Source organism: Calliphora vicina, chromosome 3, assembly GCF_958450345.1.
Source record: "Calliphora vicina chromosome 3, idCalVici1.1, whole genome shotgun sequence".
Lineage (NCBI taxonomy): Eukaryota > Metazoa > Arthropoda > Insecta > Diptera > Calliphoridae > Calliphora > Calliphora vicina.
In genome coordinates, this window is record NC_088782.1 from 76,619,171 (window position 1) to 76,691,259 (window position 72,089).

The 72,089-nt window shown below is 31.3% G+C and overlaps 3 protein-coding genes across 3 annotated transcripts; 1 reads left to right on the plus strand and 2 right to left on the minus strand.

Annotated features, from left to right (window-relative positions):
• Positions 1 to 5,021: 5,021 nt before the first annotated feature.
• LOC135955547 (uncharacterized) lies at positions 5,022 to 16,617 on the minus strand. The gene is made up of 3 exons (XM_065505895.1): positions 11,966 to 16,617; positions 11,155 to 11,845; positions 5,022 to 5,495 (listed from the first exon to the last, which is right to left on the minus strand). The coding sequence occupies exons 1-3, from the start codon at positions 16,615 to 16,617 to the stop codon at positions 5,022 to 5,024; spliced, it is 5,817 nt and encodes a 1,938-aa protein (XP_065361967.1).
• A 17,064-nt stretch (positions 16,618 to 33,681) lies between these two features.
• Positions 33,682 to 37,165, plus strand: Gr63a (Gustatory receptor 63a). The gene is made up of 7 exons (XM_065504098.1): positions 33,682 to 33,784; positions 33,885 to 34,034; positions 34,331 to 34,513; positions 34,578 to 34,721; positions 34,787 to 34,900; positions 34,990 to 35,430; positions 36,823 to 37,165. The coding sequence occupies exons 2-7, from the start codon at positions 33,930 to 33,932 to the stop codon at positions 37,054 to 37,056; spliced, it is 1,221 nt and encodes a 406-aa protein (XP_065360170.1). The 5' UTR covers positions 33,682 to 33,784; positions 33,885 to 33,929; the 3' UTR covers positions 37,057 to 37,165.
• A 6,746-nt stretch (positions 37,166 to 43,911) lies between these two features.
• On the minus strand, positions 43,912 to 57,759 carry Fie (Fire exit). The gene is made up of 4 exons (XM_065504814.1): positions 57,413 to 57,759; positions 56,965 to 57,349; positions 56,737 to 56,873; positions 43,912 to 44,119 (listed from the first exon to the last, which is right to left on the minus strand). The coding sequence occupies exons 1-4, from the start codon at positions 57,530 to 57,532 to the stop codon at positions 44,030 to 44,032; spliced, it is 732 nt and encodes a 243-aa protein (XP_065360886.1). The 5' UTR covers positions 57,533 to 57,759; the 3' UTR covers positions 43,912 to 44,029.
• Between the last annotated feature and the right edge of the window lie 14,330 nt (positions 57,760 to 72,089).

Below are 72,089 nucleotides of genomic sequence, written 5' to 3' on the forward strand. Positions count from 1 at the left end.
GATGTTAACCGTACGGTAATTACCGTATTGTACGGTAATTTAGACCTCCGTACGGTAGGCAGGTAATTTCTACATTTGTACGGTAATTTTAAAAAGTTTAAATTTTTAAAAATTATATCCCAAACGTTATATTTCCATAATGTGTCTACATATAATGTACATATTTCTCATTAAAATAATCATAAAACTTTGAGGATGATGATAATCAACTACCACTAGACAAAATATATCTATGCGGTAAAGTAATCGCAAGTCTTTCAAGTATTGATATTTCAACATACAAATTAGTATTAAAAACTGATCGTAATAAATCCCCAATTGTTCGATACCAATATTTCTATAATTCCTTTAGTTTTGCATTTCCCAGAAGCTGTTGAAATGGATGCATTTAAATAAATAGATACGGAATTTATTTTATAAGGCAAATAAATGATGTTGATAAAAATGGCATTCTGCTGTTTTACAAACATGGTCCTATATTCAAAACCCACTATCTTTGATATTCACGAAAATTACTTTTTGATAGTAAAATGTTCAGTAAAACAGCCCTCATCTATGGTGTGAATTTCTTACAACCTATTGTCTTTTGCAGTTTTATTTGCATTTTTGTTATTTCTCTATGTTATACAATTATTTTTTTCCGAATGCAAAAGCCTCTATCTTTTCAAAAAATTCTCAAATATTTTTTTGGAATAATTTCTTCTTGCAATTCATGTTTTCCTACTAATTTTTTAATGCTGAACATGAATTTTACATTTTTCAATCATTTAAAAAAATGAATTATCATGAAAATATTTTACCACTTTGTTTTTGGAAAATATAATTTCCATGGCATAAAAATAAATGGTTAAAGTTTTTTTTTATCTTATGTTGTATTATTAGCCGTTATCTTAAATAAATCACGTTAAAAACTGACAGATGGCATAAATGAAATCAAAATAATTTAATTCTATTAAAATGCAAAATCCTCTATCTTTTCATTTTTATATACACATTGAATATTTTGAGAAGAAAAACCCTCTAGCATACCGAATTTTAATAACTCAAGTAATACGCGACAAAAAACAGTTTTTTGGCTTTCCTGAAAAGTTGTTTTTTAAGATAGAGAGTTTTGAATAGAGGCTAGGGTATTCAATTAATCGGGTTTCTGATTTAATCGGTTAATCGAGCAAATAATTAATCGAGGTTTAGATTTAATCGGTTAAATTTAAATTATTCGATTACCGAATAATTTCCATTTTAATTTTAAATTGAAAAGAAAAACAAGAATTTTGTGTATTTATATAAGCATTTTGTTAATAAAAAGAACAAAAACATAAAAAACGAACAAAACATAACATTTCAACAAAACAATAAATAAACATGTGATTTTTTAGGATTTTAGGGAGATATTCTGAAATAATCTTTTAAAAAAATGTAATTTGATGATTTGATGTAATTTAAATGATTTTTTTAGTTTTAATAAAACTTGATCTGACTGATTGTAGATGTTGGAGAAATCGAAAGTATGGCATGATAAAGAATATCCAATTTTTCAGTTATTTTTTTAGTTTTTTCTAATCATATAAAATCTTCCATCATACCATGGATTTTTTTAGATTTTAAATACTTTAATACTTTCTTTAAGTTGTGATAAAAGACTCGTTTCAGTAATGTCTTCAGTTTCGTCTATTACCATATCGTCCTCCGACTCATTAGGACAAAAATCATAGAACATTCTAGAAATAAGGGTAATTTCCAAATTCCTTAGTCAGTTTTCGTACTATACTTAAAAAAACTATTGCTAGAAGGGAATGTTTACGAGTTAAGGAATAAAATGTGTGTGTTTAAAACTATATTTCTATATAAAGTGCAAAAAAGACTACATTTCGGTTAATCGGTTAATCGACACAAATTAATCGGTTTATTCGTTATTTGAAAATCGTCAATTTTAAATTATTCGAACAGTTAACCGTCCAAAATTAATCGGTTAACCGATTAACGGTTAATCGATTGAATACCCTAATAGAGGCCCTCGATATATTGAATTATAAAAATAAACCTGTTTCAATAAGAAAATATTATTACTTTTGTACTAAACTTTGGATACGGTAATTTTACCTAAAAAACGGTAATTTTTTTAGGGCTGTACGGTAATCGAAATTAAAAAGTTAACATCACTGAGTGAGGGCTTTACTTATTTATGTAAACAATAAATATTTTGTTAATAAGCTTAGAATATGTAGATATTTAAATATTTTTTTAACTTTTTATTTATTTATTGAATCTGCCTATATCATTAGGCCTAACAATAAGTGATTAAATCTTATAACTAAAATTAAAACTAATTGCTCTCTAAAGAGAGCATTGTTTGATGGATGGACCTCATCTTAGCGGGGTGGTAGATCTCCTCTACAAAGCCTTGATCTGGTTTGGCTCTGTGCGAGAAGCCGAGCAAGCGGATTTGGGTGTGATTGCAGTTTCAGTATATATTTATCGCGGACTTTCTTAAACTCATCCTTCACTAGTGGCACTTCCAAGTCCCTGTGGATGTTTTCATTTCTTATGTACCATGGTGCACCCGTCATGGTCCTAAGAATTTTCGACTGGGCCCTCTGTATAAGCTCAATACTGGAATTACTGGCCGTTCCCCACAATTGGATTCCATATGTCCAAATTGGTTTTAAAATGATTTTATACAGGGTGACTTTATAGTCCAGGCTTAACTTTGATTGGTCACTTATTAACCAGTGAAGGCTAGATGCTTGTAACTTCATGTGAAGTCTCTTGGTTTCTATATGACGGCGCCATGTAAGTCTTCTATCTAAGTGAATACCAAGGTATGTAACATAATCGGACTGAGGTATATTTACATTGTTAAGTGTGACAGGTGGACAGCATCCCCTCCTCAGTGTGAACGTAACATGTTTGCTTTTTAACTCATTTACACGTATTCTCCATTTGTTTAACCATGTTTCCACACATCTTAAGTAGCCATCTAGTATACTAGATTCTATATATGGGTTTTCATGCGAGCTAATAATTGCGGTGTCATCAGCAAATGTAGAAATAGTCAATTCATCGCTCGTAGGCAAATCAGAGGTGTAAATCAAATAGAGGGTAGGTCCAAGAACACTTCCTTGTGGTACTCCTGCTCCAATCCTATATTCTCTTGTCACGTAATCATTGTACTTAACTGTAAATATACGGTCCGATAGATAAGATTCCAATAGTTTATGAGTAGATGGTGGCAGCAAACATTTTATTTTATATACCAGGCCTTTGTGCCATACTTTGTCGAAGGCTTGAGCGACATCCAAAAATATAGCTGAACAAAATTTCTTTAATTCAAAGGATTTTCTTATCTCTCCGGTTATACGATTAACTTGTTCGATTGTTCCGTGGCGTTCCCGGAAACCAAATTGATGAACTGGAATTATATTTTTCTCATTTAAAAATGGTATGATTTTCTTTTGGAATACTTTTTCGAATAGTTTCGATAAGCAAGGAAGCAAGCTTATTGGTCTATAGGAGGATGGTACGGTCAAGTCCTTACCTGGCTTTGGTATCATTATTATCTGAGAAGTTTTCCAATTTGTCGGAAAATATCCATGTTTAAAGATCGCATTAAATATTGTAGACAGCACAATTATTGCCACACTCGGTAGGTTTCTAATCATAGTAGGTGTAACAGAATCATTTCCAGGTGATTTTTTTAATATTATATTATCCTTGATTACTTCGTTAATGTCTTCTGGGCTTATATCATCATTAGATAATGTTGACACAGGTGGCTCTATAAGTTCAAAAACAGTAGTTGGCGAGTTTGGTTGAAGGACTGTACTTAAGTGATCGGCAAATATTTTAGCCTTTTCTTCCGTGCTTCGAGCCCAGGTGCCGTCAGCTTTCCTTAAAGGGCTTTGCCCCTCTACCGGTGGTTTGATATTTTTCGTTGCCTTCCAAAGGGAAAAATTTTGTGTGTTTGGTATTTGTTAAACTTTTAATGTAATTTCTATTTCTGCGATCCTCCTCTAATTGAAGGGCTTTTTTCAGATTTTTACTAGCAGCAGACAGCTTCTGCTTTGCAGCAGGTGATCTACTTTGTTGCCATTCTCTTCTGAGTTTTCTCTTTTCTAAAAGAAGTCGTTCAATATCTGAGTTGGAAATGTGCATATCAGTTTTAGGAAATATTTGACTCTTTGAATGATTTAGAGCCGATACAATTAATGACGTAAAGTCATTGACACTTTTATCTACATCTTCCTCACACTGAATACAAAGATCTGTGTGGATATGACTGCTTATATATTTTTTATATTTAAGCCAATTTGTCTTAAAGTAATATGTTTCAGTATGAAATTTTGAAATGTTAGTCCTCCCTTAATAAGATACTATAATTGGGGAATGATCAGAAGATAAATCATATGACATTTCTGTAGATATTGAATTTCGATTAATATTTTTTGTTATGGCAAAGTCTATGAGATCAGGAATTTTTTTAGGATCAGCAGGCCAGTATGTTGGTTGTCCAGGGGACACAATATCCAGGCCATTGTTGCGATCAACCAGTGCTTTATAAAGCTGTCTACCTCTGGGATTCATTAGTCGAGAGCCCCAGTAAGTGTGTTTGGCATTATAGTCGCCACATGCCAGAAAGCGACCTCCTAGCGTGCTAAAGAATTCTTCAAACTTCTCCTTGGTCATTGAAAAGCGTGGTGGGCAATAGATCGCGCTTATATTTAAATCTCCAGCAAAGCTTTCCAGATGAATGGATGTTGCCTGCATATAGTCTTTTGAGAATTCATCTAGGGGATAATGTTTTAAACGATTTCTAATTAAAATACCAGTGCCACCATGTGCCTTACCATCAGGATGATTTGTACAGTAGAATGTATAACCCGAAATATAAAAGTTATACCTATTGGTAAGATGAATTTCCGAAACCAATAGCACGTCGATGTTTTTATTCTGCATGAAGTGGGATACCTCTGATTTGTGTTGGTTTAAACCGTTTGCATTCCAGAAACATAGTCTCAAATAACTCATTTTTTTGTTAAGAGGATTTGTATCATTTGGTTCTGCGCTCTTAAAAGCTCTTGTATTGTGTTTTGCATGGATGACATAAAGTTTGTCATATTTTGATTAAGAGAGATAATATTCTGGGTAAGCGCGTGCATAAGTGCTTCCAACCCTCCCGTATTTTGGGGAACACCAGGCTGCTGATAACCCGTCCTCAAAACATTGGCATAAGAACCTGCTACATTCTTAGGCTGATCAATTTGAGTGGATTTTGAATTTAATTGTGTTGAGGCTGCTTGCTTGTTCAATAGCGGAACTTCAGAATTGACTGGTGGATAGGTGTTTTCAAATTTGTAGGCTGGTACTTCAGATGTTTTCCCTTTTATTAGCTTTTGCCTCTCTCTTAATCTGTTCAATAACTCCTTATAAACTGGGCACCCGCTGTAGTTGGCTGAATGATCGCCACCACAGTTACCACATTTTCTTCTGAGACCATTCTTTAGGATATCACATTGTGATAAAGAATGAAGGTCTCCGCATGCCACACACACTGTTCGCAAGGTACAATAATTTTTAGTATGTATATTTAAATATAATAACAATCTTTGACAGATAGAACCAAAAAGCAAAAAAAAATTGTCAGCTGATTATTTTTTTTATTCAGTTGTTTAGTCAAGTGAACTGTCAATTCACTTGTGTTTGTTGTGGCGAAAAATACAACAAACCCAAAAGCAAAAACAACCACATGCAACGTTGACAGTTCACTTATCTTTTTACAAAAACAAAGTACCTGTTGTTTTTGTATATGTTGTAATTCTGTCGTCACCTTCTATAAATTCGCCTTGGTTGTAGTTAAGTCGTCACCTTCTATTACACCGGGTCTACAACAGACATGAAATGAGGTTAAAACATAATGTTAAGACTTCATGTTAAATTTTTAATATGTGAATGGTGGAGTATCGTACTCATGTCAATGTTAAGATATTTCATTATTTTTGATTGTCAGCAATGCAAATTCTAAAAAAATCGTGTTTGTTTTATTTTTTGTGATTTTATGATATAAATCTTGTTGTTAATAAAAAAAGCAACAAAATGTGACTGCTGTTAAGCTTAAACGTCATTTCATGTTATAAAGGAGTTGTTAATAGCCCTGACAGACATGTGGTTTCTATACCACGATATGTATACCACGTACATATTCATAGTATACGAACCAGCTTTACACCATAGTGTTTGCTGGTTTAATTATAGTATAGGTTGACACACATGTAGTATACTACGCTAGTATAGTATACAAATCCTATGCCTGTCAGGGCTATAAGACACATAACAAACGTGTTAAAACATGAGAAAAACGCTAACATGATGAGTCTATACCTAACACTAACATCATGTTAGTGTTAATGTTAAGCATTTCATGTCAGTTGTACACCCAGTGTTAGAGATGCCGATTTCAGCGAAACCTGAGACAATATTTCAATGTGCCTAATTTCAGAATGTGCATTGATGTCTCTTAAAAATGGTTTTGATTTTACGCAAAAATTATTTATACTTTTTATACCCTTCACCTTCGTGAGAAGGTTATATGTCATAGAATAAACACATAGAACGGAAGGAGAGAGTAATATATATTGAAAAATTACTATCTTTTCACACATACGGGTGATACAATAACAAAATACATGCAATACATTCTCATGAATTAGGTTTTTGACAACAGACATAGGTTTTTGGCTCTCAGTTACCTATCTAGTTATTGTCTATGGTATATGTATATAATGCCATGTTTCCACGGCAGTCTGAATTACTTAATTGCGAATTAATCTGTTTACACGACAACATTCGTAATTCAGTTTGACATTTATTTATTTCTTCTTCTTGTTTTTTTCTTCTGTTTACATGTTTTGTTTTTTTTGTTTATTTTTTTTGTTTGGTGCGAATTTTAAATTTGTAATTTGGCAATGGATAAAAAAGGTAAGTAAAAACATAAAATTCTAGCATTATTAATTGAACAAATATAATTTAATTATTATTTTCATTATTAGAAAAAAGAAAAAGTGCAAGCAAGTGGGGCCAGGGCAGCGAGCGGGCTTTATTAGAGGTGTGGGCTGAAAGAATGGCAGAGCTGCGTGGCTTTAACTTTAATCAGACTTTTTATTTCTTTTAATTTATTTATTTAATACAAAAATCTTTTTCTTTATTTTGTTTTGTTTTGACATTTTTGTTTGGCCAGCTGATTTTGATACATAAATAATCGATAAAAATTAGAGATGACAGGCATTCGTTTGTAATTCATAAGGTAATTCAAACTGAATTACGTACGAACAAGGTAATTCGCACTTGAAATTTTGTATGGCGAATCATGTAATTCAGTTCGTAATTGGGGGTTGAATGACGAATGAGAGCGTGAATGACGAATAATGCCGTAGTGTGAACATGGTATAAGTCTGTCATTCCGTTTGTAATTTCCACAATATAAATTTCCGACCGTATAAAGTATATACATATATTCTGGACCTTTATAGATAGCGGATTCGATTAAGCCATGTCCATCTGTCTGTTGAAATTAATTTTCTGAAGACCCCAGATATCTTCGGGGTCCAAATCTTCAATAATTCTGCCAAACATGCTTTCGAGAAGTTTCCTATTTAAAATCAGCAAAATCGGTCCACAAATGGCTGAGATATGAGTAAAAAACCAGGACAACCTCGATTTTTGATATATATCTGGATTACTATGTCATTAATATAGACAATATGGATATCTAATGCTAGATATTTCAAAGTCCTTTTCAACGACGCACGGTGACTGATATCTCAATTTCATCGGCCAAAAGTCCAACTTTTTTTTAACTCCGATTTCAAAAATTTTAATGCCATTCAGTAAACACATTGAAACTATGGTAGCCAAAAAATTAGATAAAAATATTGCCAATTGTGTGCGTGGCATGCTGTTAAAGTCAAATATTTTATGTCATTTTATAAAAAATGGGATTTGTGTAAATTTGATCAGAAGTAAATTATCAGTACTCGCAAACTATTATCGATAATTTGATGATTTTTTTTGTTATGTTGGTAGGAAATAGTCTTTAAGAACTGGTATGATTTGTCACTCTACAGTTTATATGTACATACCTGCTGTGTTATTAAATTTTTTCTCAAGTACTATAATTTAGTCAAATTTGAATTTCAGTGGAATAAAAGTGCTTAGGGTCAAAAGGGGTTAAACAAATTTTATTACCAGGAGAAAGGCCAAAGTGCCCTCTTTAAGCCCATATATACTTGTTGATCTGTTTTGACCTGTTGATTGAACACTTTTTTCATTTGAATGAAATTACTCCCAAATTTTTTTTCTATTTTTATTTTACCTGTTCATATGACTGGCGCAAATTACAAGTCGCAAATTTGAAGATATTGCGATAAAATTTTGTACATACAAATTTTTCGGCCCGAGGACGAGCCTATTGAAATTGACTGAAATCGTTCCATTATTTCACCCAGCACCCATACAAATGTTCTCCCGAAATTATACTTTATCGGTCGTAAATGGTTAATTTATATAGGCATCTACACAAATTTTGCTCCAAATAAGTTTTATATAAATTGAATTAATGTCACCTAATTTTATTATGATCGGTCCATAATTAGTCATAGCTCCCATATAATGCCCGCTTCCAAAAATCACTTTAACGAGCATAAATCTCTCAAAACTACATGTATAAACATAAAATTCAACAGAAATAAACTTAATATGGACATAGATCACACAGCCTAGTTTCATTGCTATCGGTCCATAATAAGTCATAGCTCCCATATAAGGCCCGCTTCCGAAAATCACTTTAACGAGCATAAATCTCTTTAAAATGTTGGTATAAACACAAAATTCAACGGAAATAACTTCCATATAGACATAAAGCACACGACCTAAATACAAATACAACTTTGGAAAAAAAAAATAAATCTTTAACATACTTCGGGTAAAAAATATTTTTTCCGATTCTGATCCATTGTAGGTCCAAATTACTATGGTCTTATATACGTCGTTGCAAAGGTCTTTGAAATATCTATCATTAGATATCCGTATTGTCTATATTAATGACTTAGTAATCCAGATATATGTAGGTCAAAAATCGAGGTTGTCCTGGTTTTTTCCTCATATCTCAGCCATTTGTGGACCAATTTTGCTGATTTTAAATAGGAAATTTCTCGTAAAAACTTTTTAACCCGAATTTTTTTCACCAAAAAAACATTTAAAAATTAATAAAAATTTTTTTTTAATTTTAAAAAAAAATAAATTAAAATTAAAATAACAATTCGAAAAAATTTTTTCCAAAAAATTAAAAATAGTTTGATCCAATTAATTTTATTATACTTACCCCCAGTAACACGAAGTCTGGTTATGTGTTAACTAATAGTTAAACTGACAGTTTTCATACAAAAATAAATTTAACCGACAGTATAACTATTATTTAACGTGTAACCAGACTTCGTGTTAATTTAATACGTTTTAAAATTTTCAAGCTAAATCTTTGTTTTAGATTTCCGTAGAATTTTTTGGACAATCTTAATCAATTGATTTGTCTCATCTTTTATAATGACTAACTTCAAACTTTTTTTAGTAATAAGTAGCATAATATTTTTCATTCTCAATCCACGTGCCCCAATGTTCATAGGATCAATAGATGTTCCGCATAAATTTCTCGAAACGTTTCTATTCTACAAAAAGCTTTAAAAACATTTGAATTATGTTTCGAAAACTCTATGGAGAGCGTGTAATTTTTTATTAAAAAACTAGATGACCGCCCCGGCATCGCCCGGTAGCTATTTACTAATGTTAGTTCTTCAAGTTTATCCAAAAAATTTATCTTATTAAGAGAAGTGAGAAGTGAAAAGAAGGCAATACACAGAAAAAAGTTTCAACATAAATAGTATGATTTCATTTCATTGATTTAAATTCATAACATTTACATATAAATAATTTCATAAATATTAAGATTTTTTTTCAAAACAATTTTGTGAATTTTTGTAATGGCAACTAGTTACCACATGCATTGTTTTGTAATGAGTGGTAGTTATCGATTTAGAAGGCTTGAAAAATATAATTTCTATTTCATTTATATTTTTATGTTTTTCAAAAATGTTTGAAATTTTCCTTGGAATTTTTTTTTATTTATTTTTATGATTTTCAGCTACAAAATGAGAAAATATGCGCGAAATTGATTAAATTTTTTTAGATATTGTTGATTCAACTTAAAATATTGGCCAATATATGGCTATTATGCAAACAGTTTTGAATTAATTCATTAGATAATGCAATTTATTAAAAAATTTTATAATATTTATGAACATGTTCTTATTGTGAATGAAAAAAGTTTGGGAACAAAGTCATGTTAGATTAATAATATTTATTACAAAATTCATTCCAATTATGAATTTCTTTTTTCTGTGTATATTAAAAATTAAAATTTCCTATTTTTATACCCTCCACCACCATAAGTGGTGAATGAGGGTATATATAAGTTTGTCATTCCGTGTGTAACATTGAGAAATATTGATCTGAGACCCAACAAAGTATATACAGTGACTCAAACGCAAAATCGGACAAGAGTTAGTGTTATTGCGGCTGCAATTCATATGTTACGGCAGTAAGTAACACTCTTATTAGAATTATAATAAAACGCAAAGTAAATTCAGATGAGATTTACTTTCTCAATAGTAGTTGGTATGGTTTTATTATCTAAACGAATTCAATAATACATTAATATCAATCTTATATTTAAATTTATAATATAACTTACACAATTCTATTTCCCGTGACGAATTCTTTAGAAAGAATGATCTTGAGTCGAATCGTTGTATTAAAAGTAATAATGTTACCAATGTTATATTAAAAAAACGTAATTCATGACATAGTCTACATTTAAGGGTAATAAATGATTAAAGACGGTAACACTGGACATGTAAACGGCAAATCAAAACGAAAACACTAGATGTGTAAATAACAAACATAACAATGTTTACATATGAAAATATTTAAAGTTACCAGTTTAAAAATACGAATAATAAAAAATTAAATTATAGAAGTTACAGTACATTCTGATTGTGTTTAATTCATAACAATCCGCCTCCCGTGAGTCGATCAGGGAGACTCACTAACCACTTCAAGCACTGCCAGTTTTGTGGCTGGACGTCGTAATTTTCCATTCAGAGTTTTCACCACTGCTGAACGAACTTGCCCGTCAGCCGCTTTACAGACTTCCTCAATCACACCACGTTTCCATTTACCACGTTCCTCAGTCTCATCGCATATAACCACAACATCACCCACTTGCAACGGTTTTACCGGCTGATACCATTTTGTACGCCTGGTCAAATCTGGTAAATATTCCAGAACCCATCTTTTCCAGAATGTCTGTTTGAGCTGTTGTAAAATGTGCCACTGCTTCCGAAGGCAAACCTTCTCTTCCACTGCAGCGGTTTGCACAATGTTAGGGGATCCGAGCAAAAAATGGTTCGGCGTAAGTGGTTCACTATCTGAGCTGTCAATAGGTAAATGCGTCAAAGGACGCGAATTTACAAGATTTTCAGCCTCAATTAATAGGCTATTCAACGTATCAAGTTTTGGTGATTTCTCTTTTAGGGTGAATGCCAACACGTTCTTCACCGCGCGGACCATCCTCTCCCAGACACCTCCTGCTGAGGGATCAGCCGGGGTATTAAATACCCATTCTATGCCCCGTCGCGTACACTCATCACCCAATTGCGTTTCAAGTCTTACGAAATCCTCCTTACTAGCTCCAACGAAATTGGTACCTCTGTCACTTCTTATTCTTATCGGGACGCCTCTTCTATTAATAAAATTTCTGATACATAAAATCACAGCATCTGTTGAGAGGTCCCTTGCCAGTTCCAGGTGGATTGCTCTCGTTGTCATGCACGTAAAAAGTGACACCCATCTTTTTTCACACCTTCTGCCAATGGACACCGTATACGGACCGAGGTAGTCAATTCCCGTGTATGTGAAAGGTCTAACAAACGGGGTTAAACGATCTACCGGCAATTGACCCATTAATGGTGGTTTCGGGACTGCTGATCTATTCTTGCACTCCTGGCAGTTCTTCTTGACATTTCTCACCAATTGTCTTAAACTTGGAATCCAAAACTTGGTACGAATTGCTGCACAGATAGCCTCCTGATTTTGATGTACAAAATTGTTGTGAAATTGTCTTATCATCAGTCTTGTAATTAAATGATTCTTGGGCATAATGATGGGTTCTCTGGTGGATTGACCAACACACGTGGCTTTACTTATTCGACCTGAAATTCGTATTAATCCATCGTCTGTAATGCAAGGGTTCAAATTATATATACTGCTCTTTTTAGATAGAGGTTGGCCCGATTTCAGTACATTATACTCATTTCCGTAGACTTCTTGCTGAGCTATTTGACACCAAAAGATTTCAGCTTCTTTTATTTCCTGAGTGGTAATATATGGTTTCAAATTTAGAGTAGATTTGTCTTGATGTATAGCGAAACATTTAAAAATTTTCACGGCTCTAACAAACCAACACCTTATTCTCAGTAGCTTATAGTATTTTGATTTTTCGCCATATGGTATTAAGGGAAGAACTTCAGCTGTAGAAAATAAAAACTTTGTTCGCATTTCAGATTCATATATTTTTTTTTCGGCTTCTCCACTTAATATTGGCCATTTTGTTTTATCAGATTTCAAAAAAGACGGTCCGTTTAACCAACGAGATTCCTGTAAATTTCCTGAGAAATATTGTGACCTTGTCGCATCATCAGCAGGATTTTGGGGCCCAGGAACCCATCGCCATTGGTCGACCTCCGAGTGCTCCAAAATTTCTGCAATGCGATGTGAAACGAATTGTTTATAAACGCGACAATCAGATTGAATCCATTTCACCACTGTCTTCGAATCTGACCAAAACGTTATTCCTGTCGGCTTAATATCATGGCTGGAAACAATGGCCTCCTTTAATCTAACACCAAGTACTGCAGCTTGTAGTTCCAATCTTGGGATCGAGAGAGGTTTTATGGGAGCACACTTAGATTTTCCAGCAACAAATATCACCTCAACGCTGTCTAACAACCGCATTCTCCAATAACCAACGGCGGCAAACGCGACCTCGCTTGCGTCTACGAAAAGATGTAGTTCTATTACAGTTGAGGGATCAGAAAACTTTACTCCATAACACCTGGGGATCCTAATATTGCGCACATTTTGAAGTTCATTGTACCATTCATACCATTTCTTATATAATTTTTCTGGAATAGGGGAGCTCCAGTCAATATTGTAAATCCATAGTTCCTGAAGTATAATCTTGGACCTTATGACGATATTTGCTAAAAAGCCAAACGGATCGAATATCGACATAACTAAACTAAGTACTTCACGTTTGCTGGGTCTTCGGCTACCGTTTAACACCGCTTCAGAAATTCTTGAAAATTTCAAAATAAAACAAAATGAGTCATCATTTTGGGCCCAGAACAGACCAAGCACCTTTTCTGTAATCGATTCACCTTTACTGAGGTTCTTTAATTCCAATTTATTAACATAATCTGGTCCTTCTATAATACGACAAAACTCAAGTGAATTAGATACAAATCCTCTTATTTCGAAATTAGCCTTTTGATGGATGTTTATTACGCTTTTAGTTACGGAAATAGCCTCATCGATTGTATCGAAACTATCTACATAGTCGTCCACGTAGTGGCAGTCCACAATAGCCTTATAAGCTTTGGCATCAGTACTCTCAAATTTACTGGCATTTAAATTTTTGACATATTGCGCGGAACACGGTGAACTGGCAGATCCAAATATCATTGCTCGCATTACATAAATATCCGGCTTACTACTGCTGACACCTGATCGCCATAAAAATCGTTGGGCAGTCTGGTCCTCTTCGCGAATAAGTACACGGTGAAACATCTCACGTATGTCGCCACAAACTCCTATCTGCCGTTGACGAAACTTAAACAAAATTGAAAGTAATGGCTTGGGTTGATACGTGGCTGGACCTTTTAGCAATCTCGAGTTAAATGATTCACCGTCTACTATAGCTGCTGCATCAAACACCAGTCGTCTCTTATTACCTTTATTAACATTTGTAATTACAAAGTGTGGCAAATACCATGTACGATCGGTTTCTATGGAGGCTTCTTCCGGTGACAGTTTTCTGGCATACCCTTTCAAAATATACTCTTCGATTTTATATTTATACCATTCAGCCAGATCGTTATCCTTTTTCATCTTACTTTCGGCACCCAGTAAACGTTTGTAAGCCAGTGAATAAGTTTGCTTAAAGTTATATTCATCCAGTTTCCATAGAAGACCGGTCTCATATTGTTGTCCGTTTACAACAGTGGTATCCTTCAGTATTTTTTCGGCTCTCAGATCATCATTTGAAATAATAGGATTTACCGGTTTCATTCCAAAACCTTCTAATGTAAAGTAATCAGACACCTGTTGCCTGATGTCATCCATGGGACTACATTCTATCAGAAATACATGATTGTATTCGAAACTATCCTCATTAGAACCAAACAGTATATCTCCTAAAAATGTCTTATGCACAGAAAAACTTTCGTCCAAATTTATCAGCTTGTGAGGACGAACCAGTCTTACGTGAGGCAAACCAATGAGTAACTTCGGTATATCAAAATACTCATCAATGACAAATTCATCCAGTTTTGGAAACTTCACCTTAAATTCTTGAAGTTGTAAACTTTGTGGCGGCAGTTTCAAATGCTTCGTTGTTCTAACGTTTCTCATATGAAAGCTATTGTTGCTATCATTCACATTACAAATTTCAAATTCTACTTTCATTGACAACTCGTTAGATCTTTTTCCACCTATCCATCCCAGCGATAAATTAGTGGTTGGTCCCTCTAAACCAATTTGCTTCGCAATGTCCTCTTCTAGTAGTGAAACTTTAGATCCATCATCAATGAAAGCTACTATATCAACGCTACCATTTGGACCCATTAATCTCACTGGCAAGTACTTAAACAACGTTTTCTCACCTAAGCAGTTTTTTATAATCGTCGTTACTGAAACGCTATCGCTTTCATTCTGTATGGGTATTTCTGATGTATCATCACTAACAGCTGTAATCGATTGTTTATTATTTGTTTTGTTATTTTCTTCGTGAAGCAAACGATTATGATATCTGTCACATTCTGATATACCACATTGACGGCGATTGTTGCATTGAAAGGAATTGTGACCAGGTAATAAGCAGCCAAAACATAAACGATTCTCTTTCACAAATTTCCATCTTTGTGCTGTAGACATATTCTTAAATTTCGTACATTGATTAAGATGATGATTACCATGACACATCACGCATCCTAACTGACTGCGGTCGTCGACTGTGATAGCTAGTGCCGGCTTAAATTTATTTACCTTATTCTTCACAACATCATCACTGTTGGGTTCCATTTCTGTCGCCAATGATATGTAAGTAGCAACATTATGCAGCCACTCACTAAACTGCCTTACTGTCGGATATTGGCCCAAGTTGTGAAATGAATATTTTACCCATTCTTCACGCTTTGTAAAAGGCAACTTATTCACAAGTTCTTCGAGTAAAGTCGGATTTAACAGATGTTGTGTAGCTCCAGCATTCTCTAAAAATATGGTAAGATTCGAGACCATGGAAGAAAAATTTACAATCTCTGATAATTTTCTTCCCGAAATGGCAGGGAATGCTCTTACTTTAGTAATTTGACTACGAATCATAATATGGGGACGGCCGTAATGAAATTCAAGAGTATTCATCACCTGGTCTACACTTTCAGGATGAATAAGGTAAGCTTCCACTTTTGTCTTGGCATTTCCCTTTAAGGCCTTTTGTAGCCGAAACAAATTTTCCAATTTTGTATAATTGTAGTGCTGGGTGGTCTCCTTATAAGAGACGGCAAACATTGGCCATTGTTCCGGTTGTCCACAAAACTCAGGCAGGTCATACAATTTACGAAAAGGGTGCATAGTAGGCTGATCGACAGGAAATGGTGTAGCTGTGGCTCTCAAAGTATTTGATGTTGTTGGGCGTGTCATTGTAGACGGTAACGGCTGTGTCTGATGGGGCGGCGTATATATTGTCTGATGAGGCGGCGTATATGTTGAGTGATGAGGCGGCGTATATGTTGCGTGATGAAAGGGTGTAAATGTATACTGAGGTGATAGTCTCATATGTGTGGTTTGCGATGGCAATGGCTGTGGCAAACAGTTACCCGAAATATATTGTGAATTAAAATCAGAAATTGGTATACTTATCTTTTGGTTTGTGGTAGAAACTGTCGATAATGACGTAGGCATTGTGGTTGAGTGAGGCAAGTCTGTACTCATTCCTGGGAGTACATTAGGTACAGGGGCTTTTAACGATGGTTGAGGGGCAGAATTCTTCATGAACATTTCCAGGGACATCTTCAATATTCGAATTTCCTCTTTCATTTCGGCAATGACATCGTTTTGTATAATAGTCTTCTCGTGGTCACTTTCACTTTGTGACGACTCGGCATTATCTCCACACTTGACCGGTAAATCTACCTCGTCCTCACGTGTTTTAATTGTCTTCCCTTCCTCTTGAGACATCTTGTTAAGCCGACTACTTCGGCGGGGATCTGAAGACATTCAGCTGCAGTAATTGTATGGAACGAATCTTCCAGAAGTGGCATGCAATTCCGATAATTGTATAATAAAAATTGTTATTGCGGCTGCAATTCATATGTTACGGCAGTAAGTAACACTCTTATTAGAATTATAATAAAACGCAAAGTAAATTCAGATGAGATTTACTTTCTCAATAGTAGTTGGTATGGTTTTATTATCTAAACGAATTCAATAATACATTAATATCAATCTTATATTTAAATTTATAATATAACTTACACAATTCTATTTCCCGTGACGAATTCTTTAGAAAGAATGATCTTGAGTCGAATCGTTGTATTAAAAGTAATAATGTTACCAATGTTATATTAAAAAAACGTAATTCATGACATAGTCTACATTTAAGGGTAATAAATGATTAAAGACGGTAACACTGGACATGTAAACGGCAAATCAAAACGAAAACACTAGATGTGTAAATAACAAACATAACAATGTTTACATATGAAAATATTTAAAGTTACCAGTTTAAAAATACGAATAATAAAAAATTAAATTATAGAAGTTACAGTACATTCTGATTGTGTTTAATTCATAACAGTTAGTCTGATATAAATGTGCTCTAAACATAAAAGGATGTACCAAAAAATTTGTTTTTTTCGCTTCTATTTACACTCCACATACCTCTATCTCTAAAAAAAATAACCAAAACTAAAATTTGCATAATTAAAACTGTAAACTTTTGCATAAAAACCAAAATAACACAATTTCTTGCGCCAAACACAAAATCGGACAGAGTAAAATAAGTATTCAAAAGTGGGCGATAAATATTTAGTTGCATATCCTTTGTTGATTTTGAATCGATTTTACCATGTTTTGGCATACTTACGGCTCTATTGAGGTCCATTCTTCCAGTAAGGACTCTTTTATCTGAACTAACGTGTTAAATTTAGGCCCTAATTGTGTAATTCACTTGCGTTAAACGCTTCACCTACGCTGTTGTGAAAGCGTAACAAAAAATATAAAATTTTGTAAATCACTACGGCATTGCGTTTAGTCAACGCCGATATATTACCACAAAGTATACAGAGGTGTCAAATTTATCAGCTTTTTTTGAAATTGTTTCGATAGAAAGAGAAAACAAATTTGCGGTTTAATACAGACAGTGCGTTAAAACAAACAACTATATAAATAAGCACAAAACCAAACCAGTTGAAATTGTTTCGAGAGAAAGAGACAAATATATTTTTTTTGTCGTGTCGCCTCTGTATACTTTGTGATATTACGATGTCACTTCTATTGTCAAATCTCTACGTAGCCGTGGTTGCCATTTATTATAAAAACATACAAAAAGATGTACTTATATCGTGTTGGCAATGCTGTAAGCCAAACAGCTGTATGGCGTTTATTTACTTTTGAATCCATAAAATATTTGTTCAAAGAAGACACAAAAATATAACAAAATAAATATTAAAAACATAAAAGTGAAGTTTTCTGTTGGGGTAGAGAACGATACTTGTGGAAGCTCAGTACCGGAATTCTGTAACTTTTTAACGACAAAATTTTGTCGTTAAGTTATCAAAATCATAAGTTAACAATACTTATCGTTAAGAGATACTCCGAATTGAATTATACGGATTATTTTCGTTAAAAATAGTCGGTAAATAACGACATTTGTCAGGTTAACAACAAATAAAATGTTCTAGTTAAGCCATAACGATAATTGTTAAGAAGTTAGTTTTGTAACATAAATATTTGAAATAAGCCGTTCTTTGAAAGTACGATTGGTCAACCTCTTTGTGTTCGTTAGATACAGACTGATTTGAGTTTTAAATATACAAATTAACTTGCCTTAATTCTCATTTGCTTTTAAAAAATAGTATTCGAATTTTAAGAGCAACTTTTATATGGGGCATAATATCCTTATTTAACACATTTCTGGAGTGTATAATGTTTAACCTTATGTCCAAATTTCCTAATGAGCAATTTATTTAGCGATGTGATACGAGTATAAACTTATATAAAAGCTAAAAAGTCGTTTTTAAGACCGTTTTCTTAGAAGGAAATTCATCCGAATTTTTCGACGGTCCTTATAACAACAAATATCTAAATTCTGAATCAATGATCACTTGTGGTGGCATATACATATGGATTACACTGGGTTACTTTGATTTTTAGAAAAAAAACTCTTGTTCTTCTGTTTTCAGTAGGTTTCGCGAATATATGTATTTGGGAGAGCTGGTATTTGATTTTTAAATATAAATGCGATTATTTATTCACACGATTACAATTTTATCTACCAACACGAAAATACAGTGAACATTTTAATAAATAAAAATGATTTTTTTAATTTTAAAAATATTGAAATTTATATTTTTAACTATATTCGTCGTTAAAACCGAGAGAAATCGTTAACTTCAAATACTGAATATTAGAGCAACCGATATTTTTCGTTATTTAACGACATCGGTAGGAATATATAAAAACTTACAGAATTGCGGTACTGGGCAGACATTTGATGTTAGTCCAAACCTAAAGTAGTTACATAAGTATGTTTATTTCAGAAACAATTATATTTCAAAATGTTTAAATATTTGTTATTTTTTTTTTTAAGAATATTTGACCACTTTTTAAACTAACGCCAAGAAAATTGAAGCGTTAAATTTGACAATCAAAGTGACAAAAAAGTAAGCGTTGCGTTGTATAAAATGGACAATTTCAAACAACTGCAATCAGAATAACGTAAGAATCAGATGTTACAACGCGAGCAGTCACTTGCTTGAACGCAGTTATTTGCAAACTGTAATTTAATGCAACGCAAAGAAAATGGAGGCGTTGCGTTTTATAAAATTAGGGCCTTAATTTGATGCAATCTCCTAGCTAATTCCTCCCAAAGATGCTCAATTGCATTAAATTCTAGGCTCTGTGCAGGAGTTTCTATAAGTTTGGGACAGTTATGGATCAACCAAAGATTTGCAACACATGATGTAAGCTTGAGATCGTAGTCTTGATAAATGGAAAAGATGTTTTCTGTACCCACTTTTTCGCACTTTGCTCTAAATTTTACTTTAAAATGTTGAGATAGACAAATTTGTCCATTTTGCCATCGATAAAATGAAAATTGCATACTACTGCACTCAATATGCAGCCCCAAACTATAAATAAAATAGAAGATTTTTGGGACAAAGTAGTAAATTTGTTGGTAAACCACCGTAAAGCGCATTTTTATTGATAGTTGTCATTATTTTAAGCATTTAATCACTGACGGAAGTAAAATTATTGTACATGGATCAGACTGCAAGCTGTTGCCGAATTTTATTATAAAAACACAAAAGCCACAGTTAAGCATGGAGTAGGCTCTGTTATGGTTTGGGCTGCACATTGAGTGCCGTAGTATGCAATTTGCATTTTGTCGATGGCAAAATGGACAAATTTGTCCATCTCAACATTTTGATGCAAAATTTAGAGCAAAGTGCGAAAAAGTGGGTATATAAAACATCTTTTCCATTTATCAAGACCATAAGCGTAGCTAGACTATTATTCTGGGGTGGGCAAGTGCCCTTCCCAAATAGTAAAAATAAACAATTTTTTTTTTTTTTAAAAAAATAATTTTTTATTAAAACAAAACTAAAATATCACAAAAATTCAGTTTGCTAACATAACAACTTCATTTTTAATATTTAAAACTGCTAATTTATTTTATAAAATATTTTTATGTTTTTTTTTTGGGGTTTTTTTAATTTTCCTCTTGATCTAAACTGTTATTTGTTCCTTATTATATTAGTTAGACAAAATACTATTTTTGAGTTGAAAAGATATATTTATATCTAAACTCTCTATATTTAAAAATGGAATATTGTATACATATATATGTATATACGCCTTTGTACAAATAATTTTATATATAAAAAATTGAATTGAAAAAAACTGCTAAATTTTAAAATCGTTCCTGAATTGCACTATGTAACCATTGTTATATTCTACGCATAGCTGAGAAACTTCTTTCGCAACTAGCAGAACTAATAGTAATGCATAATTCCTCTATGATAAGAGTGTTTGCGCTGATGATATGTGTGAACACGAATCCACAATAACTAAGTTTAGCCTGTTGGATAAAAAATGAACCAAAAAGGTTTGCGGATTTGACTCCTTTATTTTAGCTTGTAAAAACCAAAAATTACTGTGCTCCGTTGTACGATTGGCATTGGAATATTTGTTAAGTTTTGGTCTTCCAAAAACCCCATATTCTAGGGCACAGTAATCTCTTAACGGAACAATCTACAAATCCAAAAAAATCTTTCTGCGACTTTCCAAATTTCTATCTGGAGTGGGCAGATGCGAGTCTGTGGTGGTTTTGCCCACCCCAGCACCCACCTATCTACGCCAATGATCAATACTACAATCCCAAGCTTACATCAGGTGTTGCAAATCTTTGGTTGATCCATACCTGTCCCAAACTTATAGAAACTCCTGCACAGAGCCCAGACTTTAATGCAATTGAACATATTTGGAATGAATTAGCAAGGAGAGTGCATCAAATGAAATTTAACAAGTTAGTTCAGATAAAAGAGTCCTTACTGGAAGCATGGAACTCAATAGAGCCGGAAGTATGCCAGAACATGGTAAAATCGATTCAAAAGCGATTACAGGTCATTCAAGACAACAAAGGATATGCAACTAAATATTTATCGCCCACTTTTGAACACTTATTTTACTCTGTCCGATTTTGTGTTTGGAGCAAGAAATTGTGTTATTTTGGTTTTTATGCAAAAGTTTACAGTTTTAATTAGTTTTTGTTATTTTTTAGAGATATAGGTATGTGGAGTGTAAATAGAAGCGAAAAAAAACAATTTTTTTGGTACATCCTTTTATGTTTAGAGCACATTTATATCAGACAAACTCTTGGCCGATTTTGCGTTTGAGTCACTGTATATTATTGATCCTTATGAAATTCTAAGTCAATTGAGCTATGTCCATCTGTCTGTCTGTGTAAAACACGCTCACGTCCAAAATAGACAAACAAAATTATTAAACTTGCAAGAAAAATGTTTATTGTTCTCCTAAGCAGTTTGGTATTGAAAATCAGCAAAATCGGTTCAGTGGAACCAGAGTTATGAACTAAAATGTGAGACAACCTAAAAAAAAACTTGATAATTTTAAAATAGTTTTTGTTATTTGTGTAAATATTTTGCAGATAATACCATCAAATTTTACACACGTTATTTTTATGTTAAAAGGACTAACTCTGGTAAAAATTATAAGAATCGGTCCATGATTTCTCCTAGCCCCAATACAAATTTCTTCCCGAAATATGGTTCTATGGTCTGTAAATCTCTTCAAAATTTCAGTTTCGTGCTTAAAAAAATCACAACACCGAATTTTTTATGGATCGGCCCATATTTGGCCATAGCCCCCATATAAAGTTCACATCCGAAAATCACTTAAATAAGCATAAATGTCTTATAAATGTCGCTATTAAGTTTAAATTCGTCATAAATAGTCCCCATATATACCAAAATCGCTATACCTAATTCTATGAAGATCGGCCAATAATTGGTTATAGCTCCCATATAAGGACCACTTCCGAAAAACACATTATCCTACATAAATACCTACAAAATATCAATATCAAAACAAAATTTTATACAAATCTCTAATTTATATTTAGAAATCATACTACAGGATTTTGTGAATATCGATCCATATTTGACTATAGCTCCCATATAAGGTCCACTTCCGAAAATCAGTCAAGTACTCATAAATCTCTTATAAATACCTCTATCATGCTAAAATTTACGCAGATTGGCCGATAATTGGTCATAGCTCCCCTATAAGGCCCATTTCCGAAAAAGATATTAACCTTAATAAATATTTAAAACTAGTTGATCGCCCCGGCTTCACCCGGTAGCATTTACTAATGTTAGTTCTTCAAGTTTCTCCAACCCACGCACACCAGCTTGATCTTATTTATTTGCAAATAAAATATCTAAATTTGAACTGCATACTTTAGAGAGCTTTTTTATTACAGTTGACTGGACTCACAAAAAAAAGAATTTCCGAGTTTTACCCGCAATTTTTGAATTTTTTTCTTTACAAACCATTTCCTGAAAATTTCGAATCGAATAAAAAAAAATCAGCCAAATCGCCCCAGCCGTTCTCATGTGATGACATTACATACATGGACCATTTCATTTTTATATATATAGACAAATTGATATTGAAATTACGCACAGATCAGTAATTTTTTTCCAGAAATCATACTACTGGATTTTGTGAATATCGGTCCATATTTAACCATAGTTCCCATATAAGGTCCACTCCTGAAAATCACTAAAATCCTCATAAATTTCTTACAAATTTAGTTATCAGGTTGAAATTCGAAACAAATTTGTTCAATATATACAAAAATCGATGTACCAAATTTTTCGATAATAGGTCCATGATAATCCATATAAGAACCACTTCCGGAAAACACATTAACCTGCACAAATATCCAAAATAATCTGTACTGAAGCAAAATTTAACGGCGATCAGTAATTTGTATCTAAGAATCGTACTACAAGATTTTTTAAATATTGGTCTACAAATATAGCCCTCAAATACTTAGGCCCTTAATAGGTCAAAGCTTCCATATATTGAACCAAAATAGTACACAGATCAAATAATACTACTGAATTTTGTGAATATCGGTCCATAATTGGCAACAGCTCCCATATAAATACATAAAAATCACGTTAAAATATTTTATGACAATCGAATCATAATAGGTCATAGCTCCCATATAAATCGCACAACCCAATATTTTTAAATTTGTCTAAATATATTTGTATACCCTTATTTATACTCTGTTTCTTCACTTGAGGTTAAAAAGGAAAAATATTGATCCAAACGCATTAACTTATTATTAAGTATATAAATTGTTAAATTTCATATTTCTAATAGGAATATCAATTATAAATTTCTGAATTAGATACAATTTTTTGTACATTTCAAATAAAATATCTTCTGCGTAAACATTCTTACTAACAATTGTTATATTATTTCAGTTGTTATACCATCATATTTAGGTGGAGGGTATTTAAGATTCGGCACATTTGATGATTAATAAATCATTCCATAAAAATGTTTTTAAAATTTATAAAAAATAAAATGGATAAAACAATAGCACCCCTTGCAAAAATTTTAAACATTTTACTACGCTGCTGCAATTTTTGAATGCAAGTTAGCGGTAATGTATCATAAAAGAAATTGACAGAACACGTGGTGCATCAAAATTAAATTGTTATAGTGCATAAATATAAAATTTAGAATGACATGAAACACGTATTCAAATCAATTAAAACATAAACTTATTGATGTTTGGAGAGCAGGTCTATCACGCTATGAGTTGAACAGTAAATATTCAATCAACCGATCAGTGATTTCCAGGCTTACGCCGAACAAAAGGAGAACGACTAAATCCTAAGTATTGCAAGGCAACAGTCAAACATGGCGATGGAGTTATAATGGTCTGCAGATATTTCTCTGCAAGAAATGTCTCCAATCATCCAATTCATCACATTGATGGCTTTATGGATCGATTTATGTATCATGATATATTACAGAACGTAATGTTGCCCTATGCAGGTGAAAATTCCGCTTCAATGGAAGTTGCAACATTACAATTATCTTAAGCACACTTTCAAAGTGTGACACTTCCAAAGGATGACTGAAGAACAACAGGATTCAGGTTTTGCCCGTTCAATCTGCCGATTTCAATCCTATTGAGAACTTATGGTAGATTGTAAATATGAAAATAAATCGGGAAAATTGTAAAAATAAGGCTGTTCTGTTTCAAGCCGTTAATAAAGACTGGGAAGGAAGTTGCAACAGGATAAGGATCTTAAGCACACTTTCAAAGTGTGACACTTCCAAAGGATGACTGAAGAACAACAGGATTCAGGTTTGGCCCGCTCAATCTGCCGATTTCAATCCTATTGAGAAATCGGGAAAATTGTAAAAATAAGGCTGTTCTGTTTCAAGCCGTTAATAAAGCCTGGGAAGGAATATCGCAGAATACTATAGATAATTTAATACCATCCATGCAAGAAGATGTGCGTATGTCATTCGAAACAAAAGTTTTGCTATTATGCTTGCTTTATGTGTTGTTCTGAAAAGTGAAACTTTAAACTTTTCGTTAAATTAATAATATATACAGTAGAAGACAAAAGCGTTCACAAAAAGTCCCGAAATTTTTGTATTACAGAAGAATTTTATTATTCACTATGTTTATGAAGAATATTAATTAATTTTAAAAGAGTATCAATTTACTAACTTATACAATACAATACATAAAATCTAAATTTAAAAATTGGATTAAAAACACTATACTACTTTTAAAACAAAAGTCGGTGTGAACAGTTCTGTCCCTAGTTTCAAAAACAGAGTAATTTTAAAATTAATATTTTGTATGACCACCACGTGATTTTTTACAGCTTTGATTCTTTCTGGTATACTATAGTAGTTGTGGCTCCTAAAAATTTTAAGCGCCTTGAAACTCGATCATCAGCAAAAGATAGCTTCGTTGGACGACCACTACAATGTCGTGGGGCTGATAAATTATTTTGTTTTTTTATTTTACTGTAAAGTCCGGTAGAAACTTTGTATTTTTTAGCAATTAATCGGTACGAAACGCAATTTTGTATATCTTCTAGGATGTTTTTCTTCAAAACTGAATTAATCCATTGTAAAGTACTGAAAATTTATTGAAGTGATTTATTTTTGTTTTTTTTTTTTTTTTAATAAAGAACTTAAAAGGATTACTATTTACTTAATTTTCTTCTTGTAATATCAAAATTTAATTTAATTTTTCACAAAATCTATTGGGGGACAATATTGTTCACATGTAACATTGTCCGTTAGTTTCAGAGTGAGTTCCCAGATAATAGTAAATATATCGCTTAACACTTAACAAAAGGAAAATGTTACAGATCAGTTGTTATGTGAAAGAAATAATGTGTAAACTAAAATTTCAACTATTCGTGAACACTTTTGTCTTCTACTGCATATATATTAATGAATAAAATTAAAACTTAGTTTATTTTAAGGACTCTTTCATGAAGAAAATTCAGATTTTTTTTAAAAGCCTTCTTAGGGATTCTTTAGTTATGACCAATACTGTAAGTTTGTCATTCCGTTTGTAATTTCTACATTTTCATTTGCGACCCCACAAAGTATATATGTACATATATTCTGGATCGTTGTAGATAGCGGAGTCGATATAGCCATGTCCGTCTGTATGTTGAAATCGACTTTCCGTATCCCCTAAATAACTGACATACATGATTCATACATCAATATATCCGCTATAGACCAGGACCAGGTGAGATATATGGAAAAAACAGGACAACCTATATTTTTGGCCTACTTTTGATCTACAGTGGTGGCCACCAATTTAAGACAAATACTTGAATTTTTTTCATCAATTGAATTTTAAGTGCGATTGAGCCAAAATAAAAGGACGTCTAAGGGTATGAAATTTATTATTAATGTTTCTAGTTTCTGAAAAATGTTTGGAAAAATCGGTAAAACATATATGGACAAAGATATGTGGAAATACGTTGACCCACCTCAGCGAACATCCGCTGTTAATAACATGATATTACCGAAACTAATGAAACTAAAAATATGAAATTTGGTCCGAATATTTTATAATAATAAAAATATAATGATATAAATGTGAGAAAATATGTTTATTTAAAAAAAAAAATTTTTGTCAATTTGTAGAAAAATGGTATGTATTCGTGGTGAATATGTATGAATTGACAGATTCGAATAAAACACACTTGTGTGTTAAAACAGTCCTCATGCATACATATTTGTGGAAATATTTGAAAAAATAATTGACAATCACGTGGAATTTAGCAAACAATTTTTGTCTTAAATTCCTGGCCACCACTGTATATCTGGATTACTAAGTCATTAACATTGTTACGAAATTGTACTTGAATTCAAATATAACGATTTTGGCGGCTGATTTGGGGTTGCATAATGCTATTTGAAAGCAGTGCCTCTCAAACTGTAACATATCTGTGGGCATTATTAACATTGAATAAAAGCTTTGAGTTGATCATTGATCGTAAGTATGGCAACGCTGAATGTTTGCTGCGACTCGTATATTCCAATTCGAATATTCGAGTTTTTGACAGTTAAAGAACATTGTAGAAAGTTCACCAGAGATGGCGTGTGTATTCGAAAGCTCTAGGCTTCGAATATACGAGCTTTGACAGTTAAAGAACATTCTAGAGTGCAGGTGGCAGTGTTATAAATAGTGGCAGAGGTTGCAGTCGTTAGTGAGTTTATCAGAGACGCTATTCGAATAAACATCACCTGCCTTAAAGTGTGCTGTATTTTTCAAGTGAATTCGTGTACATTATAAAGCTTGTCTGTATTTCTGCGAATTTATAAACGTGTATAAAAAAACACTGAGTGACTATTTAATTCTGTTGTTGTACATTTTAAATAAATAAAGAGTTGTTACAATTTTCAAACTACTAAACGGCTTTTATTTGCAATCAAAAGTATCCGGTTTATTTAAAGGAAATAAACCAACGTTTTGAAAAGGTTAAAACGTAACAATATAGACAATGTGGATATCTAATAATAGATATTTCAAAGTACTTTGCAATGACGTTTATAAGGCCATAGTATCGGGAAAAATATTTTTTAACCTAATTTTTATTTCTCCAAAACATTTTTTTGTCATACAATTTTTCTCACTACCTAAAAAGACAATTTGAATAAAAATTAATTTTAATTTTGTTTTCCTAAAAATATTTAAAATTTTTATTTTAACCCTTTAATGCATATTGTTGCCAATTGTCTACATTCCAGTTCCACTTAATTTTAGACGAATATAAGCTTTAGTATCAAGCTTCAGATTCTAATTCCGAAAAATCAATACGAAATGTTTCAGCTAAAGAAATTCTAAATCAAACTAAAGCTAAAGGAAATATAATAAATAAAAATCAACTAAATATTTGATACTTTATAGAAAAACAAGTAAGACTGCTATATTCGGCTGTGCCGAATCTTATATACCCTTCACCAAATTATACTTCAAAATTTTATATATTTTTAGGTAAACAAAATTAAATTTTTTTTCCAGTTGTTTTTTTTCATTTTTTGGAAAAAAAATTTGTTCGATTGTTATTTTATTTTTTTTTTTTTAAAATTAAAATTTTTTTTGTTTTTTCAATTTTTTTTTGTGAAAAAAAATCGGGTTATATACTTAAAAATTTTATATATTTTTAAGTTAAACAAAATTAATTTTTTTTCCAGTTGTTTTTTTCATTTTTTGGAAAAAATTTAAATTTAAAATTTTTTTTTTAAATTAATTTTTTTTTTTTTTTAAATTTAAAAAAAAATTTTTTTTGTTTTTTCAATTTTTTTTTGTGAAAAAAAATCGGGTTACCGATTTTGACCCATTGTAGGTCCAACTTACTATGGTCTTATATACGTCGTTGCAAATGTCTTTGAAATATCTATCATTAGATATCCATATTGTCATAGGTCAAAAATCGAGGTTGTCTTGGTTTTTTCCTCATATCTCAGCCATTTGTGGACCGATTTTGCTGATTTTAAATAGAAAAATTCTCGAAAGCATGTCTGACAGAATTATTGAAGATTTGGATCCCGAAGATATCTGGGGTCTTCAGAAAATTGATTTCAAAAGACAGACAGATGGACATGGCTTAAACGACTCCGCTATCTATAAGAATATATACTTTATAGGGTCGGAAATGAAAAATGTAGAAATTACAAACGGAATGACAAACTTAAGGGTATAATAAAAGTAAAGTAAATTTAAAGTATAATTTGGTGAAGGGTATATAAGATTCGGCACAGCCGAATATACATAGCTCTCTTACTTGTTTTTGATTGAATTTGATGGAAAAGATAATAAATACAAATAAATTGAATAATAATAATATCATGCAATGAGTTTGTAATTGAAGTAACTTCCTCTGGCAAAACAACCTGATAAACTTCATCAGCATTGCGAAAGAAACTCTTTAGTTCATCAATATATTTGACACATGACACATGCTTTACATATTCCAAACCTCGATATGAGTGTGCCGATTGAAAAAATCTTTGTATATTCAGTAGAGCAGAACCCGAAGAGTTATGGTTTTAAATTAGTTGTGTAGTCTTTTGAATATAAATTCAAGAATTTAAGGATGAAGTTTCTATCGTATGGCCTAGTAAATTTTACTATGATGACTGCCTGATGCATTTGGATTTTGCTTATTTCAAGTGTATTTATTTAGATAACCCAAATTAAAATGAAGCCTCTACAAGGCCAAGTCCATGTTAAGTAAATAAATAAAAACAACAGCAAAGACTAAATTATTTATACCATCAAACTTTTGTAATACTTAATATCGATTGTATTATAAGTTGTAGACAAAAGTAAATATCACATGCAACACAATATTACAACTAACAAAAACTAAACTGTAGTGTCGAAATTACAAGTTTGTATGGAAATTTATACAACAATTTATGAAAGGTGAACGAGTAATTTAAAAATAATACTGATGGTACACGCTGTTAGCGTTTGTTGAGCAATCGATGCATTTTATTTTTCTTTACACCTTTAAAACAAAAGAAAACCATCCCTCAGAACTCAGCTAATGAATTTATAATAAAATAAACAAAAAAGAATATTATTAATTCCAACCATTGGTCAATATTATTTATAATTTATGAATTTTAAGAATACAAAATTCTCTGTGTCCTGGTCAATGTTAAATCCATTTAATCATTAAGAAATAGTTGCTAGAGGTAACAAGAGTTGCTTATCGGTGTTTCGGGAGAATAATAAATTACATACATTACGGTCGCAATCATTCTTTAAAAAAATGTGGAATAATTATAATAGAAAAAAGAAACAGGATGCTATTTTTCTCAATGTTAAACCCGTTGCCACAAACATTAGTGTACGAAAATATTCGAATGGTCTATTGGATCGATTAGATAGTGGATTTGGAAATTATAACAAGGAAAAAAGGACCAGTCGTCATTCAATATCAACCATTGATTCCATGAACCAACAATTTATACCAGTAAGATACTACATATGTACATAGTATATTGTTAAAATTATCAAGGCTGGCTACCGTTACCGCTAAGTTACCGTTAAATATAAAATACCCTTTCAGCTCTACTATCGTTACAACAATTAACGTTACCTCTAAAATACATTTACATTTAATGGAAAATACCGTTACCGTTATTCTACTTTCAATAATTAAGTTTATTGAAATCTACAAAAGTTAAAATGAAATGTAAAACTATCTTCATCAGCTTTTCTTTATTCATAATTTAAGATCGATTACCGCTATTTCTAAAATATGTTTACCGGAATCTTCTATATGTATATATAAAAATGAAATGGTCCATGTACATATGTAATTGCATCACGTGAGAACGGCTGTAGCGATTTGGCTAATTTTTTTGTAAAGAAGATGGAAATGGTTTGTAAAGAAAAACATCCTGGTAAAACCTCGAAATTTTAAGTGTTTTTTTATATTTCCTCCTTTTTCTTAATAAGTTACAGTTTTTGGAGAAACTTGAAGAACTAACAACACTGCCTCCTTTTTACTTCTCATATTTTAAGTATGAGACAAAAAACATAAAGAATTGAATTTTACTGCCTCCTTTTCATTTCTTAATAAGAGAAATTTTTTGGAGAAACTGCTCAACAAATTCCGGTATTAATTATATTCGTTTATTATACCCTTCACCTTCGTGAGAAGGGTATATATAAGTTTGTCATTCCGTTTTTAATTTCCACAATATAATTTTCTGACCCTATAAAGTATATGTATATATTCTGGATTCTTATAGATAGTGGAGTCGATTAATCCATGTCCGTCTGTCTGTGGAAATCAACTTTCCGAAGCCCCCAAATAACTTACATACACGATTCATACATTAATATTCTTCCGACTCGGTTGCTATTTAAAATCGAGAAAATCGGTGCACAAATGGCTGAGATATAAGGAAAAAACCAGGACAACCTCGATTTTTTTATCTATCTTTTTTACCTATATCTGGATTACTAAGTCATTAATATAGACAATATGGATATCTAATGATAGATATTTCAAAGACCTTTGCAATATATAAGACCATAGTAAGTTGGACCTACAATGGGTCAAAATCGGAAAAAATATTTTTTGATCCGAATTTTTTTTTCAACAAAAGTTTTTTTTCGCTAAATATTAAAAAAAAATGTTTCAAATTTATAAAAAATAATTTTAAAAAAACAATTGGAAATTTTTTTTTTCCAAAAAATGTATAAGAACTTTGGAAAAAAAATATATTCTGTTTACCTAAAAATATTTAAAATTTTTATTTTGAAGTATAATTTGGTGAAGGGTAAATAAGATTCGGCACATCCGAATATAGCTCTCTTACTTGCTTTTTATAAAATCCTCTCAAATTTTTTTTATTTTACTACGACATTTTATAAATAAATAATCAATAATAAATCATCTGCTATGAATTTCGAATCAGTAGCTAACCTTGAAAATTATAGATTACGACATGAACATGAATTGTTTAAAACCTATATACGCCAATTGAATTTTAGAAGTTTCAAATTATATTTTTCTAAATTGTATTCCAATTATATTTCAGAAGTCTCCATTTGTATATTAGAATTTTCAGAAACTTTAGCACGACTTTTTGTAGAATACTGCAGAATAAGTAAATAATTAAAATTTTTTTTCTTAAATTTTTGAAAGGCTCAGAGATAAAAATGTGGCAAATGGTGTAGCTAATATGTATCTATAATTTTATTGCATTGTTTTAAGTTTTACTGCCTCCGGATCGCGATTGAATTTTTTGAAAGAGTAAATTTTTTACATCACATTAAAATACATTTTTATGCGAAATAATATTAACTTAAAATTAATATTAACCAATATAAAATTTTACCATTCCAATCAGGATTCTTACTGTTACATTTCAGCAGAACACGTATTTATATATTACTTTTTTATAAAATCCCTAAAAATCAAGTTTTCTACATATTTCGATAGATTAGGGGAAAAGTGTTATTATTTATTTGGTTATAATCTGAGAAGTGGAATAGTTGGAAGTGTCCATTATTTTGGTGTTTTGTGTGATTTAAAAAATAATATATTGCCAACCTATGCAGATCTTATGAAATTTTGTGAGTGAATAGAAGCCATCGTTATTGGAAACCTGATATAAATATGGGAAAATCGTCAATATCTTCAGTATCTGTTAGACGAATGAAGGTTATGATACGAACATGTCATTTAAAATGTAAAAATCTTATAAAGTCTCACCCGAAAATTCTTAAAGAAAAGTTGGAAAAGATCTTTTGTGAAAGCAAGACTTTGTTTGATATTTCGGCATGTAAGTGCAAAGATTTTCGGAAATGTACTTGCATTAAAAAACAAAAAATACCTGCAAGAGAACGAATTTTGATAACATAACAGAGAACGGTTACACAAATGGCTATAAGTAGCCAGATACTTATATTGAGCAGAGCATCTGAACTTGAATATGATCAGTCAGATTGTGAAGAAACAGAACAATTACAATTACTACCATTAAAATATTTTTCTTGCATACGGGTGTATCACTAAATTGTTTAATTGTATATTCGATTATTAGAAAAACTGAATGAACTGCCATTCAGACACCTGTTTCAACATATTGATGGTGGAACATCAAGGCCACAAACATTTTTAGGAGAAATTAGCAAATAACTTGAAAACTTGAAAAAAGGGCAATAGTGAAGTTTCAACCAATTCTTACGAACTTACCAGAGCTATAAGTGTAGACCTTCATCTTTATATTTCAGTTGAGAACAAATCTAACAACTCTTGCAATATATATTGTAAAGGTTTACGCTCCAGTGTAGTTTTCTATAAAAACTCTTCCCATCTGTAAAGACGGACCTCGACACCTTTTGAACTAATCAAACTTAGCAGATATTTACCAACAACTTTCAAGTTTTGTCGGCCCAGATCCTGAAAACTTTTTAATTGTAATGTTAATATATCCCCAACAACTTATTTGTGAATTAGCTGCCCATCGAATTTTGAAAAGTAGCTTCACATCGTCAAATAAACTACCGCTGTTTCAGATACCAACGATACATTTTAATGCTACGTCATACTATGACCTTTTGAAATGGGATGAAAATATTACTGAATCACCTATATTAAAATCTGAAGATGAAAAAAGTCTTCTTCTGTTTATTGAAGAAGGAAAAAACGGAGGAATTGATTTATTTCAGCCCCTGTCATAATCAAGCGGTAAAGAGAGCAGTCAAAGCAACATCAACTTTGTTCAACAAAACAACAAGAGAACGATTCATCAAAGCTCATATAGAAGCAAGAAAATCAATATCAAAATTTTATATCAAAAATAATTTTGTCGCTATATGAATTTTTGTACTATTTTTGTTCTCTAAATATTTAATATGTATATGTATATGTATGTATGTATATAATTATAATTTATTTCTATTTCTACACAAGGCGTATTAATCAGGTGAGAGCGTCTCGGCAACAAATACAACAAAGACAATATTTTTTTATTGTCAAACGACTGAGAATGTCAAAATATGTTGTTGCACATGAAAACTGTAAAACCAAGCAAACAAACAAAATGATGTTATTTTGGTCATCCATTGGACTTTTGAGGATTAAATTTCACTGCTACTCACCTCATTTTATTGTTTAATGTGTTTTCTTTAATTTTTCTTACACAATTCTTTGTTTAGACTAAAATTTACAAAATTGAAAACTTTTCAATATTTTCTGTTTCAATTATTTTTTTTAATGACAACAAAAAAAGTTAAGAAAGTTTGACAATCTCAAACTCAACATAAACAAATAAATAAAAATCAGCTGTGTTCGTAACTTCACCTTATTAATACACCTTGTTTCTACATATAAATACAGTTACCTAGAATAAACATGCTTATCATGCTCTATTGTCATTTTCAATTACATTTTTGAAAAAATTTAAACAAAGTCATGGTGAAAATTATTAATTCAAAAACATTTATTTGATCTGTTATTTTTTTTTGCGGATTCAAAAAAATTATACTTTTTAGGTCTGCCATTAATGTAATTTTCAATACAAACTTCTTTATCTATAATGATCCGTAATATATACAAATACTAAATTAAAAAATCCGATTTCATTTCTTTCAGAATGTATTTCATCGAAATGTAGCGCCCATAAAATGGTTTTTGAGTATGATTGGAGCCTTGCCAATGAAACGTTCGGGACCTGGAAAAGCCAAATTCGTTATTGGATCGATTGCTTTTGCATATTCGATTGTATTTTTCACATTTTTAATGGTAATATACTACAAAATATCTATTAATGTTCAAATCACCAACCAGAGATTTTATTATTTTAAATAAGTATTTACATATCAATAAATCAACTACTTTAGGAATATTAATTACAGAATCGAAAAAAAAATCTTTCAATTTTTGTATCCTTTTCTATATTAAAAATTGATTTATTTTGGTTTTGAAAGATATTGTTTCAACGGTACCGTTTTATACCAAGTGTGAAACTAAACCGACCAGCACTCCTAGAAATTTTATAAAAAAAATCACCCTAATATTCATATTACTTAACCCATTAGATTTACGTTGCTTATGTTGCAAACAATCGTATAATAATTGTTACATCACTAAGTGGACCATTTGAAGAGGCTGTAATTGCATATTTGTTCCTGGTAAACATATTGCCCATATTCTTAATACCAATAATGTGGTGGGAGACCCGTAAAATATGTGCTCTCGTTAATGACTGGGATGATTTCGAGGTAAGAACATGGTGCATTAAATTCACCCATACAAACGAATAATGCGGATATAATTTATTCGCAGATTCTTTATTATCAAATATCGGGTCATAGTGTCCCCTTGAATTTAAGGCGCAGATCACGGACTATATCAATTGCTTTACCAATACTCTCTATACTCTCTGTAGTAATTACACATGTAACAATGGCGGATTTTGATTTGATACAGGTACGATCAAATAGTTAGTTAGACTGCAACTGTTGATTTAAACTTATTACTTATCCTACACATAGGTTGTTCCCTACTGTATTTTGGACAACTTAACAGCCATGTTGGGAGCATGGTGGTATCTCATTTGCGAAGCTCTAAGTACCACTGCTAATATTCTAGCAGAACGTTTCCAAAAGGTGAGTAGGATGTACTTTAGACCTGTATATATAATGTGTGCATACATTGTATTTAAGATATGATAATATGTATATATTTTTGCTATTAGGCCTTGCGTCATATTGGTCCCGCAGCTATGGTGGCCGACTATCGAGCTCTCTGGTTAAGATTGAGCAAGTTAACGCGAGATACTGGCACAGCAACATGTTATACATTTACCTTTTTAAATCTGTATCTATTTTTCATAATAACCCTTTCGATTTATGGTCTAATGTCACAACTTTCCGAGGGATTCGGTATCAAGGATATTGGTCTGGCCATTACGGCTTTGTGGAATGTCTGCCTTTTGTTTTTTATCTGCGATCAAGCTCACTACGCATCTTTCAATGTTCGCACTAATTTTCAAAAGAAGTTACTCATGGTTGAATTGAACTGGATGAACTCAGATGCTCAGACTGAAATCAATATGTTTTTACGTGCCACCGAAATTAATCCCTCAAACATTAATTGTGGTGGATTTTTTGATGTCAATCGCAATCTATTCAAAGGGGTGTGTGTGTTTTTTTTATTTTTTGTTTAAATCATTCTTTTCTCAACCACTTATCTTCATTACACAGTACAACATTTTTCTGTTCATTGCTTTAGGACGCAATTCTGACAATTGCACCTGAAAGTAGCCCCAAAAATAAGAACTTCTGCATCATTAGTTTTGTCAAGTTGGCTGCCGTAATAATTTAATTGCCATACGAATTATTTTTGCTCAAGGTGAATTTTTATCACTTTTTCTATATTTTAACACGGTTATATCTCGGTATACCGTAAGGAATATCTCTTTTGTGTCTGAAGCAATGTTGTAGATACTGAATAGGAGAAAGGAAAAGCGGAACATACCTACCCGAAAAAAGTGCATCCAGTGTCTTAAAAATCGAAAAAATTCCCATTTTTTTTTTTAAATTTTTGACCAATTTTTCAACTTTTTTGCTCAATAACTGGATTACAAATACAATTATTGACCCATCACCATGAAATAAGGTCGTGCGATTTGCGTCTATATGAAAGTTATTTACCATGAATTTTGTATGTATACCATAATTTTTAAGAGATTTATGCACGTTAAAGTGATTTTCGGAAGCGGGTCTTATATGGGAGCTATGACTAATTATGGACCGATCATAATAAAATTTGGTGACATAAATTTTGTATATATAAAACTTATTTGGAGAGAAACTTGTGTAGATACATATATAAATTAAACATTTATGACCGATAAAGTCCAATTTCGGGAGGACATTTGTATGGGGGCTAGGTGAAATAATGCTCCGATTTTAGCCAATTTCAATAGGCTTCGTTCTTGGGTCGAACAAATTATATGCACTAAATTTGATTATGATCGGTCCATAATTAGTCATAGATCCCATATAAGACCCTCTTCCTAAAATCACTTTAAAGTGCATAAATGATGGTATACATACAAAATTCATGGTAAATAAATTTCATATAGACGCAAATCGCACGACCTAATTTCATGGTGATCGGTTCATAATTGGATTTGTAATCCAGTTAAATTGGTAACAAATTTAAAAATTGGTATTTTTTCGATTTTTAAGGCACTGGATGCACTTTTTTCGGGTAGGTATGTTCCGCTTTTTTTCTCCTATTCAATATCTTCAGACACTTGCTTCAGACACAAAAGAGATATTCCTTACGGTATACCGAGATATAAATATAGAAAAAGTGATAAAATCCATGTTGTGCAAAAAAATTCGTATGGCCATTAAATTATTACGGCAGCCAACTTGACAAAACGAATGATGCAGAAGCTCTTATTTTTTGGGCTACTTTCACGTGCAATTGTCAGAGTTGAGTCCCAAAATCATGTGTTGTACTGTGTTATGTAAATGTAATAAATGTGAACTTATATATCTTTTTGATTTGATTACAGCTATTGACCACAATGGTTACATATTTGGTAGTATTGTTGCAATTTCAAATTAGTATTCCAACTGATATACGAACTGTTAATCGGAATGTAACAGTAATCGATGACATTTCAATGTCTGATTCGAGTATGAATAGTGACGAAATGGATGTTGATGTCATGACAACAATAATGACAACTCTAGCAACAACAACGACAACAGCAGCAGTGCCACCTGTTCGAGGTCGGAAGGGATGAATTATGGGTATCTGCTATCTGTAATCGCATTTTAAAATTTACATTTACTTGTTTTCTCCTAATATAGTTTTTCGCTATTAGTGGGATCAAATATTTTCTGAGTTTTCTATAAAATATTTTGTAATGCCAACAAATTTATAAGTATAATAAAGAAATTATTGTTATATAAAATAATCGCAGTCTCAAAGGTTATGCCCATTTAAATTTAAACATTCGTAAAAGGATATTTCGAATTTTTTTGCAAAAATTCGTACTTACCTGCTTACATCGGATCTGTACTTTCTGAAACGAAACTTTCCGAAATGCAAGAGAATATTCTAAAACTAAACAAATTTTCAAATTGTTATTAGTGTATTCTATTTACATTTAATCTGAAATATCATTTGAATGAGATTTCGAAAATACTCATGCACAAAGACATTGTGGACAGTAACAACGCGCATTAATAAGGTGAGTACGTTACGTCAAAAAATACAATAATGCAAAACAACAGGTTTTGTTTAACCCTTTCTGGACGGAGTTTTATTTAGAGAACCAAAATATTGTTACGAAATTGTACTTGAATTCAAATATAACGATTTTAAGGGCTGATTTAAAAGTAGCATAATGCTTTCAAATAACAGTGCTGTAATAGCAAACTGTAACATATCTGTGGGCATTATTAAATAAAAGCTTTCAGTTGATTTGATCGTAAGTTGGCAACGCTGTATTCGAATTCGAATATTCAGTTAAAGAACATTGTAGAAAGTACATCACAATTTGACAGTTAAAGAACAATCTGGAGTGCAGATGGCAGTGTTATAAATAGTGGCAGAGGTTGCAGTCGTGAGTCAGTTTATCAGAGATGCTTTTCGAATAAACATCAACTGAGTGCCTTAAAGTGTGTTGTGTTTTTCAAGTAAATTCGTGTACATTATAAAGTGTGTCTTTATTTCTGCGAATTTATAAACGTGTATAAAAAAACACTGAGTGACTACTTAATTCTGTTGTTGTACATTTTAAATAAATAAAGAGTTGTTACAATTTTCAAACTATAAACGGATTTTATTTGCAATCAAAAGTATCCGGTTTATTTAAAGGAAATAAACCAAACGTTTTGAAAAGGTTAAAAATATAAATGGTAGAAATTATTGCATATTCTAAAAGATATGGCAAAGATATTATGTTATGCTTATTTATAAATGTAATTAGGGATTTAATTTGTGGAATGGTCCGAAACAATTGTAACACAAAGCGTTGTTGCAGCCTGGGCATATCATCATTGTACACTTTTCGATACCAAGTGAAGACCAGATGCTCTTCTGGCAAATACTAGTCTAATAAAATAAAAATGGAGAAAATCGGAAAATATTTGGACCCTCTGATATCAAACAAGTAAGAGTGCTATATTCGGCTATGCCGAATCTTATATACCCTTCACCTTTGTTGTGGATGCATTATTATTATACCCTTCACCTACGTGAGAAGGGTATATATAAGTTTGTCATTCCGTTTGTAATTTCTACATTTTTCATTTCCGACCCTATAAAGTATATATATTCTGGATCCTTATACATAGCGGAGTCGATTAAGCCATGTCCGTCTGTCTGTCTGTCTGTCTGTCTGTCTGTCTGTCTGTCTGTCTGTCTGTCTGTCTGTCTGTCTGTCTGTCTGTCTGTCTGTCTGTCTGTCTGTCTGTCTGTCTGTCCGTCTGTCTGTCTGTTGAAATCAATTTTCTGAAGGCCCCAGATATCTCCGGGATCCAAATCTTCAACAATTCTGTCCGACATACTTTCGAGAATTTTGCTATTTAAAATCAGCAAAATCCGTCCATAAATAACGGAGATATGAGCAAAAATCCGAGACAACCTCTGAAAATTTCATCAAAAAACACAATGTATTGCATGCTTTGACAAAAAAACAACAAAACGTATGGTTGGATGTGCAAGCTATGCGTATTTTGTTTTTTTTTGTGTTTTGTTTCTTTTGGCGTTGTTGTTGTTTTTTATACAACTAAACGTTTGTTTGGTTGTGTGTTGGTTTTTTTTGTTTTTGTTTTTTCTTTTGGTGTTCTGTTTCGTTTGGCGTTGTTGTTGTTTTTTGTGTTCTTGATAAATTTAGGATGCTGTAAGCTGAAAGTGGGCAATGTACATACATACCTATATACTTATTATAAAAAATAATAATGCATCCACAACAAAGGTGAAGGGTATATAAGATTCGGCATAGCCGAATATAGCACTCTTACTTGTTTTTTATAATAAGTATATAGGTATGTATGTACATTGCCCACTTTCAGCTTACAGCATCCTAAATTTATCAAGAACACAAAAAACAACAACAACGCCAAACGAAACAGAACACCAAAAGAAAAAACAAAAACAAAATACGCAAGCCAATGAAACCAACACACATCCAAACATACGTTTAATTGTACAAAAAACAACAACAACGCCAAAAGAAACAAAACGCAAAAGAAAAACAAAATACGCAAAGCATGCACATTCAAACATACGATTTGTTGATTTTTTGTCAAAAAAACCAACACACAACCAAACAAAAGTTTAGTTGTATAAAAAACAACAACAACGCCAAAAGAAACAAAACACAAAAAAAAACAAAATACGCATAGCTTGCACATCCAACCATACGTTTTGTTGTTTTTTTGTCAAAGCATGCAATACATTGTGTTTTTTGATGAAATTTTCAGAGGTTGTCTCGGATTTTTGCTCATATCTCCGTTATTTATGGACGGATTTTGCTGATTTTAAATAGCAAAATTCTCGAAAGTATGTCTGACAGAATTGTTGAAGATTTGGATCCCGGAGATATCTGGGGCCTTCAGAAAATTGATTTCAACAGACAGACAGACAGACAGACAGACGGACAGACAGACAGACAGACAGACAGACAGACAGACAGACAGACAGACAGACAGACAGACAGACAGACAGACAGACAGACAGACAGACAGACAGACAGACAGACAGACAGACAGACAGACAGACAGACAGACAGACAGACAGACAGACAGACAGACAGACAGACAGACAGACAGACAGACAGACAGACAGACAGACAGACAGACAGACAGACAGACAGACAGACAGACAGACAGACAGACAGACAGACAGACAGACAGACAGACAGACAGACAGACAGACAGACAGACAGACAGACAGACAGACAGACAGACAGACAGACAGACAGACAGACAGACAGACAGACAGACAGACAGACAGACAGACAGACAGACAGACAGACAGACAGACAGACAGACAGACAGACAGACAGACAGACAGACAGACAGACAGACAGACAGACAGACAGACAGACAGACAGACATACAGACAGACAGACAGACAGACAGACAGACAGACAGACAGACAGACAGACAGACAGACAGACAGACAGACAGACAGACAGACAGACAGACAGACAGACAGACAGACAGACAGACAGACAGACAGACAGACAGACAGACAGACAGACAGACAGACAGACAGACAGACAGACAGACAGACAGACAGACAGACAGACAGACAGACAGACAGACAGACAGACAGACAGACAGACAGACAGACAGACAGACAGACAGACAGACAGACAGACAGACAGACAGACAGACAGACAGACAGACAGACAGACAGACAGACAGACAGACAGACAGACAGACAGACAGACAGACAGACAGACAGACAGACAGACAGACAGACAGACAGACAGACAGACAGACAGACAGACAGACAGACAGACAGACAGACAGACAGACAGACAGACAGACAGACAGACAGACAGACAGACAGACAGACAGACAGACAGACAGACAGACAGACAGACAGACAGACAGACAGACAGACAGACAGACAGACAGACAGACAGACAGACAGACAGACAGACAGACAGACAGACAGACAGACAGACAGACAGACAGACAGACAGACAGACAGACAGACAGACAGACAGACAGACAGACAGACAGACAGACAGACAGACAGACAGACAGACAGACAGACAGACAGACAGACAGACAGACAGACAGACAGACAGACAGACAGACAGACAGACAGACAGACAGACAGACAGACAGACAGACAGACAGACAGACAGACAGACAGACGGACATGGCTTAATCGACTCCGCTATCTATAAGGATCCAGAATATATATACTTTATAGGGTCGGAAATGAAAAATGTAGAAATTACAAACGGAATGACAAACTTATATATACCCTTCTCACGTAGGTGAAGGGTATAAAAACTGGAATTTTCAAATACGAATATCTCCTAAGAAATAAGAGATAATTGATATGTAGATATATGTATATAGTACTGGACGAGGAGATTCTTTATATGTATGTAATTTTTTTTTAAATTGTAAGTATTTATTTAAAAAAAATAAAAATATACAGAAGTGTGAGCGATAAGCCCTCATCGGCATGAATTGTTTCCTTGTATTTCCGCATTGATGGGCCATTACTTTCAAAAAAAGTCATAAAGCTGCCGAGACATTCTTGTGTGTGCAAATAATTCTTTTTATATCTTTTATCAGCTTTGAAACCAATCCATATTAATAGGCTCAGAACGACGAAAAAGTCGAATTTTTTGTAAATAATAAAATATTGGTAACAGAAGGCGTGGCATGCGGTTAAAGACAAATATTTTATGTTATTTTATAAAAAATGTGATTTTGTAAATTTGATCAGAAGTAAATTTTTATTTATGTTGTTAGGATGTGTCACTGTACCGTTTATACCTGCTGTGTTATTAAATTGTTTCTCAGGTACTATATTTTAGTCGAATTTTAATTTTAGTGGAATATAACTCCTTAGGTTACTACCACAAGTGGCGAATGAGGGTATATATGTATATGTTTGTCATTCGATTGAGCTATGTCCGACTGTATGTCTGTATAAAACACGCTCACGTCCAAAATACACAAACAAACTTAGTTAACTTTCAAGAAAAGCAGTTTGGTATTGAAAACCAGCAAAATCGGTACAGTAGATCCAAAGTTATGAACAACCTAAAAAAAAGATAATTTTCACATATTTTTTGTTGTTTGCAGATAATACCATACAATTTTACACTCGTTATTTTTATGATAAAAGAACTACTCTGTTGAAAATTATAAGAATCGGTTCATGATTTCTCCTAGCCCCCATACAAATTTCTTCCCGAAATATGGAGCTATGATCTATAAATGCCTACAGAATTGCAGTATGCATACCAAATTCAGCAGAAATAAGTTTCGTGCTAAAAGAAATCACAAGACTAAATTTTTCTTGGATCGGTCCATATTTGACCATAGCCCCATATAAAGTTCACTTCCGGAAATCACTTAAACACGCATAAATATCTTATAAATAACGCTATTGAGTTGAAATTCGACACAATATACCAAAATCTCTGTACCGAATTTTATGATGATCGGCCCATAATTGGATATAGGTCCCATATAGGGACCACTTCCGAAAAAAACATATTAATCTGCATAAATATCTAAAAAATATAAATTGGAGAAAAGCCCATGAAAATATCTCTCTATTTCTAAAATATCTCTATCAGTTCAAAAGTTACTGAGTTTTAGCCGATGAAAAACGATCCTAATCCAATGTGGGCCATACACGCCAACGTCTTCGGCACTTTAATTTCCTTCTTTTGGAATATAATGTTATTATATTTACCCCCTGTCTATACTTGATAAATTTTTTTCATGAGAAACGTCAAAAATGGTTGTCAAGATAAAAAATTATCAGGTATAGTCTCCATTTATTAGTATTATTGCTTCGTTATGAAAAAATTGTTAGTCTTGACAACAAATGTCATTTATTGTTATCATAAATATTTGTCAAGTATAGACAGGGGGTCGGCGCTGCTCATACTAAGTATTACTTTTTTGAAATACATAAATAAAAACTTTTGAAAACAAAATAAACAAATGAAAACATCAAAAACCTCTGTTTAGGGTTATGGCACCATATATCGAGGAGTTACGACTATGGCGATATGGCAAGACTCGACTAATTGCACCTTAAATATGTACTTAGTTAAACAAAATGAACTAGATAAGTATGTTATATGATCGTGTATTTACATATCTGTGTATATTGGATGTATATAGAATTTTATTGTATCTTTTATTATTTGAATAATTTCCTAAATCAGTTACATTGACTTGTAAGTGCATATTTGCTATTTGTTTTCTTTTTATAATATTCTTTTAAAATATCTACATATGTATTTGTATATCATTTGGAAGGTCAGGATAGATTATTACACAAGTACATAAATAGTATATCGATTCTTATTACTTGATCTTCAAATACTATAAACATATGTATGTATATTCATAACACTGCTCCAAAGAAAGTCCTTATTGTATACGAAATAAGATTAAGAAAAGTTTCATCTGAATATTTCTGATAAAAAATTTATGCAACAATAGATATTATTTAATTCTAATTCAGAACTATGTATGTCGATTGTTTTATAATTTATATTCGTATTGTTGCAATGGTATCTAAACTTTATTTACAATACGTCAAGACTTAAATTAAATGAAAAATGCTTTCTTTGAAGATCAGTGTGCATTGATACTCCATATACTTTAAGATTATATTGAATTTGGTTGTATATAAATTTTTATAATTATTTTTCTTTTTTTTTGTTTGCCTTTACAACAATTATTTATCACACCATTATTTCAACTCGTTTTTCACAGTGAATTACCAAATTATTTGTGACTTTTTATGATCTATAATTCGCAAAAACTAAATATAAATACGCATAGATTGCATTCTGCAAAAAAAAAAAAAAAACAATTCATAATTATGAATTATGTATTTGAAACTGAATCTTTAGAGATCTCTACCAAAATAATCATAATGCTAAGTATATAAATTGTTTGAGGAAAACATTAATTGTTAAATGATTTGATCAAGTAAATTTTGGTGAAAAACAAGTAAAAATATAATTTATTATCTATTTAAAATCAATAATTGCCATCGGGTGCTTCGGTTAAAATGTGTTTATAGCCATTGCTGCCTAAATACATATTTTCCCGCCTGAAATGAAAGGGGACCTGAAAGAATAAAACAGAATTTTAAGTTAATAAATTAGTAAACATTAAAACACATACAATTTAAAATGTTTAAATTTAGTTAAAAGTTCTTTACAATTGACTACCGACTACGCAATAAATACTGAAAATTAACAAATGCCATATATACGCAAGCCTCATAATAGAAATATTTCTCGCAGTTATTCTAAAAATATAACCCCCTGTCTATACTTGATAAATTTTTATCATGATAAACGTCAAAATGGTTGTCAAGACAAAAAATTATCAGGTATAGTCTCCATTTATTAGTATTATTGCTTCGTTATGAAAAAATTGTTAGTGCTTTTGCTAAGACAACTTTGTCTTGACAACAAATGTCATTTATTGTTATGATAAATATTTGTCAAGTATAGACAGGGGGTAATGCCTTACAAAATATTTTAAGGCCCCCGTTGAGGGTTGTCACTTTTTCAGTATCAAGTGTGTTTAATTTCATGATTCTAGGTTTATTATTAGAAAATATTCTAAAGACAAATTACAAAAATGTCCAAAATTGTGGATTCTCACTCATTTAAGATTAATATTATGTTTCTAGGTTCATGGCTAAAGAAAATTAAAATATTAACATTAGTTACCCATCCGTATTTTTTTTATTTATCCATTAGTATAGGCAATACAAAAAGTTGCATTAGAAGGAAGTACCACTAATTGCGGATTCTAACTCATTCAGAATAATTTTTGTTTAATTTCATGATTATATGTCCATTACCATAAATGTATTAAAGAAGTACCACTGGGAATAAAGAAAATATACTATAAAGCACCCACATGTGGAAAGTACCATTTGAATAAAGAAAAAGTACCATAAAGTCTCCGCCTTAAATTTTTACTTACGCAGGATCATATAAGAATGTTTAATTATAGCTAAAGAAATTTTATAAAATTCAAAAAGTACCATTAGAATAAAGAAAAACAGTATCATAAACCACCAATTATGGATTCCCACTCGCATCAGATCCATATAAGCTTTATTTCATGTCTTTATGTTCATTGGTGAAGAGAATACAAAGAGTATCATTCTAGTAATGTTACATTATAATAAAGAAAAAGTAGCATAATTCACCCACTTACGACCACATATGCTTAATTTCATGTTTCTAGGTCAATTACTATAAACAATTCAGAAAGTATCATTAGAAGAATGAAAATGAATTAGAATATAGAAAAAATACCATAAATTTGTGTTTGAACATTTACTCACTCAGGACCATATATGCTTAACTTCAGATTGTATATCAAATTTTATTATTGTAGTAAATTCAAAAAGTACCATTCGAATAAATATGGTATTAGTTATGAATTCTATAAGTATGCGCCAAATTGTTTTATTATAGAATTTTCATCAAAATATTTTTATATGGAAAAATTCCATCAAGTTTTCGAACTTCAATTTTACTACCACTTTTTAAGAAATGAGACCCAAATTTGCCGACTAATTACCGAGGTTTATCGCTGATCGACACACTCTGCAAGACCTTTAATACTATAATGCTGAATCGTATTACTGAATGGATTGACAACAATAACAAATTAAATGAATACCAAGCTGGATTCAGAAAAAATTATTCAACTGTGGACAACATCTTCAACCTTGTAAATATTGTACATTTAAACCTCAATAATGGTAAAAAGACATACGCTCTTTCGTTGACTTTTCTTGTGCATTTGATACTATACCAAGATACCTGTTTATTTTATAAACTCTCTTGCATGGGATAATCATCTAAAATTATAAGAATTTTACAATTAGCATATGATAGTATTTATAGTCGAGTGTGGGAAGGTAATGATTCATTTCTCTTATTTTCATTGTATCTCAATAATTTACAAGATATTCTACCTGGTGGTGTAAATGTAGCGGATATAAATGTGAAGATTTTACTTTATGCTGACGATATCGTTATTCTTTCGTAAACACTGGATTACAAGTTATGATTGATGCTCTGCATAGTTATTGTCTCACATGGCGCTTAAAAGTTAACCTTAATAAATATAAATTAAAAAATAATTGTCTTTCGCTCTGGAACAAGAATCTCCTCTAACCTAAAGTGGTATTTTGGTGAAGATAATATAGAAATTGTAAATAGTTATAAGTACCTTGGGGCCAATATTGCATAAACTTGTCATTTAAAAAACAATTAGCTATTAATTCAACCTGGTCCAAATTAAACTTAAACCACCCAAAAATCTCGAAAAACAACAAACTTAAAATATTTGAAGCTGCTTCCAGATTCATTATGTTTTACGCTGCACAAATGAAGTTGAAAATTTGTTCAGATTTTTTATAAAAAATATGCTATATTTACCAAGTTCAACACCTAACTATATGATATATCTGGAAACTGGTCTTTGATTACATAAACAGAGTCTTAAAAATGCAACAAAGCAGACTTCCACGTATAGTACTTGCGGAGAAGGTTATAGCCTTTAATGTGTATTGGGCAAAATAATGGTCAACTATATGTCAAACTCTACAATTTTCACCAGTACATCCTAGCTTGCTCAGCACACACTATAAACAAATATTAAATCTATTAAAAATAAATGAAAGAAATACTAATATGCATCTAATTCACAATTTCACGATCTGTATTCTAAACTTGATTACAATCTTTCAGCAAGAGCAACCAGTTTAATTGTACGAGATCGTGGTGAATTACTTGATATTAATGCAAGAGCTTTTAGAAATGACTCAGTTGCCATATGCACAATTTGCAATCTGGATGAAACTGAAAACACGCAGCATTTCATCGGTAAGTGTCCAATTTATAATCAATTTAGATTTAAATATTTTGGTAAAACACAATTAAACACACTATGCGACAAATAGTAGGGTCAGTTATCGGTTTGTTAAAAAGTTATACGTGTCCCGGCGTTTCGCTGGGTCAGGTCTAGGAATCGAGATATATCGATTTGATGTTAATATGTATTAGGGTATTCAATTAATCGGGTTTCTGGTTTAATCGGTTAATCGAGCAAATAATTAATCGGGGTATAGATTTAATCCGTTAATAATCGGTTAATTTTAAATTATTCGATTAACCGAATAATTTATATTTAAATTTTAAAGTGAAAAAAAACCACGAATTTTATGTACTTATTTAAGTATTTTATTACTAAAATGAACAAAAACATAAAAAATAAACGAAACATAACAATTCAACCAAAAAGTAAATAATTTTCTTTAGTTTTAATAAAACTCGACTTGGAAAAAAACTCTCTCGAAAAAACTAAAGTAAGGCATGACAAATAATATCCAATATCTGAGTTATTTTTTTTAGTTTTTTTCTAAGCATATAAAATCTTCCATTATAGCATTGAGGTCCTTTTGGATTTTTTTTAGATTTTAAATACTTTTAATAATTTCGATAAGTTCTGATAAAAACTCATTTCAGTAGTGTTTCCAGTTTCGTTTATTATAATGTTCTCATTCGACAAATACATGTCGATGGCTTAATATGGAAAGGTTGTATCTCGTTTTTTTCTAATATACATATTCTGGTAGACAAAACTCAAGTATACCTCCCTTAAAAAATTCAGTTTTCTATGTTGAAGAATAACAGATTTACAGTAATTTAAAAAAACCCTAACTCATTTCAAAAATTGTTTGAAAAAAAAACCCTTAACTCATTTAATGTTTCTTTTCTAAAAGTATTTTTTGATATATTACAATTTTTTAGTTGTTAGTATTTGGCTTTAATTTTCACATTTTATTGAAATAGGTAATGTTGTATTTGAATTAAAATGGAAAAATAAATACAAAAAAAATATATTAAAGTGCAAAAAAACAGAAATTTCGGTTAATCGGTTAATCGACACAAATTAATCGGTTTATTTGTTATTCGAAAATCGGTAATTTTGAATTATTCGAACAGTTAACCGATCAAATTTAATCGGTTAACCGATTAACGGTTAACCGATTGAATACCCTAGTATGTATCGTATAGGAACAATTTTATTTTTTTATTCCTTTTTCATCCATTTTGACCATCTAAATGTCCGAATATCGCAAAGTTATGTTTAGTAAAGTGATTAAGCTCAACACCAGCTACAACATAGTCAATAAAGAAAAGTGGTATTTTTGGTTTTCACTGATTGGAACCCTGGAAAATCAGTTCTTCATAATTTTTTTTGTTAGTTATCTTACAAAACTCAATTAAAATCATCTAATACTGTACCCAAAGAAAAAATATAGTTGTACTAGTTCTATAACAATAGTATGGTTACTTTAATTATGTATATGATTGCGGTAATCATAATATGTTTAAGTTACCATTAATATAATTGTAGTAATCATATATGTATATGATTGCTACAATTATATGTATGGTAACTTAAACATATTATGATTACCGCAATCATATACATAATTACAGTAACCATAATATTGGTAAAAAAAACTTGTAAAACTTATGAAATTGTTATGGTAAACATGTACAGCTATATTTTTTCTCTTAGTTGAGTATTAGATGATTTTAATTGAGTTTTGTAAGATAACTAACTAAAAAAAATTGACTATGTTGTAGCCGGTGTTGAGCTTAACAACTTTATTCAACACTAGCTGACCCGGTGCGCTTTGCCACCCCAATTAGAAGAGTGAAATAGTTCTATTAAGTCTCCCTTTGTGAATCTGATTGTAAATGTCTAATTTCATATTTCTGGGTCCATTATTATAGAAAATGCAAAAGAAAGTTACCACTAAAGTCACCTTTTGTGAATTCAAATTCATTCAGAATCATGTGTGCCTAATTTTAAATTTTTAGGTTTATTATTATAAAATATTCAAAAAGTACCATTGCAATAAACAAATAGTACCATTGATTATCACTTTTGAATTCGCACTAACTAAACCATAACCCGTCAAGTTTGAATTTTAAATTTGTATAGCCTTTCCTATATTATCAACTAATTTTGTTTCTATAACAATTAATATTTAAAAATTATCACAAAACCGAAACCGCGGTTTTGAAATTTTTCGGTTTTTTGGAAACTCTAGGTCCGTTATTATAGTAAATTCAAAAAAGTACCTATGAGAACAAAGAAAAAGTACCAAGAAGCATAGCTGCCAGATTTGACGATTTATCGTCATTTTGACGATTTCTGGTTTCAAAAATAGCAATTTGACGATTTGACGATTTCTTTCTCGAAAATGACGATTTTCTGCATTATGAAAATATGGTACTATTTTATGAAATAGTTAAAGAATTTTCTCATTTTGTTGGTGAATATTTAGATTTTGAACTTTGTCAATTAAAATTTTTAGATTTTAAATCAATTTTTGTAAATAAATTACTGAAATAAAACGTAAAAATTCTAAAGCACCTTTTTCTATTTTGACAAAATTTATTCAGAATATAATAACATCAATTGAAATCGCCAAGCTTGAATTTATGCTTTAATCTCAGGCATTATTACCTTCCAAATAATGGACCAAATGCTATATTTTAATGAAATTATATTTAAAAAGTAATGTCAGATATTGTTCATTATAAAGATTATAGACATTAAATTCTATTTTGTGTTTTATTTAAAATTAAAAAAACTTCTGAATAAAACCTTATATTATAATTAAATTGAGCTTTACTTTTTTATTTTAGTGATCCCTTATTTATAAACTTCAATTTTAAGAAATGTTTTTGATAAATGTGATGTTTTCGTTCACTTTTTAAATAGAAATTTAAAATTCCTGTTAGAATTCTTTACCTTTTTAATTTTCCGATTTTTTTGACGATTTTTAAAATTCGAAATGACGATTTTTGTCTTTTTTATAGGGATATTGACGATTTTTTCCCAAATTCATCTGGCAGCCCTGCCAAGAAGTATGGCCTTGAATTTTCACTCACTTGGGACCATAGATGCATAATTTCATATTTCTATTAGAATATATAAAAAGTACCAAAAAGCCCCCACTTGTGGCTTCCCACTCACTTCCATATAGGGTTTTTAATTTCCCGACCTTTTTTGATTCCCGGGAATCCGGAAATTTTTTTCTACATTCCCGGGTACCCGGCTATTCCCGAAATATATAATGATACTGTAAATTTTATATAAAAACTTAGTGTTATAATTATTAAATATCAGAGCTTCGAATTAATTAATAAAATTTGAGCTTAATTCACTAAAATCTTAATCCGTAATTAAAAAATGTCAGCAGTTCACTCCATAAATCCATTCCTAGCATTTAATTTTTTAGATTCATTCCAAAGCCTATGTTTAAACTGAATTAATTTTAAAGTTAATTAATCAGCCTTATCATGTAAGGCGTAGTCGTTTTACAACAACGACAGTTTCGACTTAAATTAATGAAACAGGTTGAATAATTTCTTTAATCTAGTACGAATGATAAGGCTAAATAACAGAATTTATTCAAACTTTGAATGATTAAATTTTTGTTAAATCAAATCATTTACAAAATTAATTGAAAAAATTGTCTTAAACCTTTTTGTACTAGATTTTAATTGAAGAAAAATTTAATCATTTAATAAATTTTTGAAGCTATTTTGTTATGGATTTGAAAAAGAAATTTAAAGAAATTAGAATTCTTCAATAAGAAATAAATTCTATAAATAAAGAATTCTCTTTTTAAATTTACATACGAAAAACCCCAAATAAATAATAATAAGAGGTCTTGATATTGTCAAGATATAAGCAAAAAAATGTAAAAAAACTTTTCACTGTTTTTTGGTGAAACAAATAGAGTTCTAACTTGTTTTCTATGTATTTTTGTCAGTTTTAAATTCCCGGGATTCCCGACTAAAAATCCCGGGAATCGGGTAGTGAAAAATTGGCAAAATTCCCGGGAAATTTGTACCGGGAATTCCCGGGATAAAAACCCTACTTCCATATAAACTTAATTTAATGGTTTTAGGTTAATTGGTGAAGAAATTACAAAAAGTCGTATAAAGAAAAAGTACCAAAAAGTTTATCTCTAGAATTCTCACTCACTTAGGACCATATATGCTAAATATCATGTTTCTAAGTCCATTATTATAGAAAATTCAAAAAGTACCATTATAATATAGAAAAAGTACCAAAAAGCAGTCACTTGTAGATGCCCACCAACTCTGGCCCATGTAAGCTTTATTTCATGTTTCTAGGTTCATTGGTGAAGAAATTACAAAAAGTACCATTCTATTAAAGAAAAAGTACCAAAAAGTCTATCCCTAAAATTCACACTCACTTAGGACCATATATGCTTAATTTCATGTTTCTAAGTCCATTGTCATATAAAATTCAAAAAGTACCATTAGATGAATAAAAAAAGTACCTATAGTTCAGTTCTCACATTTTGGTACCTAAATATTGTACCCTATTCCTAACACAAACTTCACTCAGTTACATGTCAGCTATTTTTAATGTCGATAAGTGAAATAATTTAAAATATTAAAAAAAGTACCATTAGGAGAAAATGTCCCTTTTCTTCCTTGGAACAATCAAGTTCGAACTTTAAAAATATTCCATTTTGCCAAAATTGTTTATGCTACAGACTTGTCTCAAAATATTAAAATCTGTGTTAATGTGCCCAAGAAAAAATATGTTTTAAAAAAAGTACCAAACCGTTTACCCGGATTTGGCCCAATATACACCTTGGCACTCGAGTTTCAAATAACACCCTGTTAGTTAATTTTTGTACGAATCCTGGAACCAATGTTAAAAAATTATCAAAATTGGCTTAATAATTTCAATAAAATGTATTTTCCCGATTTTATCCCCTTTTTGGTACCTTTTTTATCCCCATTGCTTTGGTAAAATTTAATTCAAATAAATTTCTGTATCGTGGTGGGAGCTCATAATAAAATATTCGTATGTCTATGTCAAATTATAGAAAAACATATTTTATGAAAAAGTACCAAAAATAAACACAATTTTTATCCCTTAAGGTTTCGAATTTCCAAAAAGTACCAAACTTATATTTTTTATTTTTTGTTAGTTAAAGAATACGATTTAAAATTTGTTTCTATGTTTATTGCTTTAAAAGATACATAGGGTGCAAAAAAAGTACCAAAATACAGTTTTTACCCGTTTTCTCCCCTAAAAGTTTCGAATTTCCAAAAAGTACGAAACACCTGTCAGCTTATTTTTTAAATGGAGTCACATGCTATTTTAAGTTTTTTTGTATCTTTATTAGTTTTGAAGATATAAGGTTACCGAATTTACCCGTTTTACCCCCTAAACGTTCGAATTTCCAAAAATCCCTTCTTATCGGATCGTTTTGGGGAGGGAGGAACTCACAGTTAAAATTTCGTGATTCTAGCTTCAGCCGTTTGGGCTGTGCGATGATGAATCAGTCAGTCAGTCAGTCAGTAACGTTACTCTTTTATATATATATCTAGATAACTTTGCGATATTCGGACATTTAGATGGTCAAAATGAATGAAAAAGATAAAAAAAATTACATACTAATTTCAAATCGATATATCTCGATTCCTAGACCTGGCCCAGCGAAACGCCGGGACACTTATAACTTTTTTTTACCTATCTAACATTTCCCGGTGGGCAGAACCCCCGCCGATCACTGATCCTTCTATTTGTCGCATAGTGATATTAATGAAGTTTTAAATTTACTAAATGGCATAAACCCATATTCTTTATATAAATACCTTGAAATTTGCATAAAGTATAGAAAATTAATAATAAATGAATTTGATTTTGAATCTCCTCTACAAAATTTTAAAAATAGTTTGTAATTGTAATAAAAGAAACATGATAAATTAATTATAATTAAAAAAGAAAATAAAAATAAAAATACTATTACTAGAATAGTGCCAATCTGGCTCACAACAATTATGTTAGGCCTAATATAGATTAGTAAAAACTTTGTAAACTACCTGAAATGTACAAAATTTACTTATATCTGAGGAGCCGCGGAACAAAAGGTACTTTTTCGCATCTTATTAAAAATTGTTTTTTTTTGGTATTTTTATAATATTTGGGTTGAAATCTTCTAGAAACAGTCAAGTCAGCAAATTTTTTTTAATTTTTTTACTAAGTTCTAAGGTTCTAAAAAAATGTGTACTGAATAAAACGTACAACACTAGTATAAAACGAAAAGAAAAAATTATTTTATTTCAATGTGTAATTGGTTTATATATTAGATCAGGATTAAAAACATTCATTTAAAATATTATCGTTAAAAGAATCTAATAAAAAACATACTTTTTAATTTTGTTTTTAACAAAACGTATTTTTTTCTTTGTTTTTTAACAAAAGGTTCTTTTTCCGATATTAAAATGGTTTTATATCAAACATCCTTAACATTTAATGTGGTGACTTATGGCAGAGATGTATCTATTGATAAGTAAGAAACTTGTTACCATTTCCAGGTTCATGCTGATTTTTAAGGGGGCGAAATAAATAAAACTCATTTTCCCAAAAATTTTAAATGTGCGAAAAAGTACCTTTTTTTATATGTATATGGGGGATTTCATGTCAAGTGAACCAACTTTTGAAATCGATGTCTTCCGATCGGGATGAAATTTGCACCAAGGTTAGCTCTATTGGATAGTAACTCAGACACAATTTTTCAACAACATCGGTCGAGAACTCTCTGAGTTATAGGGGGTAAAATTTTGACAATTTGGTCAAACAGGGGTTTTTTCTTATCCATGTAACTTATTACCTATTGTTCTTAGCAAAATGTGTTCCAAATAGTATAGATAGCTATTTCTTCGATCTTTCGAAAAAAAAATATTTAAAAAAAAAAATAAAAAAATTTTAATATTTTTTTTCCGAAATCAAAAACTTTTTTGACTTTTTTTTAAAATACGCTATTTTTTTTTTATTTTTTTTTTTTTCTTAAAATAAAGTTTAGATATTTTCCTTGAACACCTACTTGGTCGCTTAGTGGGATGCGAGTGGGATATCTATCAAAATAAATATTTTGTAACTCAAAACATAAAATTTTTGACTTTTTTTGCAAAATCAAAAACTTTGTTGACTTTTTTTTTCAAAATGGACCCTTTTTTAATCTTTTTTTTTTAGGTCAAACAAAAGCTTAGATATTATCCTTGAAGACCCTTTTGGTCGCTTAGTGGGATGCGAGTGGGATATCTATCAAAATAAATATTTTTTAACTCAAGACTTACAATTTTTGACTTTTTTTTTGCAAATACGATTTTTTTTTCCAAATGGGCCCTTTTTTTAAAATTTTTTTTGTAGTCAAAAGAAAGCTTAGGTCCATTCCTTTAAGATATTTTTAGTCCCTTAGTGGGATGCGAGTGGGATATCTATCAAAATAAATATTTTGTAACGCAAGACATACAATTTTTTAATTTTTTTTTGCAAAATCAAAATTTTTTTCCAATATGGGCCCTTTTTTAATTTTTTTTTTGCTCAAAAGAAAGCCTAGGTCCATTCCTTTAAGATATTTTTAGTCCCTTAGTGGGATGCGAGTGGGATATCTCTCAAAATAAATGTTTTAACACAAAAATTGTATGTCTTGAGTTACAAAACATTTATTTTGATATATATCCCACTCGCATCCCACTAAGCGATCAAAACCATCTTAAAGGAATAGGCCTAAGCTTTCTTTATAGCAAAAAAAAAAATTACAAAAAGGGCCCATTTTAAAAAAAAGTCAAAAAAGTTTTTGATTTTGCCAAAAAATCAAAAATTGTATATCTTGAGTTACAAAATATTTATTTTGATAGATATCACACTCGTATCCCACTAAGGGACCTAAAATATCTTAAAGGAATGGACCTAAGCTTTCTTTTAACTAAAAAAAAAATTTTAAAAAAGGGCCCATTTTGAAAAAAAATTCGAATTTGCAAAAAAAAAGTCAATAATTGAATGTCTTGAGTTACAACATTTTTATTTTAATAGATATCCTACTCACATCTTCCTAAGTGACAAAATAGGTCTTAAAGGAAAAGACCTAAGCTTTCTTTTGAGCAAAAAAAATTTTTAAAAAAAAGTCCCATATTGGAAAAAAATTTCGATTTTGCAAAAAAAAATTAAAAAATTGTATGTCTTGCGTTACAAAATATTTATTTTGATAGATATATTTTTATATATATATAAAGAAAAACATCCACAATGCAACTACTTATAGATTCCCACTTGCTCGGGTGGGTCCATGTATGCTATAGCACATAGAAAAGGTAACATTCGAATAAAGAAAAAGTACCATAAAGTTCCTGCTTTGAGTTCTAATACACTTATGACCATATATGCATAATTTCATGATTCTAGGTCTATTATTATAGAAAATTCAAAAGGTACCATTGGAATAAAGAAATAGTACCATAGAGGCCCCATTTGTGGATTCCCACTCACTCGGATCCATATATTAACGAAAATTCAAAAAAGTACCATTAGTAGAATGAAAAATTACCTATAATTCACTTCTCACATTTGGGTATCTAAATATTATTAAATATTATCCACTATGCCTAACGCTTACATAATTCAGAAAGTATATTTTCCTTCTTGAACACTGGTTAAGTTTGAAATTTAAAAATACTCCATTTTGTCAAAATTGTTTGTGTTACAGATACGTTTCAAACGATTCTAAATATAAACTGTACTAAACTTGGCACTCGAGATCCAAATAACACTATGTTAGTAAATTTTTCTATGATTGGATTTCAAAATTTAATTAATAACACTATGCAACAAATGAAGACTTTTGGAAAAACACAAGATCATGAAAGTATAGGTTCGACTCTACTACCAAAGGGTAGTAAAACCCTATACTCAGTTTGTCCATTTTGGTGACCGATTTTTTTATGGACCCCCAAAGTTTCTGAAAATCAGTGGGGCCTCTAAAAAAAGGTGTCATCAGTTTTTGGCTAACAGATAATTCAGACTTTGTGATACGGCTTATTTATGTAGAGTGACTAGACACATTCAGAACGCATTGATATGTTCTCAAGAGTTGTTCAACTTTACCGTAGCTACAACTTTGCTAAATATTGTTAGTGATAAATTAATTCTTCCTATATTTTTTCAACAAAAGTGCACGAAAAAGCTATATTTTGGAAAAAAATTTAACAAAATTTATTTGGCAGACTCTTAGCTATATTATTGCCATATAAAGTTAAGCCGTCTCACAAAGTCTGAATTAGCTGTTAACCAAAAACTGATGACACCTTTTTTAGAGGCCCCACTTATTTTCAGAAACTTTGGGGGCCCATAAAAAAAATCGGTCAACAAAATGGACAAACTAAGTATAGGGTTTTACTACCCTTTGGTAGTAGAGTCGAACCTATACTGTCATGATCTTGTGTTTTTTCACTGTCTCACTGTGTAATTTCCCGTTTTCAATAACAAGAAGAGAAAATCGGGAAATATTTGGATCCACTGTTATCAAAGAACTGGAGTATGGTGGGTAAAAATGTTGAAAATTTGGCCTTTGGGTCAGAATTAGGAACATCAGAATTCATTTTAGAGGTATGGTTACTTGGGCAAAGTTTCTTATTTTGATCCCTAGAATACGTTTTTCCTTGTCACCTTGGCGATGTTTTTGCGTTCCTACAAATCGATCCGCCCTAATGTGCATGTATTGTATGAACTTTTAGATAAATTGTGCCGAATAAATTTTATTTAACGCTTTTTTGCTTAACGAGAATACTTACCGTTCCAGGCGCTGGACATGGTATGGCTACAGTGGCTATTTCCCGTAGTTTGTTCATTAGACGTATGCTGTGATAGAAGCAATAAATAATGTACCACATTGTTGCATCACACACGAGAACAGTAGCTGACATAATAACTAAAATAATTATTAAAAATTAAAGATTGTTATTTCATAATCGACAATGAAATCGATAAAACACCTCCGAAAGGTAATAGAATCAACTTACAGAAAAATAATTTGCCAACTGTATGCTCAACTAATTTACCATCCGATATCCAAACGCTGAAGACTATTCCGCCAATAAAGAAGGCTACCTGCAGTATCAACCATATCAAAACGAATTCCTCACGACTCTTGTAGATGCCAATCAGTAGGCCAATGGCACTCAGCAAATACACGGCAGAGCAACAGACCAACGAGAAGGCAAAGACCCGTGATGTCATCGTGACGTCGTTGGCAAAGTGAAAACGTATGCGGTTCAATATCAAGTCCGGCAGACTGTAGTACGCATTGTCACGTTGATCCTCCATGTCGGCAATCGCCCTTGAGTTGGCCTCCTCGATATGAATGTAAGCCAGTATCACAATGAACAACAGAATATTTGCAATTAGCTATTAAAGACATGAGATGCATTAAAATGGCAAAGGACTTTAAATGCAGATTGTTGAACTTACAAACTGATTAATGCAAATGAGAACAGCTGACAAACGTATGTGTTTTGGTCTTATCGGAGACTTTAAAATCTCCAGTATGCGTTCCAAGTATCCAGGACGTATTTGCTCTGGCAACAACATTCTGGTTAAGTTTTCCTTAAATTATTCGTTTGAAATTTATTATCACTAATTCGATATTAATTTGTATTATTTTTTTTGTTAAAATCTGTTGTTACTCAACAATCTTTGCAAATATAATTTCCAATTCAGTTGTTTTTTTTTCTTTTTGCCTTATTTTGACGTAAGTGGACAAAGTTTGTTTAATCAATAACTGAAATTCTTATTTGCGTTTTTTCTCTCCTTTGAGTCTGCTTTCACAGTGTTGTTATTTCGCATGAGTTTATAATGAATGGAGCCGTTAATTTTCTGCTTTCCTTTATTTTTGTTTAAATCCACGTGAATATGTTGCAAACTTCTTCCTACATATTTATTTATTTATATATATGGTTTTTATTACTTATTTCTACCTTGATGGTCCAATCTACTTTAAGCTTTCATTTAACTTTTTCGTCGTTTCTTTAAGAGCTTTCATCGTGACGTATACTTAATATTAATTTAAAATATTTTAATAGACATGCGCTATACATAGCGTGGCCAAAAAGCTGAATTTTGTAGAAATTGTTTTGTAAAGGGGTTTTTATTATTATTATTATAATTAGTATGAAAAGCGAAATTTCTAAATAAATCGTATATTTTATACTCAATATATAGTTATTCAGAGTATGTGTACTAAGTAATATTAATTTTTAAAAAAAATTATGCATTCGTTGTAAAATCACCAATTCCCGAACTATCATAATTAGAATCACTACTGCTCCAAGCTGCTTCATTTAGTTTGTATTTGACAGCCATTGATAGCAGACTACCGCGTGACTTGAGGAGAAAACAGAAAAGAATCATCACTCAAATACAGGCTCATCTTGATAAATGCTATGGGAATTCTGTCTGCACTTTCTGGGCAAACAGTTAAGGTCGCGATATGATGTTGGCAGATCGAATATGGAAAGTGCGAGAGATTGTGGAAGCATCTCACATGGCTCAATGGTTTCAATTTTCAATGATCACTTGGATATGAGAAAGCTTTCCGAAAGATGGCTGCCGCATTTGCTCACTATCGGATGCACACATGTGCAGTTTCCATGGAAATAATTCATGAATTAGACGACGAATTGTTCCCTCTTCCGCCCTATTCCCCAGATTTAGCGCGGGTGACTATTTCTTGCTTCCAAACCTTAAGAAGTGGCTCGGCGGAAAGAGATTTGGTTCCAATGATGAAATGATCTCACAAAAAAAAAAATATTTTACGACCTCGAAAATCTTATTTTTTTGTAAAGGGCACCATACACTATCAAAATGCTTGATGTCATTTTCGTGTACGTGTAATTTTATGCTTTGATGTAAACTTGATTGATGACTCGTCAATCTGCATTTTATTTTTGATTTTGTAGTGTTAACACCAATAGCGGGAATTATAATTAATTTTTATTTGAACTAAAATGTATTTAAAAATATCAATATCGGATGTTGAGAATAAAGAAAAAAACGAAAATAATAAGAGAAATATGTAATAAAAAAAGTATTCTCTTCATCCGACACACTCATCAACCTCACGTCTTGAAATATTTTTGTAAATGACTTCGTGATTGATGAGAAAACACCATACACTATCAAAAACTGACATCAAGCATGCTAAAAATCTAAATTTTTTTGATTTTCTATCAAGCTTTGTCGGTGTCACACATACAAATACGTATTTTTTAGAGGGTGCTGTGGCTTAATTGGTTAGCGCGTTTGATCATTAAGCATGATATGGTATTTGTGGCCTGGGTTCGATTCCCAGCCGCTGCCAATCAACAACATCAGTTTATAATAATTATTAGTTTACTAATAACTAATATTTATCACAGCGCCCTCCTTCGGTGGTATAACACTAAAACGCCACCGAAGTAAAATAATAAAATAAAGGTTGTTGGCTTGACTAAGGCGCCATCTCACCACCAGAGGCGCTGCAACCTGCACTAATAACAAACATAACGCGCAATTGCAGAGTTGTTAAGTAAAAGCTTTTCTCCTCCTTTCACCGCCTTTTCCTCTACACTCTATCCCCTTTCCAAAGAAAGTAACACATTTATATATAGGCATAATTAATTGCCTGAGTGTTACTTCTCTTTTTTTTTAAAAAAAAAAAAAAAAAAAAAATTTGATAGTGTATGGTGCCCTTAAGGAATAACAAAATTTGAGAAACGGTGAACAAAGTGTATTGACCTCAGAGGAAAATGAAATAATTTTGTATCCAAAAACATGTTTTACATTCAAAAAGTCACGAACTTATTTATCCGCCCTCGTATACATAACATGACCAATCATCAAATATAGACCAAGTTTTCTTTTTTAAGAATTAATAATAATAAAATGCAAACTAGATTTTCAGTTCAAGTTAGGTTGAATATTTGGGTAGTAAAAACTATTCTAAATATACATCAGTTAAATAATTACACGCAGAGAAAAAATATAGTTGGGCATGGTTACTGTAACCATTTCAATATTGTTACAAGTTTTTTAACTATATTATAGTCACAGTAACCATTTAGATGATTGTGGTAACCATAATATGGTTAACTTACGATTCGCATGATTGTCTCAACCATATATATGGTTACAGTAAACATATATATGTTTGTGACAACCATTTATATGATGAAGGACTTATCATATTATGGTGCTCTCGGCTTAAGGCTTATCATAATCTGAGAACAACATATTACGATAAAATTATTCATCATAAATATGGTTGCCACAAACATATATTTGTTTACTGTAACCATATATATGGTTGATACAATCATGTGGATCGTAAATTAACCATATTATGGTTACCACAATCATGTAAATGGTTACTGTGACTATAATATTGTTAAAAATCTTGTAACACTATATAAATGGTTACAGTAACCATGCCCAATTATATTTTTTCTCTGCGTGTACACAAAAAATAATTGCTTTTGTCCATTGATTTTTTTAAATATTTATTGAATCTTTCTTTTAAGAAATTGTCAGTAAGTATTAAAATCTTAACCTAAACTAAAACTAAAGTTGTTATTGCCGCTGCAATGTTCAACATAAGTACTCGTTAATGATTAAATGGCCAGATACAGTGTTTCCAATCGCCTCAGTCGTCTATCACCCTCAAATGACATCAACTCCCTGGCAAGGGGTTTTGGGTTATCCAATAGATTTGACAGGTAGTTTAAACTGGATAGTTTGGTATCGTCTCGTATTATGGGGACATTGAGATCCCTATGGAAAATACTAGAAAGCAGTGCTGACTGCTTTCTTTGCAATATTTCAACGTTAGATGAGGAGGCTGTTCCCAATAGCTGAATGCCGTAAAGCCATATCGGTTTTATAACTGTTTTGTACAAAAGCCAGTGCAATTGAACTGACTTTAATTTTATTTGTGTAACCTTGGCTTCAATATGCTGTCCATGTTAAACAAGAAGGATACCGAGATATATCACATTGCTGTGTTCTGGAATTTTGATATTATTTATCTGTATGGAAGGGCAACTTTCTCGTCTTAGAGTAAATATAACGTGTTGCATGACCCGAAGGTTTTTCGAATAAAAGTTGTTATTCGATCTACCTGTTCGATAGTACTATGTTTCCTTCTGAAACCAAATGAATGCATTCTCCAAGTGATTGGCAAATGCTTTGATTTTTCTGAAATATTTGTGCCCATTCTCCGTATTGAAAGCATATGGGAGTTGTATATTTTTCACAGCTTTCCAGAGACTACATTCTGTTTTCTTAGTAGGGTCTAAGTTTTTAAAACAGTTTCTCAGATTAGATTCCTTATTAATCTTTAAGGCGACGTGAAGTCTTCTTTGGCACTGATTAAGTTTAGCCTTTACGCTCGGAAAGCGCACTGATTCTACTGAATCGATTGTGCTGATTTTCAATACCAAACTGCTTAGGTCAATAATAATTTTTTTTGCAAGTCTACCTATTTTATTTGTTTTACACAAACGGACAGACAGTCAGAAGGTCGTGGCTCAATCGAGTTAGAATTTCATAAGGATCAATAATATATATACTTTGTTGGGTCTTAGATGATAATTTCTAAATGTTACACACAGAATGACAAACTCATGTATACCCTCATTCACCACTTACGGTGGTGGAGGTGATAAAAATTATTTTCGAGGCGCCCATTTTTTTTAAATATAAATATTTAAAAATAAAATTAAATTAACCGATTTTTTTATTATCTACTACTTGTAAAATTTGGGCGTCTCAAAAATGATTTTTTATAAATGTCGCACAGTGGTATGAGAATAAAAAAAGAGGGAAATAAATCTGTAACTTCTAAACCCTTACGCCGATTTTAATGAAATTTCACATGCGCAAAGAGGAAGTGCAGTCGAGTTTATGTTTTGAATTTGGACCTCATGAGCCTACCAGGAGCGGGATCAGGTGTTCCCAAAGTATCACACCTCGGGTATGTTAAATTTTTAAAATTATCCTATTTCTTCGTTTGTGTTCCGATTTAAAAAAATTACACATATAGAATCTCCTCGTCGAGCACTACATAATTATCAATTATCTCTTATAGCTTGGGAGATATTCGCATTTGAAAATTTAATTTTCAACATTTTTACCCACCCTACTCCAGTTTTTTGGTGACCGCGGTTCCAAATATTCCCCGATTTTATCTTTTTTCTTTTATGGGATTAACAATAGATCTATATATCAAATAAAGAAAGAAGTGTTTAAAAATCATGACTGAGTCCAAAGTTACATGCATTTTAATATAAAAAAATTAAAAAAGGCGATTTTTCGCATTTTTTTTGGGAAAAAAGTACTTTTATTCTTTTTAAGTTATCTAAAAAATTTCTAAGAGGATGTATAATGAATTTGTACTTTTTGAAAAGCTAACTTTACGCCAAATATTTTAAATGAAAAAAACATTTATAATTTTTGATACCGACGGGATCAGGTCCATTCAGGTCCATTTTTTATGTAAAATTCTACTTTAGGGCAAAAATTCTCAAATCGCATACTCGATATCAAAATATAGTAACCTATTTTAGATGGCCCAATAAGTTCTTAATTATTTTGTAGAGGGTTCCGTTAACCCCGTCCCTGATATGGATATTATAGCCAAAAAACAAAAAAATCACATTTTTGGGATTTTTCAAGATTTTTTTGGGAATTGCGGGATACTTGATAATAAATTTCAAAATTTGTTTCTATTTTTCCATTTTAAATAAAAAAAATCTACATAACTGAGAAATTTCATTTAAAAATATTCATAAATAAAAATTTTATTTCAATTTGAAAAATTTGTATCTATGCAAAATTCAATAAAAAGCATTTTTTGTCATATTTTTAAAAAAGTATTCCATGCATTTTTTAATTGTCAAAAGTTATATACATTTTTAAAAAGTAGACAAAATCCTCTATTCATTGACATATAACATGTCTGTCTACCTTATGTTTTTTACGTGGCAAATTAATTAGTGAAAACTTAACAACAACAAATAATGCCTAAGCCCAAAGTTATATGCATTTTAATTTACAAAATTTTAAAAAGCCGATTTTTCGCTAATTTTTTTGGAAAAAATAACTTTTTTTCTTTTTAAGTTATCGAAAAAAAATTCTAAGAGGATGTATAAGGAATTTATACTTTCTGAAAGCTAAGTTTTCATAAAATATTTTAATTGAAAAAAAAATTAAAAAATTTTCTTACCGAGGGACCAGGTCCATTCAAAAAACACCTATTTTTATGTAAAATTAAAATTTAGGGCAAAAATTCTCAAATTCGAAAAAATTTTATATGCAAAAATTCAATAAAAAATTTTTTTTTGTCATATTTTTCAATAAAGTATTCCATGAATTTTTAATTGTCAAAAGTTATAAATATTTTTGAAAAATAGACAAATAGCTTGAACGAAATTATATTATATCGCATCATAACATTTTTAATTTTATGTATAAATTTCAAAATAATCGAAATAACCATCTCCTGTAAAATTTGTGTTTTGTCGCTTACGATAATTTGGCGCTAAGGGCACGATATGCTTAATGTTTATGGATATTTTATTATGTTCAATGAAATTAAGTTTCAGATATTGTTTATTCATCTTAAAATATTGGCCAATATATGGCTACTAAGCAAATATTTTTTTCGCCCAATTGCGGATAATAATTCGGACATTACCATCTATGATGGTGCCCGATTTATTATCTGCCTGTGGGAAGCATAGCTGAATGCTACCGGACGCGTCACAGGTTGCGGATAGTGGTACGTCCCACAGATATGTGGGGTAGCTGCTTTATGCAGTCGCGGACAATCAGCGGTTTCGAGAGTAGAGTCTCAGAGGGATACCGGGTTGCACCGGTCTCCACCTAAATTCTGAGTGTCAATGATACTCGAAATGACATGGCGAGTCATTGGCGCCATCCAAAACCATTAGCTACTGCAGGGTGTGCCGATTTGGTACAGCTGCAAGCGGGCGTCTGTTCTTGCATCAAGCGGCTCGCTATATAAATGTGTTCGGATGTTCTCCGTGCCTGTCTGGTAGGCTTAGCTAGCAGCCCTAGCACCAGTCTAGGATGCTTTAGCCCAATCCGCTAATCATCCGAAGCTTAAATGATTAATGAAACCGTACGGCCCTATGCTCCTTATAGGAACAACAGGAATTAATATATATATATAAGCAAATATTTTTACATTAATTCATTAGATAATGCAATTTATTATAAAATATTATTAAATTTTTGCAAAAAAAGCTAAAATTTCCGTCATGAATAATTTTATAATATTTATGAACATGTTCTTAATCTGAATGAAAAAAGTTTGGAAAAAAAAGTCAAGTTCGATTAATAATATTTATTACAAAATTCATTCCAATTATGAATTTCTTTTTTCTGTGTAGCTTTACTTAACAAAACATTTTTAAAACCTCATAACTTTTTAACGGGTTGTGATAGATAGGAAATATTGGTACCATTTTGATAAGTTTAAAATGCCCTTTCATCGTGTATATTTCCCAAAATCCTGTTGTGGGTTTTTGGAACTATTTTTAAGGATTCAAAAAACATCACTTGTATTCATTTTTGAAATCAGATTTGCAATATATTCAACCGTTTTTGCTCTACAGAAAAATGTGCTCAAAATGCGCGTCTTTAGGAGTGAAAATTTTCCAAAAAAAGGACGCCACTATTTTTATTTGCGCAAAAATCTTCAGAAAAATGATAATACCCGAAAAACAAATGACGTGACCTGGTCACAAACGAACTCTAATGTACATACATATATTTTTTTTAACAGTTTTTTGAGGATTTGATTTTATACCTATGGTTTCTTGGGGAAACTTTCTTAGAATTTCCCGTAGATTGCGTTTCTGCTATACGATTTTATACTTTTTGATCGTCCATACAAATCGACCCGGCCTAATATACATATATGTATGCTATTTTTGAGTTAAAATTGGGCAAAGTTGGCAGGCCTGCCAATGGCACATGCGCCATTCAAATAGCTCCCATGTATTTTATTAAGCTTTATACAATCTACTAGTATATAAAAAGTTCATTCACTGTTTGTAAACAACGGAGCTTTCAATTTTGTTTTCTAAAATATCTCATTTAGCTTTTGTACAATTGACCCTATATCTATACACTAGCTGACCCGGTGTGCTTCGCCACCCCAATTAGAAGAAAGAAATAGTACTATCAAGTCTCACTTTGTGAATCTATTTGTAAATGTCTAATTTCATATTTCTGGGTCCATTATTATAGAAAATGCAAAATGTGTTCCTAATTTTAAATTTTTAGGTTTATTATTATAAAATATTCAAAAAGTACCATTGCAATAAGGAAATAGTACCATTGATTATCACTTTTAAATTCGCATTCACTAAACCATAACCCGTCAAGTTTGAATTTTAGATTTGTATATCATTTCCTATATTATCAACTAATTTTGTTTCTGTAATACTTAATATTTAATAAATTATCACAAAACCGAAACCGATCGGTTTTTAATTTTTTAAAACCGAAATCGCGGTTTTGAAATTCTTAGATTTTTTGGAAACTCTAGGTCCATTATTATAGGAAATTCAAAAAAGTACCATTAGAATATATAAAAAGTACCAAAAATCCCCCACTTGTGGTTTCCCACTCACTCGGTTTCCACATAAGCTTAATTTCATGGCTTTAGGTTCATTGGTGAAGAAATTACAAAAAGTACCATTGAATAAAGAAAAAGTACCAAAAAGTCTCCCCCTAGAATTCTAACTCACTTAGGACCATGTATGCTTAATTTCATGTTTTTAAGTCCATTGCTATAGAAAATTAAAAAAAGTACCATTAGAATATAGAAAAAGTACCAAAAAGCACCCACTTGTAGTTACCCACCCACTCGGGTCCATATAACCTTTATTTCATGTTTCTATGTTCATTGGTGAAGAAATTACAAAAAGTACTATTTGAATAAAGAAAAAGTACCAAAAAGTCTCCCGCTAGACTTCTCACTCTCTTAGGACCATATATGTTTAATTTCATGTTTCTAAGTCCATTGTTATAGAAAATTCAAAAAAGTACCATTAGAACATAGAAAAAGTACCAAAAAGCAGCCACTTGTGGATTCCCACTCACTCTGGAACATATAACCTTTATTTAATGTTTCTAGGTTCATTGGTGAAGAAATTACAAAAAGTACCATTCGAATAAAGAAAAAGTACCAAAACGTCTCCCCCTAGAATTCTAACTCACTTAGGACCATGTATGCTTAATTTCATGTTTTTAAGTCCATTGCTTTAGAAAATTACAAAAAGTACCATTAGAATAAACAAAAAGTACCGCTTGAATTTTCAATCACTTAGGACCATATACGCTTAATTTAATATTTCTAGGTCCATTATATTATAGAAAATTCAAAAAGTACCATTAGAATATAGAAAAAGTACCAAAAAGCACCCACTTGTAGTTTCCCACTCACTCGGTTCTATATAAGCTTTATTTCATGTTTCTAGGTTCATAGGTGAAGAAATTACAAAAAGTACCAATCGAATAAAGAAAAAGTACCAAAAAGTCTCCCCCTAGAATTCTCACTTACTTAGGACCATATATGCTTAATTTCATGTTTCTAAGTTCATTGTTATAGAAAATTCAAAAGAGTACCATTAGAATAAAGAAAAAGTACCAAAAAGTCTCCCCCTAGAATTCTCACTCACCTAGGACCATATATGCTTAATTTCATGTTACTAAGTCCATAATTATAGAAAATTCAAAAAAGTACCATTAGAATATAGAAAAAGTACCAAAAAACCCACACTTGTGGTTTCCCACTTACTCGGTTTATATATAAGCTTTATTTCATGTTTCTAGGTTCATTGGTGAAGAAATTACAAAAAGTACCATTCCAATTAGGAAAAAGTACCAAAAAGTCTCCCCCTAGAATTCTCACTCACTTAGGACCATATATGTTTAATTTCATGTTTCTAAGTCTATTGTTATAGAAATTTCAAAAAAGTACCATTAGAAGAACAAAGAGTACCTATAGTTCAGTTCACACATTTTGGTACCTAAATATTATCCCCTATTCCTAACACTAACTTCACTCAGATACATATCAGCTAACTTTAATGTCGATAACTGAAATAATTTAAAATGTTAGAAAAGTACCATTAGGAGAAAAGTACCAATTTCCCTTTTCTTCCTTGAACACCCGTCAAGTTTGAAATTTAAAAATATTCCATTTTGACAAAATTGTTTATACTACAGGCATGTCTCAAAATATTAAAATCTGTGTTAATGTGTCCAAGAATAAATATGTTTTAAAAAAAGTACCAAACTGTTTACCCGGATTTGGCCCAATATACACCTTGGTACTCGAGTTCCAAATAATACCCTGTTAGTTAATTTTTGTATGAATCCAGGAACCAACGTCAAAAAAATTATCAAAATTGGCTTAATAATTTCATATATAATATATTTTCCCGATTTTATCCCCTTTCTGGTACCTTTTTTATCCCCATTGAGGTGGTACAATTTTATTTAAATAAATTTCTGTAACGTGGTGGGAGCTCATAATAAAATATTCGTATGTCTATGTCAAATTATAGAAAAACATATTTTATGAAAAAGTACCAAAAATAAACACAATTTTTATCCCTTAAGGGTTCGAATTTCCAAAAAGTACCAAACTTATATTTTTTATTTTTTGATAAGTAAAGAATACGATTTAAAATTTGATTCTATGTTTATTGGTTTAAAAGATACATAGGGTGCCAAAAAAGTACCAAAATACAGTTTTTACCCGTTTTCTCCCCTAAAAGTTTCGAATTTCGAAAAAGTACGAAACACCTGTCAGCTTATTTTTTGAATGGAGTAACATGCTATTTTAAGTTTTTTTGTATCTTTATTAGTTTTGAAGATATAAGGTTACCGAATTTACCCGTTTTTACCCTTTTTTACCCCCTAAACGTTCGAATTTCCAAAAATCCCTTCTTATCGGATCTTTTTGGGGAGGGAGGAACAGTTAAAATTTCGTGATTCTAGCTTCAGCCGTTTGGGCTGTGCGATGATGAATCAGTCAGTCAGTCAGTAACGTTACTCTTTTATATATATAGATGATATATTTTTGTTATGATAAACGTCAAAATGGTTGTCAAGATAAAAATTATTAGGTATAGTCACCTTTTTTTAGTAGAATTGCTTTTTTTATGACAAAATTGTTAGTGCTTGAGAGCTTTAGTCACTAAGTTGGACAATACGAAATAAAAGAAAAACATCGTAAATAAAATAAATATCACACAATCATTTTTTTAACCGTTTATTGAATACAAAGCAAGGATATTTACACTATAATAAACACTATACAACTTCCCATGTTCGGGCTCTCTAGTATTACTAATATGTATAATAATTGATTTTAACAAATATAAATGAAAACAAGTAAGAGAGCTATATTCGGCTGTGCCGAATCTTATATACCCTTCACCAAATTATACTTAAAAATATTTTTTTTAAATATTTTTATTTAAACAAAATCAAAATTTTTTTTGAGTTTTAAAATTTTTTTTTCCAAATTGTTTTTTAATTTTTTTTAAAAAAAGTTTTTTCAAATTTTTTTTTTAAATTTCTTTAATTATTTTTCTTAGAAAAAGAATTTATGACAAAAAAAAAATTTTGATGAAAAAAAAATTCGGGTTAAAAAATATTTTTTTCCGAATTTGACAAAATAGGTCAAAAATCGAGGTTGTCCTAGTTTTTTCCTTATATCTCAGCCATTTGTGGACCGATTTTAAATAGCGACCGAGCCGGAAGAATTTCGGAGATATTGATGTATGAATCGTGTATGTAAGTTATTTGGGAGATTCGGAAAGTTGTTTTCAACACACAGACGGACAGGCGGACATGGCTATATCGATTCCGCTATCTATAACGATCCAGAATATACTTTATGGGGTCGCAAATGAAAAATGTGGAAATTACAAACGGAATGACAAACTTATATATACCCTTGCCACTCATGGTGAAGGGTATAAATATATAATGAGATTTTGCAATGAAAACTTGTTCTTGAAAAACATCGCGTATATTATCACACAATCATTTTAAAATAGAAGTCAAATTTAATAAAACTTTTTATTAAAATATACTAAATTTTGTTAATCAAATTTATGTTTAATGGATTAAATGAACATTTGATTATTCGTATTCCTGATTAATTCAATAATTTTCATTGTGATTATTCAAAGTATATACACGAATAATTGATTAGTCAGAAATAACAATAATATAATATAAATAATTTTAATTTTGTATAACTCTTGTTTTTCTTTATTTATTTGTTTTTTTTTTTATATTTTTGAACAAAAATATTCAAATTTGAAAAGATTAACTGATTAACCGTAGCTTTGGTTAATCAGAAAGGTTCAATGTTTGATTATTCGATTAATCGCACATCCCTAGTTATTAATAAGCTTTTACACTAGGGTTCTATAGCTGAAACAAAAAGTCGACTTTTCGAACTTTCGACTTTTTTCGTTTTTTAAAAAGTCGACTTTTCGAACTTTCGACTTTTGGTATTTTATAAAAGTCGACTTTTCGAACTTTCGACTTTTTAGTTAAATCGACTTTTTTAGACTTTTTTAGACTATTTTTGACTTTTTTAGACTATTTTCGACTTTCCGACTATTTTCGACTTTTTTCAACTTTTTACCATTTCTTGTAAAAAATACATACAGCCCAATTACGAATAAAAATTCCGCGGGAGTTTTTTCCCTTTTCTCATTTTTCCTATTCAATTTCAATGAGAAAAAACTCCCGGGGAACAAACTCCCGCGGAATTTTTTATTCATATTTGGGCTGATAGTTTCTACATTTATTGATGCGCCTTTTGTAATGTTTAGCAATAAAAATGAAATTTATCAAGGCGATAATAGTTAGAAGAATGTTGTATAGAAAAAAGCTTTAATTTATAAACATTTATTTATTATTTATATTAGCATACACTGCAAAATTGCAATACAGTAATCCCTCGATTTACGTCGTAATTGCAATTACTTGCAAAGACTTGCTGAGGGGTATATCCCCCATCATCAGTTATCTCCTGTAACTTTTTAGGAAAGCTAATAGCTGCAGCATTGTCTGCACTCGCAGATTCCCCGACAACTTTTATATTGTGTAGTTGAGCTCTTTTTTTAAATTTGTCCAACCATCCTCCACTGGCAGTAAAACTGCAATCAGCTATATCAACATTTTTTTACAGCATTTGATTTTAATTCATTGAACAAACTTATTGCTTTTCTTTGAATAACTGAAGTTGTTAAAGGAATGTTTTTTTTGCCCAAATCCTTTATCCACATTAAGAGAGCATTTTCCATTTGTTCTACAATCAATGGTCTTATTTTGGCGGTATTTTGAAGGGAAGAAGACACAGCCGCTGTTGCGCTTGCACGGATTTCTGCTCCACTTTTTATAATTTATCTAATTGTTGTAGGTGGAAGACCCATTATATTAGCTATAACAAATGCCTTTTCGCCACTATCATGACGCCTTAAAATGTCCAACTTAGTTTTTAACGGAATTACATTTCGTTTTCTTTTTATAATATCACTTGTTTTATTTTTTGAACTCATAGTTAAATTAATCAAATATTTTTTTTATTGTTAAAACTCTATATTTACTTTATTCAAATTGTTACATACAAATTTTAAAATTTTTTAAAGAGGGAATTCCCCTGATTTCATTTATAAACAACAGAGGCGACGTAAATCGAATGACGACGCAAATCGAAGTTGAGAGGAACAAAATTTTTGACGACGTTAATCGAAACAACGTTGCAACGTCAATCGAGACGACGTAAATCGAGGGAATACTGTAGTTTTAGTATAATGTTGCAATTAAATATTTTTTTTAACAATCTAAAAAGTCGACTTTTATCGACTATTCGACTTTTATCGACTATTTTCGACTTTTATCGACTATAAAAGTCAACAATCGAACAATCGACTTATATAACCCTTGTCTACGTCTGAATTTCATTTGAGGGGGGGGGATTAAAGTTTCCCAACTCTGGCACATTCTTATTGTTAATCGTCATAAGAAACCATGTGATCCTTACATTTTAGGTATAAAATGTCTTCAGAAAAGTTATGTAAAATGTTACGGAGAATATTTTTGTAGAATATGTTAACCCTCTAAATCCTCAATGCATGGGTCTTTTTTGTTCTTCTTTTAAAAAAGTGCAAAAACCACCATTAAAAAGGGATTTAAGGGGTTAAACTATATGAAACTTTCAAAACGCTGATACACGTGTCTTTTTTTTTCTCTCCTCTATCAAAATTTATTGGTCTGACCTTGTAATTTTGGAAAAAAATTGATTTTGTTGTATATATGGTCTTTCACTTACGACCATATACAGTGGGGAGCTCAAATGAGTACATGTTTCTATTTTGTGCACTTCTTATGAAATAAAAATAAAACTAATAAAGCAAATCCAAAAATGTTTTCTGTCATTTATTTTATGTTTAATATGTAACAAAATGAATTACAATTCAAAACAAAAAACATCCAGTTCTAAATAAAAAAACAGACAAAACTAAAATAACTCGCATGTACTCAATTTTGCACCCCACAATAATTTTGGGGAAGAATTGCATTTTTTAAAAAAAAATTTCAAAATCCTTTATTACGTAAATAAAATTTTACACGCATTGGCATATTTTCTATAAATTTTTCATTAAGTTTTTTTGGAATACTCTCTCTCTCGTGCTCAATCCGCTGTTAAAGCTCGTACAAATTGGTAGGATTTAATCGGTATTGTTTCAACCGCCAATTCACGATTCACTAAAAATTCTCAATAGGATTGAACTCATGACATTGTGCTGATAACTGCATTAATAAGTAATTTTTCTAGGAACCCCATTCTTTACGATTTTTGACGTTTGAAAAATTACTTATTCTGCAGGATTTCCTCTTTTATATACAAAAACGTGATGATGAGACTGCAAAATCGGTATGGTGAGTCTGCAAAATACGCAGATGGTTTTCTTTTCCCATTATTTCATTGATTCTTTGCATTGGTCCAAGGTGGCACTATATAAAGCAACCCCATATCATTACCGTG

What these genes read in the sequence shown, in the direction of transcription:
- LOC135955547 (XM_065505895.1), bottom strand. Translation starts at nt 16,617, where the DNA reads ATGTCTCAAGAGGAAGGGAAGACAATTAAAACACGTGAGGACGAGGTA. An exon ending in ACGGTGTCCATTGGCAGAAG is followed by an intron (nt 11,846 to 11,965) that starts GTGTGAAAAAAG and finishes TTTTATTAATAG; the next exon opens with AAGAGGCGTCCCGATAAGAA. An exon ending in AACTGGCAGTGCTTGAAGTG is followed by an intron (nt 5,496 to 11,154) that starts GTTAGTGAGTCT and finishes GATATCCTAAAG; the next exon opens with AATGGTCTCAGAAGAAAATG.
- Gr63a (XM_065504098.1), top strand. Translation starts at nt 33,930, where the DNA reads ATGATTGGAGCCTTGCCAATGAAACGTTCGGGACCTGGAAAAGCCAAA. An exon ending in TATTTTTCACATTTTTAATG is followed by an intron (nt 34,035 to 34,330) that starts GTAATATACTAC and finishes TTAACCCATTAG; the next exon opens with ATTTACGTTGCTTATGTTGC. An exon ending in CGGATTTTGATTTGATACAG is followed by an intron (nt 34,722 to 34,786) that starts GTACGATCAAAT and finishes TCCTACACATAG; the next exon opens with GTTGTTCCCTACTGTATTTT.
- Fie (XM_065504814.1), bottom strand. Translation starts at nt 57,532, where the DNA reads ATGTTGTTGCCAGAGCAAATACGTCCTGGATACTTGGAACGCATACTG. An exon ending in TCATTTGCATTAATCAGTTT is followed by an intron (nt 57,350 to 57,412) that starts GTAAGTTCAACA and finishes TGTCTTTAATAG; the next exon opens with CTAATTGCAAATATTCTGTT. An exon ending in AGTTGGCAAATTATTTTTCT is followed by an intron (nt 56,874 to 56,964) that starts GTAAGTTGATTC and finishes TAATTATTTTAG; the next exon opens with TTATTATGTCAGCTACTGTT.